Source organism: Euprymna scolopes, chromosome 45 (genome assembly GCF_053919585.1).
Source record: "Euprymna scolopes isolate OS-2025 chromosome 45, ASM5391958v1, whole genome shotgun sequence".
Taxonomy (NCBI): Eukaryota; Metazoa; Mollusca; class Cephalopoda; order Sepiida; family Sepiolidae; genus Euprymna; species Euprymna scolopes.
Genome location: NC_136526.1, coordinates 50795708 through 50867796, shown reverse-complemented (window position 1 = coordinate 50867796; position 72089 = coordinate 50795708). Strand labels below are relative to the sequence as shown.

The 72089-nt window shown below is 30.8% G+C and overlaps 1 long non-coding RNA gene across 1 annotated transcript; it reads left to right on the top strand.

Annotated features, from left to right (window-relative positions):
• Window positions 1-32538: 32538 nt before the first annotated feature.
• On the top strand, window positions 32539-43998 carry LOC145269602 (uncharacterized). Its single transcript, XR_013865128.1, has 4 exons — window positions 32539-32616; window positions 36620-37452; window positions 39806-39871; window positions 43667-43998. It is a non-coding gene; the product is annotated as an uncharacterized LOC145269602 (long non-coding RNA).
• The last annotated feature ends 28091 nt before the right edge of the window (window positions 43999-72089 follow it).

Sequence of the window (72089 nt, the reverse complement as noted above, 5' to 3'; positions counted from 1 at the left end):
GAAAAAGCTTCAACCAGAACTTGCTCTCATACTTAACAAAGTGTTTAACCATTGTCTTAAGGAAATTTGCTACCGCACATTCTGGAAATCCTCATTAGTATGTCCTGTATTTACAAATTCAGGTGAGCAATCATCTCCCTCAAAATACAGACTCCTGCACATCATAAGTACGTTGCTCAAATCTGTGTTTAAAAGAAAAGTAGTCCACCATTTCAGCAAAAAAAAAAAGATCTGCTTATAAATGTTAAAGGAAAGAAGCTTAGTCTTAGCAGCAATAAATGTTACCATCTATGTATGCCTCATTCAAATAGAGATTTAAAAAAATCGAACGTTTTTATAAGAATTTAATAAAAATTTGAAGGAAATTAAAATCATTTAATTTTAAGTTAAGAGTAAATAACTTCTAATCTAAAGATAAAACTAATAATAATCTGGTAATGGAATTTATTAGTTGGAAATTATACTTAGATTTTTATGTATTTCTGTAATTTATCAGAGAAGGAAGACGTGGATATTTAATAAGGATGAAAGTGCTGCAAATTACCTTAAAAAACTAGATTGAAATGAAGAAAATACAATAGGAGTTATTGCCCCTTTTTCAAACTGATATAATGGACTGATCCAACACCCCTCAAATGAATGGACTGTTACGTCTATGAAAAGACAAGCAAACTCTCCTCACGTGGGAGACAGAATTTAGTACTAAGCTGTCAATGGACGCTTAGAAATGTGTGTACCTTTTTACCTAAATAAACCCTTTCTGTACAACCCTAGTAATGACTTGTTATTCATATAATCTACGATATAACAACTGGCGACGAAGAATTCGAACGAAACTCACTAAAAAACAATAGTTATTGCCCCTTTTTCAAACATAGCGAATTTTTCCTAGTCATTATGAGGTTTTATGTTTAGGGTAACTTTTAATATCCAACTATTTTCATGCCAAGTAATTTGCAGGTTTTTAAACAAAATTAATGTGTATTACCCGACTTTGCTTTTTTTTCTCTCAAACAAAAAGTAAATTGTGATGAAGAATGAATAATAAAATAAAAATCAGGTTTACTAATGCATGTCAACAATTCTTTTTACTGTTAGAAAGGGAAATGTGCAACCAAGGAAAAATTTGTGAAAGTAAATCTTAAGGGAAAATTTGAGAGAATAAATGATATTTTTTTTATTTTTTAACTTCAAATTTGTGTTAAATTCTTGTAAAAACGTTCGATTTTATTTTTTTTTCATCTATATTGGAATGAGGCATAAATAGATGGTAACATTTATTTTTTTTATTTTTTTTACACGGTGGTCACCACTTATCAAGGCCCAGAAGCCACTCAGGGATAAGGGTTATTGCAAGTACAGTACGTTAGTGTGAAGATTTGATGAAGTGTTTACTTAAGGGGGCGGTTCATTAGGAATTTGTAAACGTTGGACTTGAGGACATCCAAGTTGTAGTCAGGTGGGAAGCAGGCAGATGGAACAGAGTTCCACAGGTGTGCAGTTCTTTGAAAGAAGCTTTGTTCATGGAATCCACGTTTTGATTTAGGCACAGATAAAGAGTGGGGAAAATTTTTCACAGTGGAATCAGCTAGACGGGTGTTTTTCATGAAAGATTGGCGAGGGGGGACCAGAGATTGGAGTTCAGACGAGCACCTGCCATGGAAATAACGATAAAACAAGGATAGGCTCGCAACGTCTCTTCTGTGGGAAAGAAGTTGCAGAGTAGAGAAAAGGGCATCCCCCACTAAGCCATGAAGTCTATTTTGTACTCTGTCAAAGCAGGATAGGCTGTTTTTAGCAGCTCCTGCCCAGATATGGCAGCAGTATTCCATCCTTGGACGTACTTGGCTTTTATATAGATAAATTATTGCTGCTAAGACTAAGCTTCTTTCCTTTAACATTTATAAGCAGATTTTCTTTTTGCTGAAATGGTGGACTACTTTTCTTTTAAACACAGATTTATTATTTTTTGTTAAAAATATATTAAAAACTTGTATAATTTTATTAATACATTTTTAACAATGAGAAATCATAAGGTTTCACGTCTTCTTATTGTGTCGAACCAAAATTATTTGATCTGTTTTACAGATTATCCTGGAAAATGATATATCTATTGGGCAAATTTTCCAACATAGCTCTGTGACCTTAAAAAAAAAGACTGCCAAATGTTCAAATAATTCCTTTTAAGAAATTTACATCATTTATTTCTTCTCTAATAAATTAGAAGAATACATAGAAATGTAATATAACCTCCATCTAGTACTTTCCTTTTTTGTTTTGGGCACATTCAGTAGTTTTATCTTCAATTTCGAAGTAATTTAAATTATTTGATATTTTAATTATTATTTTTACATTCAGATTTATAGTTACATTCTTGTAAAAAAGACTTGTGATTTAATTTTTTGAAGTTATAATATAAATTATAATTCAATGGATATATTTTTTACCATAGTTTCTCATACCTTATATTTAATTAAAATGATTTAATTTATTTTTATTACAAACTTACACTAGTAAATCTGAAATTTATATATATATATATATATATATATATATATATATATATATATATATATATATATATATATAGCGAAAATGCTCAAGCATATTTTTGTAACTTTAAAAAACAACCGACTGCTTAATATTCAATAGTTTTTGAATTATTGTTAATTATTTTTATTTGTAAAAATGTTCAGAACTCCATATTTTTAATGATTATTTTAATTGTGTGTTTATTTTACTTTTTGATTTTGTAGATTTTTGTGAGGTCAATTAATCTGAACACCAAAACCTTTATGAATTAAAGATTTATATTTTTTGTGTTAAAAATACAATAAATAATATAAATTTTCTGAATACATTTTTAACAATGAGAAATTAGAATGCCTCACGTCTTTTTATTGTATTAAACCAAAATTATTTTATTTATTATTTTTACAAACTTATTCAAAAATATCCGAACTGCCTATATCTATTGTCGAAATCCACAAGCATAGCTTTGTGACTATTAAGGAAAACATACTGCCTAAGCTTCAAATATTTTTAAGGTAATTATTTTTATTTGTTAACTTTATTTTTCATTATTACTTTATTGTGTAAATTTTATTTTTTTAATTTGTAGAGTTTTGCAAGGTCAATTAATTTTAACACCACAAACTTTATGAATATTCTGCTCGAAAATTAATACTGCCTGTAATGTAAAGATAAAAAAAAAATAATCTTAAATAAAACCTATTTCAACCTTCTTTAGGTGTATCTTGTTGAACTTAACAATCTTATTGTTGAATGCGGGAATCTGTACTGAATTTCAAATAAACCCATTACTTACTCTTTGGAGTAACATGCTCTAATTCTGTCAACAATGAGCAGGAATGTCTTAAGTAATTCGCAATTGTATTTGTATTGTCTACACTGAGACTTGAATCTTCAACCACCAAAACAGTGTCATTTTGCACTGAGTTTAACTTAGTACATTATCCGTTATGCCATGTGTCCTTTTAAATTGTGTGTTTATTTTAATTTTTTTGATTTGTTGATTTTTATAACGTCAATTATGTTGTAACCTCAATCAATTTGAACCACTATTTTATGAACGTTCTTATCAGTTGCAACATCACTAACATAAGATTTGTTTTAGTGTTAAAAATCTGATTAAAGAATTAAAATTTTCTGAATACATTTATAACAATGAGAAATGAGAATTCTTCACGTCTTGTGATTGTATAAATCAAAATTATTTATTTATTATTGTTGCAGACGCATTCCCAAAAATCTGAACTGCCTATATCTATTGTAGAAATCATCAAATATAGCTTTGTGACCTTTAAAGAAATTATACTGGTTGAAGTTAAAATATTGTTGAAATAACATGTAATTATTTCTATTTGTAGAAATGTTTAATTTTCATTAAGTCTTGTATGATTATTTAAATTTTGTGCATTTTATTTTTTTTTTGAATTGTAAATTTTCGTAAGGTCAATTAATTTGAACACCACAAACTTTATGAATGTTTGGCTCAGAAATTAATATTGTCCATAATATTTTTGAAAATTAAAAGATGGAAGCATGTAAGTTTTAATAAGATAAACATAAATAAGATAAAACATAAGATAAAATAAAAACATAGTACTATATTTCTACATTTATGAAATAGGGAATGATATTTTATACTGATACTTTATATATATATATATATGTATTTGAATTTTTAGAAATACTATTTTCATTTTGAGAAATTTCAAAGATGTTACCTTTAACCTTCTTTAGATGCATCTTGAACTTGAGAATCTTCCTTTTAAACTCTGAAATCGTTACTGAATTTTATTAAATATCCTTAGTTCATCCTATCGGAAAAAATCCAAGGAACCACAATTGTCAATAAGTGAGCTATTGAGATAGTTTAAGTTCTTAGTGCACTACAATGCTACATCGACAGACAATAAAATCTGCAGTGTTTGTTCATATTTTGGGATGCTTTATTTAAAAATAGAAAACCGTCTAATCTCAAAACATGAAGCAGCTAATTGAAAGCATAACATGTTCAGAAATATTGGTTTCATATGTGACTCATATATGTTGGAGACATATTAGGATGTTACATTATTGATTCAAAAAGAATACATATTGCTGAACATATAAGCTATGCCCATAATAGTCCTAATAATTTACAGAATCACGTTCACAGCTAATCACTAATCGCCATGTTAATCTAGGATATGATAGGTTCATAATGATATTTAACAGGCTCTTTACATTAGGTGGAGCAAAGGTCTATCAGCTGATATTTGATCAATATCAGCTGTCTTTGCTTTAATCAGTATCAAAATTTTATGCATCAACAAGAAGGATGTGCTCTTATTAATAATGCAGCTAACTTTTGCTTTGTACATATTCTCTTGCTCAATACAGCATAGGAGCACGAAAAATAAATGAATATATTAAAACTATCTTTCTTTGTGACATCAAGACCTGCTTAAACATGTGAATGTTTTTGTCATGCGGATCTTACATATTACATATGTCTCCAACACGTTTTTGGCAACATTCCTTAATTTACATTGTCCGATTCTACCTCTCTGAACTAACTAGTTGTATAGTTATTTCTTCTATAATGGGCAATTCCCCACATTCCTAGAATTGCATCTAAATAGCAATATGTATTCTTTTTGAACTTCTGATCACTAAGTTCGATTCTAGCATTCTTCTTTAATAAATATTATTTTTGATCCTATTTAATTGTTTCTCTAATTACCTGGGCTCATGATTCTCTTCACCACCAGGATCCCCTTAATCAAATATCTTCCAAACAGGTCTTTCCCCACCATCACATGGTCCCTCACTGAGCCATTATCACAGACACCACGGCCAACACATGAACCACCACTATAACCTAGTTAGGTGATGAACAGTTCATCCTTGAGGAGATCCAAATGACGATGCTGAATGGAAAAGTCTCAACTGTCAAAAATACAAGCCTTAAGAGCTATTAAGAGCGGTTAGAAACATCACTCTCCAAAGACTTATTCCATTCAACACATCTCTCAGAGCTAAACCAGATACATATGCTTCAGAACAACATTCTGAAGAAAATATTCTCTCAATTCCAAAAGTAAGGGGAATCCAGAGCACCAAACAATACCACCTTGAAGCTGAAACTCCAAGAGCAACTAAATATTTGCAGAGAGGAATTCTCTCGGATCAAGCAATTTCTTGCCACCCCTACAGTGGAAGAGTAGCTGATGATCAGCCGATGATCATTATACTTTAAAGTGAGTCTGTAGATCTGCCCCTTTCTATACACAACAATATTCTCTTGCTTAATATGGCCTGGGAGCACTAAGAATAACGAAAGTGTTTCAGCATGTTATATTTAGCAAAGAAATATGGCTGCAAGTCTTCCCCTTTCCATTCCAGTAAATGTCACTTATGAATGTTGTAAATACAACTTTTGTTTTAAAGCAAAACTCCATTATTTTTCACTTTACTACCATGAACATATAGATTGATATTTGTCCGCATAACTAAACTATTGCATAAGTATTTAATTACAATTGTTTTTAGACAGGCAAAATATATATGTATAAAACATACAATAGCCATTATACAATTGTTCTGAATTGTTCTATTGGTTAAAAAATAATGGATCATTGCATGACTTAAAAATAAATAATGCTTCAAAACAATTGTAAACAACTATAATACTATTGTTCATGCTCTTTTTTTAAAATTTATTTGAAAAATAGTTCAATTCGTTCAAACACACAGAATCATCTTGTGATTGTGTCAACATCTTTTCTGAGGTCACCTCTGACTTCTAGATGTCACTCAAACTTTTCTAGTCGAATAATGCCTTTTATTATGTAAGAGATATTCTCAATTGTCAACTAGTCAGCTTTCATTTCCATACATCATTACATTACAAATGAAGGAAATTATATGATTAATTTGGCAATATTGTTTTCATCCAAATTTATAATCTGAACAAAGCTTATGTTTTGTCTGGGTTTCATTTTTAGAATAAAAAATAGCTTGATAAAAAATACATTATAATAGGTTTGTCTTTTACAATTTTTTATTTTTTTAACTAAAGTAATATTAAATGAAAATCAACTTGTCTGTGTATAGATAAAATAAATCTTCAATAATAAAAACACAAATATTATAACTTATGTTTATTTAATATTTTATTAAAGTATGCAAAAGCATTTCTCATCAAGAATGATGGTTTATAACAATTTTGACCTTCCATTTAATGCTAATTTTTATACAGCTAAAACTGTTACATAAATTTTAGACGGGTTCATTGTTTCTTTAAAAAACATGCATTTTGATTGAATTGAAAATCATTTTCAAAGAATAAAAAACTTATTTACTACATGCAAATGTATGAATCACCAAAAGATATTATGATTATATTTTTACTTTAATCAAAAATTAATTTGAGGACTTCTTAAAAGTGTCCATAATTATTAAATTGTGTCTTTCGCTCACAATGCAAATGTATATCTCAAATTTATCCATTTAAAAATGTAACCGTGTATACATCTAAACGTTTTCGTATTAAAAAAAAACATATGAAATTATAATATTTAGTGAAATTCGTCTTTATTTTATTTTGCAGAATACCCAGCAATCAATACATTGCAAATTGCACAAAGTTAAAATCTGGAAAACAAGAGAAATCCTTATCAACTATACGAGTGTTTATTTTATAAAGAAAACTCAGAATTTTATGAAAATATATTTAAAATCCTGACAACTGAGTATATATTTATTCTATTCTTAGGCTTATTAAATATGGTACAAATTAATTATTGCAAGTGCATATGACTAATGGATTCATTCTATAAATGCAGTGAATAGTAAAATAATAAAACTTATATGAGACTTTAATATTAAATTCCAAAAAATGGTGGATTTGTTAGAATTATCCATTAAAATACACAATTGTTTTTAATATATAACTGAATTGTAAGAATCTATTAACATTATGTTAATATGTAAGGTTTAGATATCATCATAATAAATGTATAAACATTCACTAGAGCTATCATATATGTTATATATTCATCAATAAATCAACATCAAATATTGATTTGATTTGGATTCTTTTGGTTTTATGGTGAGCTTGCACACAAAGAAGTACATATTTTGTGTGTGTGTATATATATATATATACATATAAAGCTAGCATTGAAAAACATTTAATTGAAATATAATTAAATATAAAAACATTTACTGAATCTATCACATATATTTAATATCCTCTATAGATTTGAAATCTAACATATTGTAAAATGTTTTCATGTTAATATATTTTATTAATACATAAAAAACATTTAACTGATAACTTTATGTATTTCTCTTACTCTTAGACTTAATAAATGGAACACTCGTTGGAGTAATTGTCTCAAATGCATACAACTAATGTAGTTTTGGGTGCACATGACTTATACACTGATAAGTCTTTTAATGAATGCAGTATTTCAATCTTCAAAATATTGAAAAGAACATACTGCTAATAGGGAAATCATATCAGAAACCCTCATTATGGACTGAAAAATTTTCAGTTTTATAGAATTATCAATTAACACAGAAAACTATATATATTCAACTGAAGATGTAGATATCTATATACATTGCGTTATTTAGCTATGACAAAAAAATAGTTGACGATCTAGTTAATTTTAAATCCATAAAACTTACACAGAAATGTTACATATTCAAAAACTAGAAAAAGTACATATAAATTAACTAATTCAACTAAACACTGCATGACAAAAAATAAATAGTTGACGATCTAGCAAATTTTAAATAAAAAAAAACTCAAACAAATGTTTCTTATTCATTTCGTATTTTCTAAAATAAAAAAGATAAAATAAATATAATTAATTTCAACTAAACATTGTAATATTTTTTCATTGAAAATGAACACTATACCACATACCAGGGAAAAAATTTATTCTTGTAAAGTATGTACTTCTCTTAGAAGTAAACAAAATTTAATCATTGCCAAACAGAATTGAAAAGTATAACTCATCTAATATAAAGTGGCAACTTTCTGTTGGGGGACATCTACACAGCGAGATATGATGGAGTATGTAAGGACCTCCACTGAAATATCTGTAAAAAATTAAACATCCAGTGTAGCAGCAAATCCTGAGAACATCAACCTGAAAGAACAGTTGGAAATGACTTGTATACCACACATTACGACCATGTAATCCTTACAGCCACCTACCTTGAAAATGCTGCTCTGAAACCTGATATATTTATATGGCATATGTCAGAAAGAGTGTGAACCTTGGTTGAAATGAATTTCCCTAATGATGGAGGCCTGCAGAGCTGAAATAGAGAAACAGACCAAATATCAAAGTCTCATGTATAATATGAAAATAAACTGGAATCTTAGGGAGATATCAATAATACCAGTTATTATAGATGCCACAGTGCTTATGAAGAAGAATCTACCTAAGATTCCTGGTGAATCAAGTGCAAGAGAGATCCAGACAATTGCTCTTAAGGGAACAGCGAGTATATTAAAAAGAGCTCTCAGTTGGTTTCAATAAAAAAGCAAGGCAATGTTTGGCTGCCCCATACCCAGCATTACCATCTTCAAAGAAAGAAAGAGAAAAACGATATGTTTGTGAAGTATGTGACACTTCTTTTACACAGAAGCAACACATGTTGCAACATATGCGAACACATACTGGAGAGAAACCATATTCCTGTGAAGTATGTGGCTCTTGTTTTGCAAGAAAACACAACCTGGTCATTCATATGCGAACACATACTGGAGAGAAACGATATTCTTGTGAAGTTTGTGGCTTTTCTTTTACACAGAAGCAACACATGTTGCAACATATGCAAACACACACTGGACAGAAACCATACTCATGTGAAGTATGTGGCTCTTCTTTTGTAAATAAAAATGATTTGCCTATTCATATGCGAACACATACTAAAGAGAAACCGTATTCATGTGAAGTTTGTGGCTCTACTCTTACAAGAAAACACAGCATGGTCATTCATATGCGAACACATACTGGAGAGAAACCATATTCTTGTGAAGTATGTGGCTCTTTTTTTACGCATAAACAGACTATGTCGCAACATATGCGAACACATACTGGAGAGAAACCATATTCTTGTGAAATATGTGGTTCTTCGTTTGCATATAAACAGAATATGTTGTTACATATTCAAACACATACTGGGGAGAAACCATATTCTTGTGAAGTATGTAGCTCTGCGTTTATAAGAAAAAAACGATTTGGCCATCCATATGCGAATACATACTGGAGAGAAGCCATATTCTTGTGAAGTATGTGGCTCTTCTTTTACAAGAAAACACAGCTTGGGCATTCATATGCGAACCCATACTGGAGAAAAACCACATTGTTGTGAAGTGTGTGGTTCTTCTTTTACACATAAACAGACTATGTTGCGACATCTGCGAACACATACTGGAGAAAAACCATATTCTTGTAAAGTATGTGGCACTTCTTTTAAACAGAAACAACATTTGATCAGTCATCTGCGAACACATACTGGAGAAGCAAGAAGTCATGGGAACATATACCCGAAAGAACAGTCGGAAACAAGTCATATACCATCCACTATGACTATGCAATCCCTACAGCCACGTACCTAGAAAACGGAGCTATAAAACCCGACATTGTAATATGGGACAAGAAGGAGAAGGAAGCAACCTTGGTGGAAGTTAGTGTCCTGAATGAGGCTGGGTTAAACAGAGCTGAGAGGGAAAAGATTACCAAATACCAGGGTCTTATGTATGACATGAAAAGAAACTGGAACCTTAAGAAGATCTCTATCATTCCAGTAATTATAGGAGCAACCGGACTTATGAAAAAGAATTTTACAAACTATCTTACAAATATACCAGGTAAACCAAGTGCAAAGGAGATTCAAACAATTGCACTTAAAGGGACGGTTAGAATCTTGAAAAGATCTCTCGGTTGGAGTGTCTAAAATAGCAGGTGTATGTTTGGCATCTGGTAGGATGCCCCATCCCTGGCTTAAACAAAATGATAAGAAAAATGAAAAAAGAGAAACACCACATGCTTGTGAAATATGTGGGCGTTCTTTTACAAAGAAAAAATATTTAGCCATTCATATGCGAACACATACCAGCTACCCCACAGCTTTTACGAGGAATGGTGCACCTTCTCCAAGTGATGTTACCTCAAGTAATAGCACGAAGCTGGATACTCCACCAGACTAGATAAATTCTTTTCCTGGAATCCAGTAAGACCACGAGACCAACATGAAAGATATACTACAACATATAAAAATGGTTAATTGGAGAGAGGAAAATTATGTTCTCAATTTCTTTACTAACTCAGTGCTTGAGAGATAAAGAACCTTAATAGAACATTCGAATATCTATGTATCTCATATAGAGTTCAAGTGTTAGACCCAGGTCGTGGGCCCCTTGATTTCTGAGAACTTCGACTAAAGTAAAATAAAACAAAAAAAAGCGAAATCATATTCTTGTGGAGTAGATTGCTCCTCAAAAAAGCCCGTTCCATAGTATTAAAACAGAAGAGGCCAACCATAAACGGGCAAAATACCTATCGACTGAACTATCCCAAGAATATGTTAAAGGAGATGGTTTTGTAAACTGGCTTAAAAGAGGACCCATCCATTACGACCAATAGAGGTTGACATTGGATGCACAAGACCAGGGTCTCATGACGAACGCCTTTAAAAAGATGAGTGAAGTAAGCAATAACAATAAATGCAGGTTCTGCAACACTGGCGTTAAGAATGTGGGCCCTCTGATCTCTAGTTTCAAAGTGTTACTTTAAGATGGTTATTATACAAATCGCCATATTGGAGCTTGCAAATACCTTCTATTGGAAGTTATGTAAGAAGCTAAATGCTGAATGTAGTAAGAAATATTGGGAACATATACCCAAGCGAACAGTTGTGAATAACACCTACATCGTTCACTATGACTACATAATTCCTACTGATACATAAACTTAGAAAACACAGTTTAGAAAACCAGATATACTGATTTGGGATAGAGCGAATAAAAAAGCGACTATAGATGTAAGTGTACCCAATGATAAAGTGCTTAACAGAGCTGAGAAGGAAAGAAAATATCAAGGGCTTATGTATGATATGAAACGAAATTGGAAACTTCTTTTGAATTTGTGTTTCTTTTACAAATGTAAAATATTTGGCCGTTTATATGCGAAAATACTGGAGAGAACAGAAGTGTAACTGAGGGGGAAGTTAATAAATTGTAAAGGACTTATGTATGACATAAAACGAAGTTGGAATCTAAAACAGGTTTCAATTATACCAATAAGCATAGGAGCAACTGGAATTTTGAAAGCTCGCTGAACCAATTGCACTGAAAGTTACTGTTAGAATGCTAAAAAAAAGATGGAGAAAAGTAAAAAGAACAGAGAATCCCTATTCTTGTGAAGTATGTGGCTCTTTTTTTACACAGACTATTTTCCAACATATGCGAACACATACTAGTGAGAATCCATATTCTGGTAAAGTATGTGGTTCTTTTACACATATACAATATCTGCTGCAATATATGCGAAAATATACTGCAAGGAAACTGTATTCTTGTAAAGTATGTTACTCCTCTTTGACACAGAAACAGCATATGTTGCAACATATGCGAACACAATGCGACACAATGAAGTATACAAATATCTCCACTGGACGATCTGCAATAAGTTAAATATCGAATGCAGCAAGAAGTCATGGGAACATATACCCGAAAGAAAAGTCGGAAACAAGTCATATACCATCCACTATGACTATGCAATCCCTACAGCCACGTACCTAGAAAACGGGGCTATAAAACCCGACATTGTAATATGGGACAAGAAGGAGAAGGAAGCAACCTTGGTGGAAGTTAGTGTCCCGAATGATGCTGGGTTAAACAGAGCTGAGAGGGAAAAGATAAGAAAAATGAAAAAATAGAGAGAAACCAGATATTGTGATTTGGGACAGAGCAAACAAAAAAGCGACCATAATAGAGGTCAGTGTACCCAATGATACAGGGCTTAACAGAGCTGAGAGGGAAAATATAACAAAGTATCAAGGACTTATGTATGATATGAAACGAAATTAGAAACTAAAAGAGGTTTCAATTATACCAATCATCATAGGAGCAACTGGGCTCATGAAAAAGAACGTTAAAAAGTACATAGACAGCATACCTGGTGAACCAAGTGCAAGTGAAATACAAACGATTGCACTGAAAGTGGCGGAAAGAATCCTGAAAAGATCCCTTGGTTGGCCTCACTAAAATAGGGGTAGATATTAGACATCTGCTTGGATATCTCACCCCTTAGAAGAAAAAGATGAAGAAAAATGAAAAAGAGAGAATGCAGCAGCAGGTGTTGGGCTGATAAAAAAGAACTTTAAAAAGTACATAGCAAATATACCTGCTTAATGAATGGCAAGTTAGATACAAATGATTACACTGAAAAGGACGGCTAGAATCCTAAAAAGATCTCTTGGTTGGACTCACTAAAATACGGGTAAATGTCAGACATCTGGTTTGATGTCCCACCCTCTAGAAGAAAAAAATGAAAAAAGAGAGAAAACATTCTTGTAAAATATGTTACTCTTCTTTCAAACATAAACAACATATGTTGAAACATTTAACAACACACACAGGAAACACCATATTTTTAAAAAAATATGTAACTCTTTTACAAGGAATAAAAACTTATGATACGACGCATATGAGTGGATACTAAAATCAAACTATATTTTTGTTAACTATCTTTGTCGTCTCTTATAAGAAATCCAATATTGTGCATGTAAATAATTAGTGTAAATAAAATTGTATTATTTTATCAAAATTTTCTCCTTTACAGACATGTATTGTGTGATTATTTTTATCAAATGAATCTGATATTTTGATGGTTCGTTTTATTTAATAAACGAATATGATTTCTAATACAAAATCGATTCGAAAATTATGTAATTGTAAACAGTTGGAACAATTTATTGGTGCATATGTTTAAACACATTTTGTAGAAATTAAAATAATACACAGCTGAATAACTTTTTGAATGAAATAAAAATATGTATATTTCTTGCAAAACATCTTTTGTTTTATAATAGAAAAATACTGTAATTTGAATATTTGATAACATTTATGGCTGATCTTTTGGACTTATCAGAAATCACTTTTTTATTTAATGCGAGGAAATTATGATTTTTTTAAATCGTGTTTCTTGTACTTTTGTACTTTAACATAAAAAGAAAATAATAGCATCTAAATTGCATAGAGAATTTGTTCAATTTTTCTGTATTTGAATATGAATTTGTCTTTTTGTGATGCTACCACAATTTGTGCAGTTTTTCTGTATTTGTATATGAATTTGTCTATTTTCTGTGAGATATATTGTTACTAAAATGAAACGATTTTTTTTGCAAAATTCATGATTTATAAAATATACTCTGAAAGTGGATTATTAGTTGGTAGAAAATATTTTCTAACACAAAACCAATTTGAAACAGTGTCATTAAAACGTTCTTTTTATAATAATTTGTATATTGGATCCTAATTTGTGTATGAAATATTGTATTTCATTAATTTTTACTAAGATTAGGTCAGTGATAATTAAAAACATTTTTCTGTTATAACAGATTTTGTAAAATTAACCTTCATTTAAAAAACACAGCATGTGTGATATTTTAACTTCATTTTTGTATTTTTTTTAATATAAAAAATAAATCTACGTTTTATGTCATGTCCTATTCAAAAATTATTTGACAATATAAAAACTGTAAAAAATATTTTGGATTTTCTATAAAAATTCTATTCCATATTTTTGTGTTATTCTCTCAAACAAAACTAAACTAAATTGTTTTAAGAAAAAAGTAATTACTTCCAGCTCAGTCGGTGATGGAGAAGTTAATGTTTTGGAGGAGGAAGTAATTTCTTTAGTGAAATGGTTTGTCAGAATTTGTTATTGTAAAAATAAAATTAAAAATAAATTGCAAGAGAAAATTATTTAAAAGAAAAACTGGAGTAGGAGGAGTAGAAAATGCAAGGAACAAAAGTCTAGGTGAGGCCCCGTGTTTTGACAATCTTCTGGGTTTGACCTTTACTCCTGATCTGAAATGGAACACGTACATTAAGTCTGTTGCCAAGGTCGCTGGAAAGATGGTGGGATCCTTCTACCGCTCCAGAAGATATCTCACTACTGATGCAATTCTCCATCTATATAAAAGCCAAGTACGTCCAAGGATGGAATACTGCTGCCATATCTGGGCAGGAGCTGCTAAAAACAGCCTATCCTGCCTCGACAGAGTACAAAATAGACTTCGTGGCTTAGTGGGGGATGCCCTTTTCTCTACCCTGCAACCTCTCTCCCACAGAAAGACGTTGCGTGCCTATCTTTGTTTTATCATTATTTCCATGGCAGGTGCTCGTCTGAACTCCAATTTCTGGTCCCCCCGCGCCAATCCTTCACGAAAAACACCCGTCTAGCTGATTCCACTGTGAAAACTTCCCCCCACTCTTTATCTGTGCCTAAATCAAAACGTGGATTCCATGAACAAAACTTCTTTCTTAGAACTGCATGCCTGTGGAACTCTGTTCCGTCTACCTGCTTCCCACCTGACTACAACTTGGATGTGTTCAAGTCCAATGTTAACAAATTCCTAATGAACCGCCCCCTTAAGTAAACACTTCATCAAATCTCCACACTAACGTACTGTACTTGCAATAACCCTTATTCCTGAGTGGCTTCCGGGCCTAGATAAGTGGTGACCACCGTGTAAAAAAAAACAAAAGTCATTTTTAAAACCAGGAAGATTGTTTTTTCGGTTTTTACTTATTATTGAACAGAATTGTATATAGACAAGTATAGACAGAATTGTATATAGACAAGTTAAGCACTTGCAGTTATAAACAATGTTTATGAAACTGAATAATCCTTTAAGAAAAACGTATTACACTGATTGTGAGATTGAGAAGGACAAGTGAGTAATAGATTTTTTAGAGGCTTAAGTGAAATGTCTTAGAATTGTTTATTAAATGAAATCTACATTATGGCGCTTATAAATTTTCTGGATTTGCTCTAACTTCCCAGAATGGAACGTACTGCTCATTGTTGTTGCTGGACTGAACTATGGAATTTAATGTTATATTGCATATTGCATAAACTATCTCGGAAGTACTGTATAATACGAATAAAGGCCAAGCCTAAAAATCTGGAGAAGTTTCTATACTGAATTTCTTCATGAAATAGAACAGCAACAAGGATGGCATAGCCGTTAACTCAGAACATATAAAAGCTTGCTATATGGTGAACCACTCCAAAAATTTCGTCGACCCATTCAACTTCAAATAACACACAGAACATTGAATGCCGGTGGAGAGACATCAAGGAGTGGGCTAATCGTTCTGGCATTAAAAGCAAGTACGTGACTAGATACTTATTTGTAAAGGACCATGGCAAGGATGGAATTATGCACGCGGCTTCCCCCCCCCCAACATCAACGTCAGCAAGTTGAGCCTTCACTCCCAAATATGAGGGAATCAACCGATGAAAATAATCAAACCAAGTGGATATTTAGCCATTGTTAAAACCATTCTCTCTTTTAATTCATGGTTAGCGATTGGGTTTAGGTTAACTCCTCCCATGTTAAATAGTAGTTGTTAATAATTATTCTATCGACCTCCATAAAACTTACAGAAAAACCGTAACTAAAATGCAGGAGTACCAAAAACCTTTCACAAAAGTACGTGCCCTCCGCCCCCACCAAATGTAAACACAGAAATTTTGTGAAATGTTAAACTCTTTCGACATTATTCCCTCAAAATTGCCATAGTGTGTTTTTTATGTTTTTCCCGCCACTAAAAAAACAAAAAAAAACATTGAAAATTTTATATTCTGCAAAAAAAACAGCATATTTCTTTCTAACATTGTCTCCAAGTTCTTTTCTTTTTCTTCTCTTTATCTAATTTTAAATTGCACGCCAAAGATTACTACGCTATGTGAGAAGGCAGTTTGGTATGCAAGTATGCGCGCACATGCACATTTAACAGATTTTTATGCTACAATCGTCTTGTGCATAGCGCAAACGAAGGCTTTTAAATGATGGAAAATAGTTTCAGGGTTAATACCACGCAAACGGTAATTTTGCGAAAGAAACCGTTATATTCTTTTAAAGCATACAAAATCTACCAAAAAATGTTTTCTATATGAACGTGAGATGGGGCTTAAGGTAAAATGTTACCGAAAGGACAGTGCATTTAGTGATGTTTTATATATTTAATGAAACATTTCCAGTTAGTATTTTGTTGTTGGATTCCCGGCAATCGATTTTTGTGTGGAGCGTGTGGTGTGCTTTGCATTTCAGATGGAGTGTCTTATATTCCAGGTTGTGTAGGATGCGTCCATGCGTTTATTGATTATACAATTCATGTATTTAGCAATGATACTTAAAAAAAAAAGGAAAAATGCAGTAATAATCATCTTCGTCACTTCCAGTGTGGTCCTTTATTTCCTGTTGTCTTCACTATTAATTCTCTTTCAGGTTTGGCGACGATTTCGAAACTTGCTATTGTTTCTGCTTTTTTTCTGTTCCTTTGATTTAGTCGGTCTAAAATACCTTACCAAATGGCTTTTGTTTTCACAAAACTCATCACTCTATGCTGGTATTGTTCAGAGTTGTGGCTGGTATCAAATTTCACACTTCGTGCTTCGATTTATGCTATGTATGTTTTCTGAATTCCGAATTGGTTCAGCTCATCTTTTTCGACGATAAAGGCTTCTAACTTCTAGCCTTTGCCCAGTACTCTGTATATGCTGTAGCATTTTTGTTTGCTTTGGAGCTCATTCCAGAAAGCCTCATATGGTTTAGCGAATATGATGAGCTCCATATTCCTCTCACTCAGCTCCTTATATGAAAGTCACATTTTTGTGCAAATAATCTGGCTTTCGTAATAACATTTTCTAAGGATTGATTCGGTTTCTTATGATCTTGCTTAAAGTGAAGACTGTGGATCCTAAACTTGACACAAAAAAGGGCTATATATATATATATATATATATATATATATATATATATATATATATATATATATATACTAGCAAAGATACCCGCGCATCGCACGGAACTTTTCTGAACACTTAGGTACGCGATTTGTGGGCACCTTTCCAGTAAGTGGATGTTGTAAGAGGGAAGTAAATTTCAACTCGATGCTTGAATCTTATCCAACACATTGAATACTGAAAACATACCACAATCAGATCATATCGGTTTTTCATCATATCCTTTTGTAGAACTTTTCATTGAAGAGCCTCGTGGTAAACTACATTTCTGCTTCTTTGATTTGGAGCCAGCTTCCTGTCCGGCTTATGCAGACGTAGAACATACCGTGACTGAAGCAGTCTGATGTCAGGTCTAACGCCAATGGTTTTAAACGTCTGACCGTGACTTTTATTTATGCTCATTGCAAAACACACCTTCACAGGAAACATTTCTAGATAGTACAATTACAACAACGCCCCAACATCCCCCCCGCCCCAATATAAAAAAAATGTTTGGGGGTGGGGTCAACGTGTGGGTGTTCATGTTAGGTTAAATTATCATAGAAAAGTGATCCCCCACTTTATTGAAACTAACATTTTTTCAAAAAGTCCCAGGGTCCAGGAGTTCATACCATGCAAACGGTAAATTTGCGACGGGTTTGATTATCAGATTTGGTGTCAGAAGAAAAAAATCGGTGTGTGTCAAAAAACGAAAATAAATGTCTTTTTTATCATAAAAAAATTATTTGTCCAATCATGAGAAAGTGAAAGGAGGCCTGGGGGCATTTTTTGGCTCGTTTGGCTCTTTTTGGTGTTTTTTAGTAAATGCACGGGCGGCCATCTTGCTTGCCAAACTGTAGTGATTACGTTGGATACTAAATGTCTTCAAATAATAATAACTGCTCGTTTGCGCAAGAAATAAAGGCAATATTCGTTCTCAGCGTCCCCCAAAACCTAGAAAAGTCGATAATTCAAAGGTGAATGCTGAGGGGTCGGTAAACTACAAAAAATACCGATTTATAGTAATAATTATACCATTGCGATGTATGTGATATCATATATGGTAAAAAAAATATATTTTATATTAAATCTATATAATTATAAAACTCAAATGACCTTGTAATGGGTATTGTAACCCAACATCCGGTTTACGACTTCCGGTTGCGTATGCGTACATAAACATAAACCCATAACAGCATAAACAAATAAACATAAATCGCTACTTTTGCAGAATGTGACCTGCGCACTAAAATATTAACACTATTATTTAGAAATTATTATTTAATATGGGAAGGGTGGGGATGTTTTGCAACTATTCTGTATTACAGCTATACTGTCACAATTTTCTTGCAAATAAATCAACTTTAACCCGTTGACAACATATTGTTTTACTGTGTACGTTTTCAGCATTCCAATTGGTTTTTTATTCGCGTTTAAATTACCCAAATAAAAAATTGTTAATACTTTCTGCATTTTTTTTTTACATCGTTCATTTTCGTATTACGTTTAAGTTATTTTAATGCAATTTTCTTACAAATAAATCTACATTAACCCATTGACAACCATAAGAGCATTTTACAACGTATTGTTGTACTGTGTACGTTTTCAGTGTCCCAATTGTTTTTTTCGCGTTTAAATTAGAAGATATACCAAAATTTGAATTTAACTTTAAGTATTATGCTATCTGTCCAGTGCACATTTACCTATAAGTATAGCAAACAAACCACTTATAGTTAAATGGCTGTAATTTTTTTATAAAAAATAAACAATTATAAACAGAGCGATGAATTATATTGGCGTAAAACTACTAAATACTGAAAAGAAAAAACGGATAACTCAACAATAATAAATAAAAAAAGGTTTGTACTCATGCAGAGAGTGATCCAGACATAACTCAGCGGTTTCTCCAGAACATGACGTCAACAACTGGAGTAAGCCAAGCGTCACCGATAAAATTAAGCCGTCTGATGAAACATAAAGCTGAACCAATGACAATGTAGCACGTTGGTTTTCAACGCGACGCGCATTTGCGCAAGTTGAAAATTCAAAGCCGCTGACGAGCATTTGGAAGAAGAAGAAAAAAAAATAAATTAGTAAAAAAAGCACACCATTTTGTACTTTAACGTCAGAAAAAAATATTAATTTTACAGCCGTAAGTGAGCAGCTGGAAACACCATCTGGAGTCCTCGAATTTTGTCAAGAAAAAAATTACTGGTATGGACGAAAACTTGTGCATCATGGTACCTTTTTTATTTTTTGCCAATCTAGGCTTATAATTGCCATTGTGGGCGTTTGAGCGAGCAACACAGAAAGACCTCCTGCGCAAATGCTAAATGCGATTTATGCACACACACCATTAATAAAACAACGGTCTGAGGAAACAACAATATCTGTTTTAATATGAAAAAAAAAAGAAAAATATCTATCCCACCCAGTTTTGTTTCAATTTTTCTAGTTTTCAGGTTTTTCCTTGAGAAAAAAATAATTTTAAAAAATAAATAAATAACACCCCAAAAAACAAAGATAATTGTTTTTCAATTTTTCTTGAAAAAAAAAAACTTAAAAAAAAAAAGTGTTTATTTGACTTACCTTTGAACCTTTTCTCGAACAAAAAATCGGTCAATGTCAAGTTTCTTTCCAACTCCTCTAGAAACATTTTTAAATGTTTTCGGTGGTGCTGAAAACGAATATCACATGTAAATTTGGGGCAGATAAGTAGTTTTCATGATATTAAGAAATATTTTCCAAAAAGTGGGGATCACTCTCCTATATAAATTTAACGTAAAATGAGCACCCACCTTCTGGCCACGTAGTAATTTCTTCATATCAAAACAAATTTAACTGATATTAGTTTTCAGCATCTCCGAAAACCGGCACTGTTTTTTGTTTTTTTTACTAAGATTCGTTCATTTTTTCATCTCATAATTTAGGACGCTAATTATGCTGTCTGTCAGTTTACAAAACATACTTTTTTTTTCATTATACAACTTGTATAGTTGTTAACAGGTGCTTCAGCAGTTAAGCAGTTCACAAAACTTCTATTTACATTAAGGGGCTGTGGAGCCCCCTAATGTAAACAGAATTTATGTGAAATATTAAACGATTCTGCTTTAATGGTTTGATGGTTAATGTCGGCACGTTAGTTACGGAAAAACGGTTAATTTAACTATAGAAGCACTTGTTAAAAACTATACAAGTTCTATAATTGAATACAACATAAAAAAAACCCGCTCATGTAAGCTTACTGACGGCATTATTAGTGATTACTTATAAAATAAATGAACGAATCTCTTAGTTTAAAAAAAAAAAAAAAACAACAACAACAGCGCCGGTTTTCGAAGGTGCTGAAAACGAAAATCACAGTTAAATTTGTTTTAAGATATGAAGAAATTATTAGGTGACCAGAAAGTGGGTGCTCATTTTACGTCAAATTAATATAAGACAGTGATCCTCCACTTTTTGAAAAAGTAATTTCTTCATATCATGCCCCAAATTTAAATGTGATATTCGTTTTTAGCACCACAGGAAAGACGTTGCGAGCCTTTGTTTTATCGTTACTTCCATGGCAGGTGCTCGTCTGAGCTCCAATCCCTAGTCTCCCCTTGCCGATCTTTCACGAAAAACACTCTTTATCTGTGCCAAAACCAAAACGTAGATTCCATGAACAAAGCTTCTTTCTTAGAAGTGCTCGCCTGTGGAGTTCTGTTCCGTCTACCTGTTTCCAACCTGACTACAACTTGGATGTCTTCAAGTCCAACATAAACAAATTCCTGATGAACTGCCCCCATAAGTAGACACTTTATCAAATCTCAACAATGATAGCTACTTTATTCAGGGAAATGACTCTCCAGTAATAAGGATATTTTGTCTCAGGGAAATATCTGATATACTTAACTATTTATTCTCAAAAGGATATGCCTCTTTTAACCATATAATAATCATGACCCTCTTCAGATGAGCTCACCAGAGCTATGTCGTTAGCATATTGCAATTCATGGATTGCTTCTTCTGTCACACGTGATCTGGCATGGAGGCGACGCAGGTTGAAGAGGTTGCCATTCAGCCGGTATGAGAGGCGGATCCCATCAGCAGGATGGATTTGCTGTTTGGCAACATTGGAAACCGCAGCAAGAAAAAGATTAAACAAGATGAGCGCAATGACGCATCCCTGCTTCACACCCGATTCTACCAGGAAGGGCTCAGATTTTAGTCCTGAACTGGAGACGCAAGCCATAGATCCATTATGGAAAGCCTTCAGGACACCCAGGAATATTGGTGGGCAGCCAAATTTGACGAGTACTTCCCAGAGCAAAGGACGGTTCACAGTGTCAAAGGCCTTGGCGAGATCTACAAAAACCATATATAGATTTTGGTGTTGCTCGACGCTTTTCTCCTGGAGCTGTCTTGCCACAAAGACCATGTCAATCGTGCTTCGCTCCTGTCTGAAGCCACACTGCGATTCAGATAAGACTTGATTGACAATGTGTTGGATGATACGAGACAGTAAAATTCTAGTGACAACTTTCCCTGAGGTTGACAGGAGGGAAATGCCTCGACTATTGCCACAAATATTTCTGTCACCTTTCTTTTTATATATGCTGATGATATCTGCATCCTTCCATTGTTGTGGGAAGCAGCCTGACTCCCAGACATCTTGGATGATGTTATGGAGACAAGTGGTAATGGCATCTCCGCCATGCTTAAGAAGCTCAGCTGGTATGCCATCAGGGCCAGTGGCTTTATTATTCTTGAGGTTGTTAACTACACGGCTCACTTCATGGATGTGTGTGTGTGAGTGTATGTATATACACAGGGTGTTATGAAGTGTCTAGTGTGGTTATTGGGCAATAGGTCGCATGCTCTGCATGCTCCTTAGTATAAGTTGCTTGCTTTGCTTGTGCTTTCTTGCTTTCAGTGCCACCGCTGGCTAGCCCTGTGCGAATAGGGAAGCCGAGTGCGTAAGTCTTCCCCTGCCAGTACACAGCCTCTCTAACACCAAGACCTCTGCTGTGCCTCCTCGTGGCCACACACGGTAACTGGTTGCCTCGCGGCTCCAGGCTGAACAGCAGGGGACCTCGGAGCAGCAGGGGGCCCCAGAGATGTGAGTCCATGGCCCACCGACGTGTGGACACGCCCTGGTCTCACATCGACCCCTGCCCCACAGCCCAGTGGGTTATCCTTAGTTGGCATTGGGCTAGGGGAGTAAACCCCAACGAGAAAATCTGTGTTGGGGTGACACATTAGGCAAAGTCTGACAAACTGGACTCTTGGCACACTCCTGCAGCAGCCTGTCAGTCCAGTCGTCATGGTCTCTACCTGCCACTGGAACTGCTGATGGTCTGCCAAGATAGTGGACTGCGGAGCGTGCACCCACTTTTCACTCAAATCATCACTGCACTAGTTTTGCTCATGCAGACTCTTTATTTTCCACACACTTTTTTTTTCTTTCTTTTCTTTTCTTTTATTCCACCTACAAATACAAGTCCTCCGGCGATGGGGTAGGAGTGGTGGGGGCAGGCAAGGTTGTTGCTGGCAGCCCTTAGCTCCAACCCTGCACGTGAGGCGGCCCCGGGGTGATGGTCGCTGGATGGCTGGGACTGGAACTGCAGCCTCCTTCGGCAGCTCCCAGGGTGACTGGGCGGCCCTTCTCAGGATCCACACCGCCCACCCTGAATTGGGAGGGGTCTAGAAAAGGTGACCCAAACAAGTGTCTGTTCCACTCTCCACGGACAGGTAGCCGAGCCTCGTCGTGGCAACCCATACCTCGGTCCTAATAATACTAAGAAGCTAATAATTGGCACTTGGAATGTGCATACTCTTCTCGACCTTGACAACAACTCAATACCTAAACGGAGAACAGCTCTAATTGCATATGAGTTAAAGAAGTACAACATCGACATCGCTGCTCTCAATGAAACCTGATTCTCAGATGAGGGCTCCCTCACCGAGTCAGGAGAGGGATACACCTTCTTCTGGAAGGGCCTAGATAGGGGTGCTCCTTGCATCCATGGAGTTGCCTTTGCCATCAAGACCAGGCTACTCAACAGCATTCCCCAGAGCCCAACACACACACACACACACACAAATAATTCCCCAAGATTTTTTTTTTTTACATATTCACCTCAAACAAGGCACATTGCCACTTTGGTGTAGGGGGCTACAATCAGGGACAACAACTACTGGGGTGCTGTGTAGGGATTTGGGCAGCAAGATGTCGGTTCACGTTATACTTGAACTTCTGCACATCAGTACAGTTGGGGAAGCAGAGACCTGGAATGGAATTCCAAAGTCTAGCGGTTCTGGGAAAGAAACTACTGGAGTAGAAAGATCTTTTACATTAGGGATCTCTACAGTGTGGCGGTGGGATTTAGCAGCCTGTCGGGTTTGTCGAGGGTGTTCACGTTGTGGGGCACAAGTGCTTGCAGTTCGTCAGAGCATTCACCATTAAAATACTTGTAGAACAGGCAGAGAGATGCAACATTTCGTCGATGGGACAGAGGCTGAAGCTTAGATGCCAGTTCAGGGCCTATCAGATTTGCGACTCTCTTTTGTACCCTTTCTAGGAGTGAGAGACTGGTAGCAGATGCACCAGCAGAAACATGACAGCAATACTCCATACATGAGCGAATGGTGGCCTTATAGAGGTACATGATACTTTCAGGTGTTAGTAGTTTTCTAGCACGATAGAGAGAGCCCACCTTCCTTGCAGTGGCCCTGGCATTGCCTTCAATGTAATTGTTCCAACTCATGTTTCCTGTGAACGTTAGGCCAAAGAGTTTGAAAGATGTACTCCCAGATAAAGAGTCGTTGGCCATTGCTATAGGTGGTAGAGAACATTTCTTGTAATTATTGAATGAAACTAGTTTAGTCTTGGCGGCATTGAACGTGACCATCCATTTTTGTCCCCACTCCACTACATTTGGAGGTCATCCTCTAGTGTTTTTGCCATTTCTTTAGATATGTGTTCATGTGTTTTCCTGTCGTGCCTGTTATAGAGGGTGGTGTCATCAGCATATATACCCATCTCAGAGGCAATTTCGTCGCAGAGGTCATTTATGAATATCAGGAACAATAGAGATCCAAGGATAGACCCTTGGGGCACTCCCGCATTTATATCATATTGTTTAGATGTACGACCGTCCAGGAAAACCTGGATTTTTCTGACTACATATCATGAAACATTATCTACTTGGGAAATTTACATTTAATTCATATGTTTTACTTGCCCAACATGTAAACATCTAAATATTTGTATATTTTTACAGCTAAATTTTTCAGTTTGTTTACACGTACTAGCCTTCAAAAAGCATAGCCTCATTTTTTCTGTATGGCTTACTTTTGTACTGTACTGTACGGATACAATAATATTAACATTATAAATTGAAATAAAAACAAAATAAACTTCAAATCCCGCCTTCTTTTATATTGTTTCTTTTTATTATTTTAAAGAAAAAGTAAACATAATAAAAGAATAATAATCTTTTATTATGATTAGATTATTTAAAATAAAAACCAATATAATTAAAAGAATAAGAACTTTTTTATTATTATTATATTATGTAAAATAAAAAAAATATAATTAAAAGAATAAGAATTTAATATTACATTATTATTATTATTATTATTATTATTATTATTGTTATTATATTATTTTAAATAAAAAATAAATATAATTAGAAGAATATGTTATTCTATTATTTTAAATAAAAATAAATATAATTAAAAGAATAAGAATTTTTTATTATTATATTATTTTAAATAAAAAATACATATAATTAAAAGAATAAGAATTTGTTTATTGTTATATTATTTTAAATAAAAAATACATATAATTAAAAGAATAAAAAAAAATTATTATTATATTATTTTAAATAAAAAATAAATATAATTAAACGAATACGAATTTTTATTATTATATTATTTTAAATAAAATAAATATAATTAAAAGAATAAGAATTTTTATTATTATATTATTTTTAATAAAAAATAAATATAATTAAAAGAATAAGAATTTTTTTATTATTATATTATTTTAAATAAAAAATAAATATAATTAAAAGAATAAGAATTTTTTTTATTATTATATTATTTTAAATAAAAAAATAAATATAATTAAAAGAATAAGAATTTTTTTATTATTATATTATTTTAAATAAAAAATAAATATAATTAAAAGAAAAATAATTTTTATTATTATATTATTTTAAATAAAAAATAAATATAATTAAAAGAATAAGAATTTTTTATTATTATATTATTTTAAATAAAAAATACATATAATTAAAAGAATAAGAATTTTTTTATTGTTATATTATTTTAAATAAAAAATACATATAATTAAAAGAATAAAAAAATTTTATTATTATATTATTTTAAATAAAAAATAAATATAATTAAACGAATACGAATTTTTATTATTATATTATTTTAAATAAAAAATAAATATAATTAAAAGAATAGGACCTTAGTATTATTATTATTATTATTATTATTATTATTATTATTATTATTATTATTATATTACTTTAAATAAAAAATAAATATAATTAAAAGAATAAGAATTTTTTATTATTATATTATTTTAAATAAAAAATAAATATAATTAAACGAATACGAATTTTTTATTATTATATTATATAAAATAAAAAATAAATATAATTAAAAGAATAAGAATTTTTTATTATTATATTATTTTAAATAAAAATAAACATAATTAAAAGAATAAGAATTTTTTATTATTATATTATATAAAATAAAAATGAATATAATTAAAAGAATAAGAATTTATTATTATCATATTATGTTAAATAAAAATAAATATAATTAAAAGAATAAAAAATTTTATTATATTATTTTAAATAAAAAATAAATATAATTAAAAGAATAGAATTTGTTATTATTATATTTTTTAAATAAAATAAATATAATAAAAAGAATAAGATTTGTTTTATTATTATATTATTTTAAATAAAAAAATAAATATAATTCAAACAATAAAAAATATATTATTATATTATTTTAAATAAAAAATAAATATAATGAAAAGAATAAAAATAATAATATTTAGAAATCACAGTTTATACATTTCTATGTTTGATGGTAAAATTTAAAAGGGATTTAAAAATAAAATTAGAATAAAAATACAACATTAGAACAAAATAATCCAGTGCAACGCTGGACTAGGTGTATCAGAATTTGGGGGTAATTTTTTTCACTCCTAACACGAAATTGTGAATAAAATATAAAAAAACTCGAAATTTCTCATTTAAAATGGGGTTGATTATTTTCTTTATGGAATATACTTCCAAAATAAACTATTAAAGTTGTTTAAAAAAGAAATATATTTTTTTTAAATAGTGTTTACAAAGTGCCTGCGTGTGTTCAGCAGCCATTTTTTTACGTAATGCAATCAATTGAATTTTACGAGTTAAATATTTTTCAATTTTTTAAATTTAAAAATCTATCAAAATTTTTTTATTGGTTCAATTTTTACGATATTTTCAGGGTCAATGTGAAATTTAATGCTTTTTCCAATAAACCAAATTTAATATTTTAGACAAAACGTTTTTTGTTAAATTCACCCACCACCCCATTTTGAAAGGTCTATTAAAATTTAAATAATTAATTTACGTACAAAAGATTTATACATCACAAATTGAAGATAAAAGATCAATAAATAAAATGTTCAAATGTAAAACAAAAAAGAAGTGCTTTTTGCAAAATTACCTGTAAAGTCCAAAATCGTAAATCCTTTTTTTTTTCTAAAACCACGTTTATTTTTATTTTAGTTTTTTTTTAGTGGAAGCTTATGTCCGATTATGTTTGTTTCATTATATGATACGGGATGAACCTTATTAAAAAAAAGACACCAGAAGACAAGATACATTAAAGCGTGATAAGCCATGGAGCAAGTCCATGTATTTATTTTTACTAACCACAAGGGACGCAACTCTTGTATTGTTTTATATTAAAGAGTTGACCGAAGAGGGACATAACTCATAATATGACAGCTTATTTTATGTTTAGAATTTTCCAGTCAGTATTGGACGCTGAGGACATTTTTTGTATTTCATGCAATTTTTTCTTTTTTAGATATTTAAAAAAAAAATCCCTCGATAAGTGATTCTGGACTAATCTGTTTTCCCGTCTCTTCATTCGTTAATTTCCAAAACAGAACATGTATGTTTCACGGGAATGTCCATTAGGGTCTGCCAAACGATTGTGAAAAATAAACCGCATGTTTCCGTGACGTCAGATGTGTGTTAACTATACTACTATGGAAAAGCAAAAGCGACTTAATGATTTTGTAAAACCTTTGTTTATTTTCTTCAAACTGCAATTAATAATTAATCTTTGTTATAATTTTGTTAGGTTTTAAGATTTACACAGTTTAACGATTAATAATATTATAAATATTTGTATATTAAATATGAAATACGGTTTTACTGAATGTTCATTTGGTTACCTAGAGGCTTCCATATTTTGTTCGGTAAAAAGAGACATAGAAAATATGAGGGGGGGGCTACAAAATGCATGATACTTGTGCAATAATATTTTCAAATTGGTTTTAATCTGGCGGTAAAATAGCTGACAAGAGTCATGTTTATATTAAAACTTAATTAAAAAATTTTTTAACACAATTAATAATCTATGTTGTAACGGAACATTTTGATATAATGACATTTTAATCGTTTTAATCTTTTAAAAATTAAGTAATTTTTAGGAAGTTTCTTTTTCTTGGCAATTCAACTGATTATAGTGTATATTAATTCGAAAAAACGCTATTTAAAAAAAAAATGATAATATTAAATTTATATCATTTTTTTAATTGCAACTTCAAGGTAAATTTTTGTCCAATATGTGTATTTAAATTTTTAAAAAAATGTTTTACTTTAATAATAAATAGAAATGTCGATAGATTTAAATATTTTTTTCAAATTTCGAAAAAATTAAATATGGGGAGGTGTGTCAGAAACTGACCTTACGAATGCGGGGAAAATATTGAGTAATTAGCCCCCCCCTGTCTTTCCAAGCTTATAACTACTCGAAAAATGTCATTCAAGCCCTAATTCTTTGTCAAAAAAAGGAAGCAAGGACCTAGGTTTTATTTAAAAATAAAGAAAAACCTGGTTTAAAAAAAAAAGGTTTTAAACTTCGGACTTTACAGGTAAATTTCTAAAAATCACTCTTTTTGTTGTTTTAAATTTGAATATATTACTTACTGATCTTTTATCTTCAATTTGTGATATATAAAACTTTGGTGAGTAAATTAATTATTTATTTTAATAGACATTTCAAAATGGAGGGGGGGCGTGAATTAAAAAAAAACGTTTGTCTAAAATATTATATTCGGTTTATTGGAAAAAGCATAAAATTTCACATTGATGCTGAAAATATCGTAAAAATTGAATAAATAGAAAAATTTTGATAGATTTTTAAAGTTTAAAAATTGAAAAATACTGAACTCGTAAAATTTAATTAATTTCATTACTGTTTTTTTTTAAATAAAATAATAATATTTCTATTGCTTTTTATACAACTTTAATGGTTTATTATATATCACAAATTGAAGATAAAAGATCAATAATATTTAATATTGAAGATAAAAGATCAATAATATTTAATATTATTTTAATTCTAAACATAAAGAAAATAAACAACCCACTTTTAAAAGAGAAATTACGAGTTTTTTTTTTAATGTTTTATTTGCAGTTTCCTGTTAGGGGTGTCAAAAATTCCCCAAAATTCTAATACACTTAGGGGGACACGCACAAAAAATATTTTCCGGAAACTACATTTTATATATAATTTCATTTTCGTCTCACAATTTCATTATTTTCGTAAGAATGAATTTTTTTTTTAATTATTACTAGTTTTTTTTGCCCTTCTTCTTTTAAATGGTACAAAAGTTATATTGATAATATTAATCTCTTCTCTATATAAATAAAATGAACTCATTTTTTCCCGTCTGATTTTGACATTAATAGGATTAAAAATCAAGATATTTCATGCAAACATAATATGCACAACCGGCAGAACAATATCTGAGGTGTGTTATAGGCTTATTATTTCTCAAATTCCTCGATAATCTTAGATTTCTATACTTTTTCTGCTGAGAAGTCACGGCCAAAATCGGTTAAGATCAATGGAAGTGGTGAAATATTTTCTCTCTAATAAATTCCTCCTCCCCCTGCCACCACTTAACACCGTTTGGGGATCGTTCACAAGGAACAGTTGAGAAGAGAACACCGGTTTGGCTTCGTAGTTCTTTCATATGAAGTTATTTAAAATCACTAAACTAAGCTGCAGTGCTCTGTGGCGTAGTCTGGACAATTCACATTATATTTTCACGTTAGCGCCGACCTACCGTAGTCGTTTTTTTTTTTTTGTTTTTTTTTTTCCTAAACAACTGGAATGGACTTTTCTTGGTGGCCGAACTGTTAACGTTGCACATGTTTTTTTTTTGTTGTTTTTTTTCACACTTTATTTTCCTACTTTTACTCATGACTCCGGGTTTGATCCTTCCTACTTACCTACCATAACATTTTTTTAAACTCCCACCCCTCGTCCCGGAAACAAACACTCGGGCAACGCCGGGTACCCCCGCTAGTTTATAATAAAGTTACATCGTTTTACCTATGGGAAGCTGTGGTGACTTTTGTTAGTGCCTACAAAACATAATTTAATTAGCCCCCAAACCGAGTGGTTCTGGCGTTCGCAAAACACAACAAACTAACATTTTGTAAAACCAAAATTTCAGGCAGTCGAAAGACTGAAAATGATGTCATGTATTTAAAAAGGAGGAAATTCCCCCCCAAGTCGTGCATCCGTACATTCCTTTTCTGAACGTTTGTATTAATTTCTGTATTTTTTAATTTAATTATTTTTCTTTGTTCCTGTTTTTAAATTAATTTTTTTTTAAATTATTGTTCAATATTATATAAAAAAAAGGTAAATATCCAGATACGCTACTACAAAACGCCGACCACTCTAATTTGTTTTTTTATAGGTAATTGAGGTCGCTGACAACGAATCTGATAGTCAAACTTGGGGCAAATTTACCGTTTGCATAGTATTAACCCCTGAACCCACGAACTACTGTCCACCATTTTGCAGCTTCCGTTTATGCTACGCGCATGCATGCACGCTGTAGCATAAACGACGGCTTCACCAAGCAAACTACGTTGGGGGTGAGGGGATTTTTTTTTTTCCAGGACATAGAATTTTCTAATTTTCAAAAATACATTATAGCACTTTTTGGGTGGAAAATTTAAAATTAGCTGAAAAAGAAATAAAACAAGAAAAGGAAAGCACTCCAAGTTGGAGTAGGAGGGGGGGTTAATTTATCTGTTTTTTTTTTGTTTTTTTTACCTGGAACATAGAATTTTCAAATTTTCAAAAAGTAACGCACCGACATACCAATTAGAACACCATTTAACATTTTTCGAAGATTTTACTGTGTACATTGGGGGCATGAGCGGGGGGGGGGGATGTGATGTTGGGGCGCGCGCGCCCCAACATCACATCCCCCCCCCCGCTCATGCCCCCAATGTACACAGTAAAATCTTCGAAAAATGTTAAATGGTGTTCTAATTGGTATGTCGGTGCGTTGAAAAATGTTTAACTAAACACATAAGTTCTATAATTGAATCCCCCTCCCGCAAAAAAGAATGAAAAACAAAGATGTTTGGTGCTTATGTTTTTGTAAACCACATTAAAAACTACGCGAGACAAAAAAAAAAAAAAAAAAAAAAAAGTCCAATTTGTTGTACTTTTCTTTAACTGTAAGTCATTAAAAAAATGTCAGTCCGTAAGTTTTTGGTACGCCATGTGAGAAGGCAGTTTGCTAGGTGAAGCAAGCCGTCGTTCATGCTGCAGCGCACGCGCGTAGCGTAAACGGAAGCTGCAAAATGGTGGAAAGTTATTCGTGGGTTCGGGGGTTAATACCATGCAAACAGTAAATTTGCCCCAAGTTTGACTATCAAATTCGTTGTCAGCGACCTCAATTACCTATAAAAAAGCAAATTAGAGTGGTCGGTGTTCTGTAGTAGCGTATCTGGATATTTACCAAAAAAAATATGTTACACCGAAAGTTTCACATTCTTGCGAACAAGGAAATTATTAAAATCTTGCTTATAAAAATTATGCGAACCCCGTAATTTAAAAAAAAAAAAAAAGTAGAAATATCTTTTTGCAATTATAATTTTTTTGTGTGTGTGTGTGAAAATATTAAATAAACAATGCTTAATTCAATGGTAATATCGGTAGTTCGAGAAATTCATTTTTCTTCGAGTTATATAAAATTCATTAATACGGACTTCAGGGGCTTTTTTTGTAATGTCCCTATAAAAATTATTTTATTTTATTTTTATTTTTACAAATTACGATTCTTTATTTTACATAAAAAAAGAAAAAATAAATTCTTGCGTTTTTTATTTCTACTGAAAACCATAACTTTAGTAAAGGTATTTTTGTTTAAACAAAATAATACATTTCCACGTTTAAATAAAAATAATTAGTTCATTAGTAACTATGACGTATCATGACGCTTTTAAGAAACAATGGTTGGTTCGAGTAAGTAAATCTGCCTGATGGTCAATAAATTGTTAAGAATAATGAATAAACTGTTAACAATAAAATCATATTTTTTATTCAACCCAATACGTAATTAAAAAAAAATGTAAACAAAATTTAAAATTACAATAATGTAAATAAATTATTTCAATTTTCTGCGAATTTGCTTTCCCGATTTTCTTCCGTGGACGAATCTTCCGGGTTATATTTTTTCACATTTAAACAATTAAGTAATTTCTTTTATTGTAAAAAAAAAAGTCATAATATTTTAACAATAAAGTCATAATTTTTAATTTAACACAATAGATAATAAGAAAAAATAAATAAAAACACAATTTGAAATCCCAAAAAGTAGAAATAATTATATCAATTTTCTGCGAACTTGCTCTTCCGGTCGCCATCTTAAAATGTTCACTTCCGCCCGTCAAACTTGTATCAGCTAATCTTATAATCGTTTCTTTCTTGAAAGCAGATTGCCAAACAAAAAGTAAGTATCACTTGAATTTAATTGCTTTTAAAGCTTATTTTTTATTACAATTGAATAGTGCGTCCAGACTATACGGGTCCCAGTGGCGTACCTATGTAAAATGGCGCCCATGGCAAAGTTTGAATGTGCGCCCCTTCTTAATAATTTATACCTTAGATATACCTAACTACTAAATTTAATTTTTGTCAAGCAATTTTGGCGCCCATGGCACGGGCCATGCCTGCCATACTCTAGATACGCCACTGACGGGTCCCCTTTGTTTTGATATAGAAAACAAAGATTGCATATGAATGAAAAATGATAATATAGGAATCTCTACAATCGGGTTATTTTTAAGGTTTCTTTGTGTGTGTGTGTGTGTGTGTGTGTGTGTGTGTGTGTGTGTGAATGTCTTAGAACTATTTTTGGTAAATATCCAGATATGCTATAACAGAACGCCGACCACTCTAATTTGTTTTTTATAGGTAATTGAGGTCGCTAACAACGAATCTGATAGTCAAACTTGGGGCAAATTTACCGTTTGCATAGTATTAACCCCTGAACCCAGGAACTACTTTCCACCATTTTGCAGTCGCCCCAACACCCCCCCCGCTTGCGCCCCCAATGTAAACAGTAAAATCTTCGAAAAATGTTAAATGGTGTTCTAATTGGTAAATGTCGGTGCGTTACTGATGGAAAAATGGTTAACTAAACTGCAGAAGCACCTATTAAGCCACATAAGTTCTATAATTGAATCCTCCTCCCGCAAAAAAAAAAAAGAACGAAAAACATAAAAATGTTTGGTGCTTATGTTTTTGTAAACCACATTAAAAACTATGTGAGACAAAAAAAAAAAAAAGAAAAAAAAGTCCCCCAATTTGTTGTACTTTTCTTTAATTGTAAGTCATTAAAAAATGTCAGTCCGTAATTTTTGGATTGATACGCCATGTGAGAAGGCAATTTGCTAGGTGAAGAAAGCCGTCGTTTATGCTGCAGCGCACGCGTAGCATAAACGGAAGCTGCACAATGGTGGAAAGTAGTTCGTGGGTTCAGAGGTTAATACCATGCAAATGGTAAATTTTACCCAAGTTTAATAGATTCGTTGTCAGCGACCTTAATTACCTATTAAAAACAAATTAGAGTGGTCGGTGTTTTGTTGTAGCGTATCTGGATATTTACCCTATTTTTATATATGAATATGAATAATAGTCGCACGCACGTTGTTTAGGTTATCTTTAACAACACACCAAAAAAATGTAGACAGTCTGAATCTGATTCAGTTAAAATAACTCTTTAAACTGCGCTATTATAGACATTACAAAAAGATACTTAACGTTTCAGTAAATGTTATGGGAAATATAAACGTTTATAGGAAATATTAATTTTTTTAATTAAAATGTTGTGGAAAAGTAGGTCGAGAATACTGAGTCCGAACCTCCCCCAAAAAATAAACAATAGAGACGCAGGCGCATGAGTGAGTAGATTAGCAACTCTTAGGAAGTCAAAGAGCGAACAGAAATTTGAAAGAATGCCACTGTTACTATGTTCTTTTTATTTTAAATTTATTCTACTGCCAAATGTATGGCTACTCCTATAGGTGTGTCAGAATTTGGGGGGAATTTTTGACACCCCTAACAAAAAAATTGTGAATAAAATATTTTTAAAAAACTCGTAATTTTTCTTTTTAAAGTGGGTTGTTTATTTTCTTTATGGAATATACTTCCAAAATAAACTATTAAAGTCATTTAAAAAATAATAGAAATATTATTTTTTTATTTAAAAAAAACAAACAGTGTTTACAAAGTACCTGTGCACCTGCATACAGCCATTTTGTTTATGTAATTAAATCAATTGAATTTTACGAGTTAATTTTTTTTCACTTCACAAATCTATCCAAATTTTTCTATTGCTTCAATTTTTACGATATTTTCAGGCTCAATGTGAAATTTTATGCTCTTTCCAATAAACCGAATATAATATTCTAGACGAGGGTTTTTTTTTTAATTCACCCCCCCCCATTTTGAAATGTCTATTGAAGTGAAAATAATTAATTTTCTCACCCCAAATTTATATGTCACAAATTGAAGATAAAAGAGCAATAAAGAAAAACAGCTAATTTAAAACAAAAAATGCAGTTATTTGCAAATTTACCTGTAAAGTCCAAAGTTTAAAATCTTTTTTTTTTTTAAACATGTTGATTTTTTTTAATGAAACCTTATAATCTTCTTATATTGCACAAAAAATCTCGTGTTATTACGAAAATTATTTCTATTTCATTCAATTTTTTTTTTATTTTTTTAGATATTAAAAAAAAATTCACTCCATAAAGTGGAAATTAATTATATTAAATCAAAAACTCAGGTATTTCTTTTAGAAAAGAAAAAAAATTCTTTGACTGGTATTTTTTTTTTAAAGGCAAAAACTTATAAGTAAAATGTTACTAGCTTTCAGCTATGGAGGCCCACATTTTTCACGTGCAAAGCTAGACTGCTAATGCAAATGTGTAGTTTTTACATCCTTCTGTTCATCCGTAGTTCAAAACAAAATGAATCACAAGTTCGGCGTTTAGCTAATCATTGACAGATGCTTACGTAATGGCAGGATTTTCAAATAGTTGTTTAAAAAAATTCTTTTATTTAAAAAATACATGCAATTTAAAATATAAATATGGATAAATTCTTAACAATGAAGAATGGAACTACCCATTTAATAGTATTTTTTCTAGGTAAGTGACTCTGGCATTTATATATGCATATATTTATCGAAGCAAGTCAAATTACGTTGATTTTCTTTAAATCTTTTTTACCTGTGAAAGAATTAATTAACATCACAGCAATATCATTACAAACTTTGCCCTTTTCTCTACTCTGCAACCTCTCTCCCACAGAAGAGATGTTGCGAGCCTATCCTTGTTTTATCGTTATTTCCATGGCAGGTGCTCGTCTGAACTCCAATCTCTGGTCCCCCCTCGCCAATCTTTCACGAAAAACACCCGTCTAGCTGAATCTACTGTGAAAAATTTCCCCCCTCTATAGCTGTGCCTAAATCAAAACGCGGATTCCATGAACAAAGCTTCTTTCTTAGAACTGCACGCCTGTGGAACTCTGTTCCGTCTGCCTGCTTCCCACCAAACTACAACAGATGTCTTCAAGTCCAATGTTAACAAATTCCTAATGAACCGCCCCCTTAAGTAAACACTTCATCAAATCTCCACACTAACGTAATGTATTTGCAATAACCTTATCCCTGAGTGGCTTCCGGGCCTTGATAAGTGGTGATCACTGTGTAAAAAAAAAAAACTGAGGTGAATGTTTGCAGCATTTGACAAACTGTTTTATCCTACAAGTCGCATGTTATTAGTCATAACAATCCGTGGCTGAGAAGCTTTCTTTTCATTGTGAAAGAAAAAGAAGCTTAGTCTTAGCAGCAATAAATGTTACCCTATGTTTATGCCCCATTTCTCTTAAAGGCTGAAAGTAAGTTTCAAAGTTATTGTACATTATCGTGCATATGTGTGAATGCGTGTTCCTCACATGTCTATAAAAATGTATAATGTAATCAGCTAGTGTATTCATCATGCACGCAATTTTATGAGTTTTTATGATAATCCTGAATAATAAAAGTCTAAGAGTCAGACTCTGAGGCACACCTGCATTTATATCATGTTGTTTAGATGTACAACTTATGAAGACAACCTGGATCTTTTTGTCTTGTCTAAGAAAAATCTGGATAGATTAAGTGTTCGTCGAGTAATACCATACTATTATATTTACATAAGAAAACCTTCATACCTGACTCTAAAAGGCTTTGGATATATCAAGGGATAACACACTAGATTCCCTTGCCTTATCCCTGCACGGTAGATGCACTTAGAGGTGACTATTTAAATATTTGCAGTAGAACAAGTTTGCCTACATCTATAGTGTTTGTCAAAAAGAAGTTCAGCATTTATTAAAATCTGTTAACCTGTTCTTTTTAATGCACTTTATTCATTTACTTAAAAACTATTGTCTCTATTTTTCAGACTTGGTTCCTCCAATGTTGGATCTACCTCTCTCATCTGACCAATGCTATACATTCGTCATTGAATGCATATGATATCCCAACCTTTGCTTATGTTTAATAATAAAACATCTGCTTCCACTATAAGTCCATATTCTACAGCCTCTTTTATTTGTTCAAACATATCCTTTGCAGATCACAAAAAAGATATCGTCACATTCAGTGTTGCATGGCTGCAATTACTTTCATTTCTTTAACCAGAAATTAAGTCCAGAACTCATCAAAATCCAGCCAAATTTTTCTTCTGAATAAAAGTCGCAATAACACTGATCAGGCTAATAATAATAGCAGTAAATAATTGTTAAAACAGCTGGTCTTTTAAACTCATTTATTCACCTTGACATTCTTCAACTTAATCAAATGGACATATAGAATCATTAACTTCTCGTAGCAAAATGTAGTAGGCAAAAAATCAGGAATGAAGAAAGGAAATAGTCAGTTTCACCCTGCACCGCCCACCTCTAGAAGATAGGGATTTCTTGGCTGTAATAACCGTAGAGAAAGAAGAAGAAAGAGACAAGAGAAAAAAGGCAGAAGAAAACTCGCTTCTTTCAGATATACAGTTCGTTATAAAGAACAACCCCATCGCCAGAACCACCTACACAAATCTGCAGGACACTGCCTGACTGCTTTCCAGCATCCTGCCTTTATAGCGGCCGGGAATTATATATTTGCATAATCGCGTGAGAACAGACGTGATTCTGCGAGAATTGCATGGGGTCAATCCCAATAAAAACCTATGGACGCCATCTTGGAACTCTCTTCCACTCAGCCCACAACACAGGCATATCCAAGGTAAGCTCTTTATTTCCACTCATTTTGGTTATTCCTAATTCTGCTACACTTCTGAATGTTCTTTGCTTGTCTGTTACTCATACAATTATGACCTGAACTCTAACATTAGTGTAAATAACAAAGTTTTTCCTATGGAACATTGCAAATGTGTTCCCAAGTGGATAATGAAAAACATGTCAGTTCTTCTTAAGACCCAGTTTTCCACCATAAAAAATGTTATTGAGATCAATTTTATCTCTCATGTCGATTTATGCTAAATGCAATTTGTCACCAGTAAATCACTATCTTGCAAATGGATTCAAGGAAAAGATAAACAATATCTCGGCATTTACAAAACCTGCTATTTCACTCCCATACTTTTTAATGCTTTGGAGACTTCACCCACACAATTAATTAAAAGCATTTTTCTTGTGCACTGAAACCTACCAGAGTCTGATATACATTTTTTTAAATTTGAATCCTGTCGCCATTTGTTATATCCTTATTTTGAATAAGAATAAAGCAATACACACGGGATTATGGGTGAAAGACAAAGGGGTTTAGTTACAAGGGAATACATGTGACATACGTGTTACTCAACATCATTTCTTATTCTCTTCCTGTCTTTTTTCTTCTGTGTCAGTCACGTGAGAGGGTCAATATATCTATAATTCATTTCATCTATGAATGGATGTTAGGTTAATCTATTACATCATAAAGATAGGTATAAAAACATTAGTTATAAGCAAATATATGTATTAAACAACATCCTTTTTTTTTACTTTTCTTTTCTTTCATTGTGTTTTGAAGTCTGTGATAAAGGAAGTGACGATATTGATGGAAGTGCCGCAGCTAATGAGTCTCAGATGCATGTGTTAGCAATTTTGTTTAGCAAATCATCAAACGTCAAATATAAACATGTTAACATGTTCTTTTTATTGATAACTTATTCTTCTGCCAAGTACATTCTTGCTGTCAATAAGTATTATTTGTTTATGTAAACCTGTTTCTCCCATTGTTATTTTATTCTCCTGCTCATCACACGGCTACTCCTAAGGATTATTCATTTTCTTGAAAACCACTGTTACTGCTTCTCTTCATTTTACATTAAAACGTTTATTAGTTGACTCCCAGTTTTATCAGAGTCGTAAACACAAAATATTTTGCAAGACCTTCAAGGATTAATTATCACAACTCTTCAGTTTGTTGTAAATTTCTTTTATTCTAACAATCGAAAGGCTTGTCGACATGTATTAGCAAACCTGATTTTTATTTTACTATTGATAATAAAACACAGTTTAATTTTTCTTTGCATTTAGGAAAAAACAAAAATCATATGAAAATAGTGAAATAATGTTTTTTTTTCTATCCTTTTCAGTTACTTAATTTCGTTTTAAACCTAGTGCAAATTACTTTACGGGGAAATAACTTTTAGATTTTAAAAGATGAATTCAGGTTTTATTAAAAGATAATCTAAACAGAAGCCTCATAATGATAACTAGAAAGAATAGCTTAGCTTCAATGGGACAGGAACTCATCTTTTTTCATTTTAAATCTAAATTTTGTATAATTTGAAGTATTTTTTCTTTATCAACTTGTTTTTCTCATATAAATCACAACAATTCCTAAAAATATGTAAGAATAATTTCCATCTAATACATTCCATGTTTATTTGTTGTTTTGAAGACATTCAGTAGTTTTATCTTCAATTTAAAAGAAGGAATTACATCTTAACTTTAAATTATTTGATTTTTAATTATATTATTTTTCCTTCAGATCTCTATGAAAATTCTTATAAAGATTTAATTTTTGCTGTTAAAAATATATTAAAAAAAATAAAAATTTTATGAATATATTTTGAACTTTTCTCTACCCTGCAACCTTTCTCCCACAGAAGAGACGTTGCGAGCCTGTCCTTGTTTTATCGTTATTTCCATGGTAGATGCTCGTATGAACTCCAATCTCTGGTCCCCCCTCGCCAATCTTTCACGAAAAACATCCGTCTAGCTGAATCCACTGTGAAAAATTTCCCCCACTCTATATCTGTGCCTAAATCAAAATGCGGATTCCATGAACAAAGCTTCTTTCTTGGAGCTGCACGCCTGTGGAACTCTGTTCCGTCTGCCTGCTTCCCTCTGGACTACAACTTGGATGTCTTCAAGTCCAATGTTAACAAATTCCTAATTAACCGCCCCCTTAAGTAAACACTTCAGCAAATCTCCTCACTAACGTAATGTACTTGCAATAACCCTTATCCCTGAGTGGCTTCCGGACCTTGATAAGTGGTGATCACTGTGTAAAAAAAAAAAAAACAATGAGAAATCCAGTCTTTATCTTATAAAACCTAAATTATTTTATTTTTTTATTTTTACAGACTTATTCCAGAAAATTTTACATCCCTTGTCCAAATCCTTCGTGACTTTTATTCTTTGAGCAACTGGTAATTATATAAAATATTTAATGTTCATTATTTTTAATGATTATTTTAATTGTGCGTTTATTTCATCTTATGAAATTTATATTGTTATAAAGTCAATTTATTTGAACACTAATACATTTATGTACATTCTGCTCAGAAATGAATGCTATCTGTAATATTTTTGAAAATGAAGGGATGAAACCATGATAAAGTAAAAATAATCTATAATGTCTTAATAAAAAAGTGGATGACAACATGCTTATGGATTTTTTATACATTCAGTTTTATTTAATAACTAGCAGGGCTACCCGGCGTTGCTCGGGACCGTATAAACAATTAAAAAACAAAAACAGATATTAAACATATGTTTTATTCTTAGGGGAGAGGAATCTTTCATCTCAAGTTTTAGCGTTACAAACAAACATTTGTCTTTTATATATATAGATAATGACAGGTTTTTTGGGGGGCCCCCCTCGAAGATAACTGATCAGTTGACCAACTTCTAGTGGTCCGTTTGACGTGAAATTTCGATATTTGTCATCCGGGTGATGGGGCTTTTATATGATACCAAATTTGTCAAGTTTGGTTCCATCTTTCAAAAGTTTTAGCGTTACAAACAAACATACATACATACACACAGACGTTTGGCTTTTATATATATAGATGAATTCGCTTTAAAATGATATTAGTACTACAGATAGCATTATGTTTCTAAATTTTTTAGATGGTTATTGATAATTTATAGTATTTGTATTATTAGGATTACTGTTCTCATTTTTAGATGGTTATTGATAATTTACAGTATTTGTATTATTAGGATTACTGTTCTCATTTTAAGTGTTACTTTTTAGATGGTTATTGATAATTTATAGTATTTGTATTATTAGGATTACTGTTCTCATTTTAAGTGTTACTTTTTAGATGGTTATTGATAATTTATAGTATTTGTATTATTAGGATTACTGTTCTCATTTTTAGATGGTTATTGATAATTTATAGTATTTGTATTATTAGGATTACTGTTCTCATTTTAAGTGTCATTTTTTAGATGGTTATTGATAATTTATAGTATTTGTATTATTAGGATTACTGTTCTCATTTTAAGTGTTATTTTTTAGATGGTTATTGATAATTTATAGTATTTGTATTATTAGGATTACTGTTCTCATTTTAAGTGTTATTTTTTAGATGGTTATTGATAATTTATAGTATTTGTATTATTAGGATTACTGTTCTCATTTTAAGTGTTATTTTTTAGATGGTTATTGATAATTTATAGTATTTGTATTATTAGGATTACTGTTCTCATTTTAAGTGTTATTTTTTAGATGGTTATTGATAATTTATAGTATTTGTATTATTAGGATTACTGTTCTCATTTTAAGTGTTATTTTTTAGATGGTTATTGATAATTTATAGTATTTGTATTATTAGGATTACTGTTCTCATTTTAAGTGTTATTTTTTAGATGGTTATTGATAATTTATAGTATTTGTATTATTAGGATTACTGTTCTCATTTTAAGTGTTATTTTTTAGATGGTTATTGATAATTTATAGTATTTGTATTATTAGGATTACTGTTCTCATTTTAAGTGTTATTTTTTAGATGGTTATTGATAATTTATAGTATTTGTATTATTAGGATTACTGTTCTCATTTTAAGTGTTATTTTTTAGATGGTTATTGATAATTTATAGTATTTGTATTATTAGGATTACTGTTCTCATTTTAAGTGTTAGTTTTACAACGTTTGGAAGATCTTATCTACATCTTTTTTCAGTTGTATCTTGTTAAACTTGGGAATTTTCTTGTGGAACTCGGAAATCTGTACTAAATTTCAAATAAGATCCTGTATTTAACCCATGGGATAGCATGCTTTCTATTTCTGTTAGAAATTCACAATTATATTCTTAGTATTGTCTATGCTTGAGCCTTCAACCAGCAAAAATGTGTCACTTTTGACTGAATTTTGCTAAGTATATTATCCGGTTTGCGAAGAGTCCTATTTGTAAAATGTTTAATGTTCATTATTTTTAATGATTATTTTAATTGTGAGTTTATTTCATTTTTGGAATTGTAAATTATCGCAAAGTCAGTTGATTTGAACATTATGAGATGAATGTTCTGCTCAGAAATGAATACTATCTGTAATATTTTTGAAAATGAAAGGAGGAAACCCTTAAAGTTTTAATAAGATAAATTAAAAAATAATCTGAAATATCTTCGAGATAAAGATTTACAAAAAATGGGAATATTAGAAGTGTATGAGAGCATGCTTATAAATTTTTTATGCATTTATTTTTATTTAATAATGCATTCACTTATAATTATATTAACATTATGAATTATTTTTAGACTACAAGTAGCGTTATGTATATGTCCATTATAAAAAAAAATAATAATAAATCACCAGTTTCGGAAATTATGAAAACTTATTTTTATGTCACTCAATTTATGCTTACAGCATTGAAACTTTTTAATCAGTTACTAAATAATATAATCAGCAGGAAAATAAATGACAATCATTAAATCTGATTATTTCTTCAAAAGAAAATTCATTTTCATAAGAAATTAAATTTTCTCAACTAAAATACAATATAAAAATAAATAATAATAAACCTTATAAACTTTTATATATAACAAAACCTTATTTCAATAAATAAAGTAAAAAATACAAACATATCTTTTTAATATTTCATTAAATAACACGAATATTTTTATTATAAATGATGGTGCATTAATACTTTCTTTCAATCTTTTTAAATGCCGTTTTTGATTTACAATACAAACATATCTTTTTAATATTTCATTAAATTGTTATTTAATGAAATATTAAAAAGATATGTTTGTATTTTTTCTTTATTTATTGAAATAAGGTTTTGTTATATATGAAAGTTTATACAGGTTTATTATTATTTATTTTTATATTTTTATTATAAATGATGGTGCATTTATAAAAATACTTTCTTTCAATCTTTTTAAATGCCGTTTTTGATTTTAGCTTGCAGATACTAAGCAACATCTTAAATATTTTCATTTTTAAAAGAGATTTAAAAAATAATTTCTTTCATTTGTAATTTTTGTGATTACTTCAGTTTTCATGTAGTCAGCGTTTCCAAAGCCTATCTCTAATTTATCCATTTAAAAAATAATTTCTTACTTTTTCTCATTTTCATGGTTAGATATTTTCATTTACTTATGACAATATGTTTTATATATTTAACCATGCCCTTAATTAATTTTCGTTCTTTTGTCATTTTCATGGTTAGATATTTTTATTTACTTATGACAATATGTTTTATACTTACATATTTAACCATCCCCTTAATTAATTTCTTTCTTTTGTCATTTTCATAGTTAGATATTTTTATTTACCAATGACAATTTTGATGTTTTTAATGTCTTTTAATTACTTATATGTTTTTTACCATCCACTAAATGGGTTTTTGTGCATTAAGAATGTTTCTCTTCTGACTGCACACTTTTAGATTTTTTTATTTATGGTTTATGGCATTTCATTACATTTGTTGGTAATTTTGATGCTTTTAATATATTCTATTTACTAAGAATCCTTAAACATTTGAACAAAAAATTGCACATTTATTACATACTGCATTATCAAAACGGAATTATCAAAATTGTTTTATAAAAATCATAATGTATTGATGATTCTCAAAAAACTATTTGAAAGAATTTCTTTTCTAATTTTATTTTAGTCAACATTGCAGAAATATATACAGTATATACAACTATCTTTTTTCCTTGTATAAAATTAAATTATTTAATGAAATTTATCTTTTTTTTAATTTTGCAGAATATCCAGCAGTCAGTACAATGCAAATTGCACAAAGTTAAAAGTCGGAAAACAATAAATCAAATCCTCTTGAAATGTACAAGTATTTTTTTAATCAAATCAAATTGTATAAAAATATACTGAAAAAATTCTGACAACTATGTACGTATTTCATCTATTCTCAGGAAAAATAAACAGGACTCTAGTTGGAATAATTCTCGCAAATGCATATGTTTATTAACACTTTAATAAATCCAATACTGAAAACTTATATGAGACCTTAATTATGGTCGATTTTGTAAAATTATAAATTAAAATAAACAGATGATATAAATTCGACAAACATGATAAAAGTATAAATTATGACTCGATGAAATGGTGTATAAAAGTTCACATCAGAAAGCCTTAAACAGTAAATGTAAATGTTTCTTATTCAATCTGCATATTCCCCAAAAAAAGAACAATAACGAAAACATAGAGACACAAATTGTATAAAACACATGAATATTTCAACTTTAAAAATGAACTTTAAAACAGATACAAAAAACGAAGCAGATTCTAGTCTAGTGTATGACTCGTCATTTACAAGTAAACAATCTATATTGCAACATATGCGCACAGATACTGGAGAGAAACAATATTCTTGTGAAGTATGTGGCTCTTATTTTACAAGGAAACAACATATGTTGCGACATACACGAATACATACTGGAGAGAAACCATATTCTTGTGAATCATGTGGATCTTCTTTTGCAAGGAGGACTGATATGGTACGACATATGCGAACACATACTGGAGAGAAACCATACTTTTGTGAAGTATGTGGCTCTTCCTTTACAAGTAAACAATCTATGTTGCAACATATACGAACTCATACTGGAGAGAAACCATATTCTTGTGAAGTATGTGGCTCTTATTTTACAAGTAAAAAATATTTGATTAGTCATATACAAACACATACTCAAGAGAAACCATATTCTTGTGAAATATGTGGCTCTTCATTTACAAGTAAACAAAATTTAGTCATTCATATGCGCACACATACTGGAGAGAAACCATATTCTTGTGAATTATGTAGCATGTCTTTTATAAGTAAAAAAAATTTAGTTAGTCATATGCGAACCCATACTGGAGGGAAAACATATGCCTGTGAAGTGTGTGGCTCTTCTTTAGCAAGTAAACAAAATTTAGTCATTCATATGCGAACACATACTGGAGAGAAACCCTACTCTTGTGAAGTATGTGGCTCTTCTTTTACACACAAACAGTATATGTTCGTCCATATGCGAACGCATACTGGAGAGAAACCATATTCTTGTGAAGTTTGTGGTTCTTTATTTACACAGAAACACCATATGTTGCAACATATCCGAATGCATACTGGAGATAAACCGTATTTTTGTGAATTATGTAACTCTTCTTTTACAAGGAAACAAAATATGTTGGAGCACATGGCTACACATAGTGGAGAGAAACCATATTCTTGCCAAGAATGTAGCTCTTCTTTTGCAAGCAAATCAAATATGTTGCGACATATGCGAACACACACTGGAAAGATGCCTTGAATGCCTACTAGAGAGAACTTGAATGCCAACCAGGAGAGAACTTGAATGACTACTAGATACTATCCCCGAGTGTCTTAGGTCTCTCTGTACACGGGTTAATCTTGCATGAGGATACTTTGTCCATAGAAAACCCTGACCAAATATTCAAAATCACATAGTATTCGCAGCCCGAATAAGATCTCATCACTACGGCTACCCCACAGCTTTTCCAAGGAATGGTGCACATTCTCCAAGTGATGTTACCTCAAGTAATAGCGCGAAGCTGGATATTCCACCAGACTTGTTAAATTATTGTCCTGGAATCCAGTAAGGCCAAGAGATCAAAATGAAAGATATAATACAACATATGTAAAATTATGTTCTCAACTTCTTTACTAACTCTGAATTTGAAAGATAAAGAACTTAAATGGAACATGCGTATATCTATGTATCTCATATAGAGTTCAAGTGTTAGCCCATCTACATCGAGGGGACACAAGAGCTTGCAGTTCGTCAGAGCATTCAGCGTTAAAGTACTTGTAAAAAAGGCAGATGGGATGCAACATTTCGTCGATGGGACAGGGGTTGAAGTTTAGATGACAGTTCAGGACCTATCAAATTGGCGACTCTATATGAACCTTGTTTAGGAGAGAGAAACTAGTGGTAGATGCACTAGCCCAAATATGACAACAATACACCATACATGGGCGAGTGGTGGCCTTATAGAGGTATAGGATACTTTCGGGCGTTAGTATCTTTCTAGCATGGTAGAGAGAACCTACCTTCTTCGCAGCGGTCCTGGCGATACTATCGATGTAATTGTTCCAACTCATGTTTCCTGAGAGCGTTAGGCTGAGGAGTTTAAACATATCTTTATAGTATGAAAATACATTTAACTTACGCTGAGCTTATTAGTTTTTAAATAAACCATGACACACACACGTACGTTAACGATACTGATAAATTATTAAGTATTTCACATCCATTTTTACATTACAATTTTAAGACCAGATTTTCTATTTCTGAGAACTTCGACTGAAGTAAAATAAAACAAAAAAGAAAGAAACTGATATCAAATTCCTGTGTATGACATGATTAGAAACTGAATGCTTAGCAAAATCATGAAATGAGGACAAGGAAGATTGGTTCGATTATTATATCAGCTAATGGCCTCATAAAAAAGAATTACAATACCCACCAGTCAAATATACCTGGTGAACCAAGTGCAAGTGAGATTCAAACAATTGCACTTAATTGGGTGGTCTGAACTTCAAAAAAAATCTCACAGTATATATAATACATCGGGTGAATTCTTTGAATGCTCTATCAATTGCTTGAACAAATTGATAAGTTAATTTAAAAAAGAGAAAAACAATATTCTTGTTAATTATGGGGGTCATTCAATAAATATATATGTATATGGTAAAAACACTTCTGCTTTTTTGTTGTCTTAGCAATATGACATCTGTGCATAAACTTCACTAAGTGTAAAAATGCCAGTCGCTCACAACACTTATTTTTTTGGTCACTTTCAAACTTCGTCTCCCTGTTAAGTATTTTCATGGGACCAAACAGTTGAAAGTCTGAAGGGGCAAGGTCTGGGCTGTAATAGGAGTTAAAGAGCAGTTTGGACTGCTGTGTGAGGCTTTGTGTTGTCATGATGACTTCTGATTAATGATCATTGGGTTTGTTTTTCATGTCTTTCTTGGCCTGTGTGAGCAGTTCACAATAGTGGCAGTTGCTCACAATGCTTCATTTCAAAAGGAATGAAATTCTGACTAGACTTTACATATTTAAAAAGAAATCGTGAATGTAAACTTTCCCCCCCGAACCATTGTGATTTGAACTTTTTTACAAGGTGTTTCTTTCCATGGACTGCAGTTTCAACTTATGCTCATATTGCCAAACTCGTGTCTAGTCACATGTTACCATCATCTCAGAAACTCGTTCCTATCCTCTTTACACCAGAAGAGGCACTGCTTGGACGACTCGACCCTGCTCCGTTTGTGATCTACAGTAAGCATATTTGTCATCCATAGGCAGCTGAGCTTCGAGTAGCCAAGGTCGTCATGGACAACATTGTGTGCTGTCTCAACAGATTAACCTCCAAATCCTTCTATGGTCATCCACTGTTCTGTCAGAATGAATGAGTTTATTGACTGATGTGATCACCTCAGGAGCCCTCACTCTGTAAGCTTTGCTAGTCCGTTTTTATGATTGTTAAAACAATTTAACTCTCTTGTATACATTTTTAGGCTGGAACTTGTTGCACAATATGAAATTGACATTCTTCTTTGAATTTCAACTGGTTTTCACCATTTAACAATTATAAACTTGAAAGTTTAGTGCTTTTCAGTCTGGATCATGCTTAATCACCCGTCTTTGTTAATCACCACTACTTAAATTTTTCTTGAATTTGCAAAGAAGTTTAATTCATGCTGGTCAGTCGTGGAGCATACTTTTTTGTTAATCGATAAAACTCCCCAAAAAAGAAGTAAAACAAAAAAAATTAAGTAAGCTTACAGCTGTATTAGACATCCTTATACTAAAAGTTCATTTCATTATTGAATGACCCTTGTATGTGTTTTTTTAAAGAAAGAACTTATGTAACGACATATGTGACCACATATTCAAAAGAAATATTTTTGCTAAGCATCTATGTTGTCTTATATTATTGTCCAATATATTGCATGCAAACTTTTATTGTAAACCTAATATTCTACAAAATCTTAACTTTTACACATTTGAAGTCATAGAGAACTTTTAAAGCCTACTTGAGAAAACTTGACAGAATTATATTAGTAATCATCATGAAATTTTATATATTGCAGCGAACTTCTCTGTTTTTGTAGAGCTTATAATTTTTACACAGATACATTATTTTGAAGCACATTCGAAGACATGCTGCATATAAACTACCATTCCAGTGAATAATTTGGTTCTTTGTGTCAAATAAATCCAACCTGCTGATGCTAAAAGAAACCACACACTATTTAATCATTTTGTTAATTTACAATGTAGCAACACATAGTTTGCAGTGTGTGCCTGTCTTATGCAATGCAAATATACAAAGTTTATCATTCTTGTGAACTTAAATATGTGGAACTGCTTTTTCAAAAAGATCCAATATGTCACAAATATGAGAATAGAGAAAAATTCTACTAAATATAGTTACTCATTTATGCAGAAGTTCAAAATGTTGTCATTCATATGAAAGGGTACAGTGTTGATACAAAAATTGAAGTATGTTTCGCTTATAAAAACAAAACTCATGCTAGAAAAACAACATATTATTAACATGTATGTGGCTTATCTCGTGCAGAAAGTCAATTGCTTCTAGAAATGAGGACTAAAATTAAAACCAATTCCATTAATTATGACAAATAGCTTAATACTGTATCGTGAATATTGTATAGAAGGGTACGTTTAAATCGAACCTATTTTCGAATGAAATATATGGATAGTTTTCATGGGAACAATTTATTGCTGCATATGTCCTAATACATGTATTGTCGCATATGTCCTAATACCTGTATTGCCGCATATGTCCAAATACATGTATTGCTGAATATGTCCAAATACATTTATTGCTGAATATGTCCAAATACATTTATTGCTGAATATGTTGAAATATGTGTATTGTGGCATATGTTCACATACATTTATTGTTGCATATGTTAAAATACATGTATTGCCGCCTATATTAAAATACATTCATTGCTGAATATGTTCAAATATATTTATTGCTGCATATGTTCAAATACATTTATTGCTGCATATGTTCAAATATGTTTATTGCTGCATATGTTCTAATATATTTATTGCTGCATGTGTTCAAATATGTTTATTGCTGCATATGTTCAAATACATTTATTGCTTCATATGTTCAAATATATTTTTTGCTGCATATGTTCTAATATATTTATTGCTGCATATGTTCAAATATATTTATTGCTGCATATGTTCAAAAAAATTTATTGCTGCATATGTTCTAATATATTTATTGCTGCATATGTTCAAATACATTTATTGCTGCATATTTTCAAATACATTTATTGCTGCATATGTTCAAATACATTTATTGCTGCATATGTTCAAATATATTTATTGCTGCATATGTTCTAATATATTTGTTGCTGCATATGTTCAAATACATTTATTGCTGCATATGTTCAAATATATTGCTGCATATGTTCTAATATATTTATTGCTGCATATGTTCATATACATTTATTGCTGCATATGTTCAAATATATTTATTGCTGCATATGTTCTAATATATTTATTGCTGCATATGTTCAAATACATTTATTGCTGCATATGTTCAAATACATTTATTGCTGCATATGTTCAAATATATTTATTGCTGCATATTTTCAAATATATTTACTGCTGCATATTTTCAAATACATTTATTGCTGCATATGTCCAAATACATTTATTGCTGCATATGTTCTAATATATTTATTGCTGCATATATTCAAATATATTTATTGCTGCATATGTACAAATATATTTATTGCTGCATATGTTCAAATACATTTATTGCTGCATATGTTCAAATACATTTATTGCTGCATATGTTCAAATATATTTATTGCTGCATATGTTCAAATACATTTATTGCTGCATATGTTCTAATATATTTATTGCTGCATCTGTTCAAATACATTTATTGCTGCATATGTTCAAATATATTTTTTGCTACATATGTTATAATATATTTATTGCTGCATATGTTCAAATACATTTATTGCTGCATATGTTCAAATACATTTATTGCTGCATATGTTCAAATACATTTATTGCTGCATATGTTCAAATATATTTATTGCTGCATATGTTCAAATAAATTTATTGCTGCATATGTTCAAATACATTTATTGCTGCATATGTTCAAATACATTTATTGCTGCATATGTTCAAATACATTTATTGCTGCATATGTTCTAATATATTTATTGCGGCATATGTTCAAATATATTTATTGCTGCATATGTTCTAATATATTTATTGCTGCATATGTTCAAATACATTTATTGCTGCATATGTTCAAATACATTTATTGCAGCCTATGTTAAAATATATTTATTGCTGCATATTTTCAAATACATTTATTGCTGCATATGTTCAAATACATTTATTGCTGCAGATGTCCAAATATATTTATTGCTGCATATGTTCTAATATATTTATTGCTGCATATGTGCAAATACATTTATTGCTGCATATTTTCAAATTCATTTATTGCTGCATATTCTCAAATGCATTTATTGCTGCATATGTTCAAATATATTTATTGCTGCATATGTTGAAATACATTTATTGCTGCATATGTTCAAATACATTTATTGCGGCATATTCTCAAATATATTTATTGCTGAATATGTTCAAATACATTTATTGCTGCATATGTTCAAATATGTTTATTGCTACATATGTTCAAATACATTTATTGCTTCATATTTTCAAATATGTTTATTGCTGCATATGTCCAAATACATTTATTGCTGCATATGTTCAAATATATTTATTGCTGCATATGTTCAAATACATTTATTGCTGCATATGTTCAAATATATTTATTGCTGCATATGTTCTAATATATTTATTGCTGCATATGTTCAAATATATTTATTGCTGCATATTTTCAACTATATTTATTGCTGCATATGTTCAAATTAATTTATTGCTGCATATGTTCAAATACATTTATTGCTGCATATTCTCAAATATATTTATTGCTGCATATTTTCAAATACATTTATTGCTGCATATGTTCAAATACATTTATTGCTAGATATGTTCAAATACATTTTTTGCTACATATATTCAAATATGTTATTGCTTCATATGTCAAAATTCCTTTATTGCTGCATAGTTTCAAATAAATGTATTGCTGCATATGTTCAAATATATTTATTGCTGCATATTTTCAAATACATTTATTGCTGCATATTTTCAAATACATTTATTGCTGCATATGTTCAAATACGTTTATTGCTTTATATATTCAAATATATTTATTGCTGCATATGTCAAAATACATTTATTGCTGCATATGTTCAAATACATTTATTGCTGCATATTTTAAAATATGTTTATTGCGTCATATATTCGAATATATTTATTGCTTCATATGTTCAAATACATTTATTGTTGCATATGTTCAAATACATTTATTGTCGCATATGTTCAAATACATTTATTTCTGCATATGTTCAAATACATTTATTGCTGCATATGTTTAAATATATTTATTGCTGCCTATGTTCAAATATGTTTATTGCTGCATATGTTCAAATATGTTTATTGCTGCATATGTTCAAATATGTTTATTGCTGCATATGTTCAAATACATTTATTGCTTCATATTTTCAAATACATTTATTGCTGAATATGTCCAAATACATTTATTGCTGCATATGTTAAAATATATTTATTGCTGCATATGTTCAAATATATTTATTACTTCATATGTTCAAATATGTTTCTTGCTGCATATGTTCAAATATATTTATTGCTTCATATGTTCAAATATATTTATTGCTGCATATGTTCAAATATATTTATTGCTGCATATGTTCAAATACATTTATTGCTGCCTATGTCCAAATACATTTATTGCTGCATATGTTCTAATATATTTATTGCTGCATATATTCAAATACATTTATTGCTGCATATGTACAAATATATTTATTGCTGCATATGTTCAAATACATTTATTGCTGCATATGTTCAAATACATTTATTGCTGCATATGTTCAAATATATTTATTGCTGCATATTTTCAAATATATTTACTGCTGCATATTTTCAAATACATTTATTGCTGCATATGTTCAAATACATTTATTGCTGCATATGTTTAAATACATTTATTGCTGCATATGTTCTAATATATTTATTGCTGCATATGTTCAAATACATTTATTGCTGCATATGTACAAATATATTTATTGCTGCATATGTTCAAATACATTTATTGCTGCATATGTTCTAATATATTTATTGCTGCATCTGTTCAAATACATTTATTGCTGCATATGTTCAAATATATTTTTTGCTGCATATGTTCTAATATATTTATTGCTGCATATGTTCAAATACATTTATTGCTGCATATGTTCAAATACATTTATTGCTGCATATGTTCAAATACATTTATTGCTGCATATGTTCAAATATATTTATTGCTGCATATGTTCAAATAAATTTATTGCTGCATATGTTTAAATACATTTATTGCTGCATATGTTCAAATACATTTATTGCTGCATATGTTCAAATACATTTATTGCTGCATATGTTCTAATATATTTATTGCGGCATATGTTCAAATATATTTATTGCTGCATATGTTCTAATATATTTATTGCTGCATATGTTCAAATACATTTATTGCTGCATATGTTCAAATACATTTATTGCTGCATATGTTAAAATATATTTATTGCTGCATCTGTTCAAATACATTTATTGCTGCATATGTTCAAATATATTTTTTGCTACATATGTTATAATATATTTATTGCTGCATATGTTCAAATACATTTATTGCTGCATATGTTCAAATACATTTATTGCTGCATATGTTCAAATACATTTATTGCTGCATATGTTCAAATATATTTATTGCTGCATATGTTCAAATAAATTTATTGCTGCATATGTTCAAATACATTTATTGCTGCATATGTTCAAATACATTTATTGCTGCATATGTTCAAATACATTTATTGCTGCATATGTTCTAATATATTTATTGCGGCATATGTTCAAATATATTTATTGCTGCATATGTTCTAATATATTTATTGCTGCATATGTTCAAATACATTTATTGCTGCATATGTTCAAATACATTTATTGCAGCCTATGTTAAAATATATTTATTGCTGCATATTTTCAAATACATTTATTGCTGCATATGTTCAAATACATTTATTGCTGCAGATGTCCAAATATATTTATTGCTGCATATGTTCTAATATATTTATTGCTGCATATGTGCAAATACATTTATTGCTGCATATTTTCAAATTCATTTATTGCTGCATATTCTCAAATGCATTTATTGCTGCATATGTTCAAATATATTTATTGCTGCATATGTTGAAATACATTTATTGCTGCATATGTTCAAATACATTTATTGCGGCATATTCTCAAATATATTTATTGCTGAATATGTTCAAATACATTTATTGCTGCATATGTTCAAATATGTTTATTGCTACATATGTTCAAATACATTTATTGCTTCATATTTTCAAATATGTTTATTGCTGCATATGTCCAAATACATTTATTGCTGCATATGTTCAAATATATTTATTGCTGCATATGTTCAAATACATTTATTGCTGCATATGTTCAAATATATTTATTGCTGCATATGTTCTAATATATTTATTGCTGCATATGTTCAAATATATTTATTGCTGCATATTTTCAACTATATTTATTGCTGCATATGTTCAAATTAATTTATTGCTGCATATGTTCAAATACATTTATTGCTGCATATTCTCAAATATATTTATTGCTGCATATTTTCAAATACATTTATTGCTGCATATGTTCAAATACATTTATTGCTAGATATGTTCAAATACATTTTTTGCTACATATATTCAAATATGTTATTGCTTCATATGTCAAAATTCCTTTATTGCTGCATAGTTTCAAATAAATGTATTGCTGCATATGTTCAAATATATTTATTGCTGCATATTTTCAAATACATTTATTGCTGCATATTTTCAAATACATTTATTGCTGCATATGTTCAAATACGTTTATTGCTTTATATATTCAAATATATTTATTGCTGCATATGTCAAAATACATTTATTGCTGCATATGTTCAAATACATTTATTGCTGCATATTTTAAAATATGTTTATTGCGTCATATATTCGAATATATTTATTGCTTCATATGTTCAAATACATTTATTGTTGCATATGTTCAAATACATTTATTGTCGCATATGTTCAAATACATTTATTTCTGCATATGTTCAAATACATTTATTGCTGCATATGTTTAAATATATTTATTGCTGCCTATGTTCAAATATGTTTATTGCTGCATATGTTCAAATATGTTTATTGCTGCATATGTTCAAATATGTTTATTGCTGCATATGTTCAAATACATTTATTGCTTCATATTTTCAAATACATTTATTGCTGAATATGTCCAAATACATTTATTGCTGCATATGTTAAAATATATTTATTGCTGCATATGTTCAAATATATTTATTACTTCATATGTTCAAATATGTTTCTTGCTGCATATGTTCAAATATATTTATTGCTTCATATGTTCAAATATATTTATTGCTGCATATGTTCAAATATATTTATTGCTGCATATGTTCAAATACATTTATTGCTGCCTATGTCCAAATACATTTATTGCTGCATATGTTCTAATATATTTATTGCTGCATATATTCAAATACATTTATTGCTGCATATGTACAAATATATTTATTGCTGCATATGTTCAAATACATTTATTGCTGCATATGTTCAAATACATTTATTGCTGCATATGTTCAAATATATTTATTGCTGCATATTTTCAAATATATTTACTGCTGCATATTTTCAAATACATTTATTGCTGCATATGTTCAAATACATTTATTGCTGCATATGTTTAAATACATTTATTGCTGCATATGTTCTAATATATTTATTGCTGCATATGTTCAAATACATTTATTGCTGCATATGTACAAATATATTTATTGCTGCATATGTTCAAATACATTTATTGCTGCATATGTTCTAATATATTTATTGCTGCATCTGTTCAAATACATTTATTGCTGCATATGTTCAAATATATTTTTTGCTGCATATGTTCTAATATATTTATTGCTGCATATGTTCAAATACATTTATTGCTGCATATGTTCAAATACATTTATTGCTGCATATGTTCAAATACATTTATTGCTGCATATGTTCAAATATATTTATTGCTGCATATGTTCAAATAAATTTATTGCTGCATATGTTTAAATACATTTATTGCTGCATATGTTCAAATACATTTATTGCTGCATATGTTCAAATACATTTATTGCTGCATATGTTCTAATATATTTATTGCGGCATATGTTCAAATATATTTATTGCTGCATATGTTCTAATATATTTATTGCTGCATATGTTCAAATACATTTATTGCTGCATATGTTCAAATACATTTATTGCTGCATATGTTAAAATATATTTATTGCTGCATATTTTCAAATACATTTATTGCTGCATATGTTCAAATACATTTATTGCTTCATATGTCCAAATATATTTATTGCTGCATATGTTCTAATATATTTATTGCTGCATATGTTCAAATACATTTATTGCTGCATATTTTCAAATTCATTTATTGCTGCATATTCTCAAATACATTTATTGCTGCATATGTTCAAATATATTTATTGCTGCATATGTTGAAATTCATTTATTGCTGCATATGTTCAAATACATTTATTGCGGCATATTCTCAAATATATTTATTGCTGAATATGTTCAAATACATTTATTGCTGCATATGTTCAAATATGTTTATTGCTGCATATGTTCAAATACATTTATTGCTTCATATTTTCAAATATGTTTATTGCTGCATATGTCCAAATACATTTATTGCTGCATATGTTGAAATATATTTATTGCTGCATATGTTCAAATACATTTATTGCTGCATATGTTCTAATATATTTATTGCTGCATATGTTCAAATATATTTATTGCTGCATATTTTCAACTATATTTATTGCTGCATATGTTCAAATTCATTTATTGCTGCATATGTTCAAATACATTAATTGCTGCATATTCTCAAATATATTTATTGCTGCATATGTTCAAATACATTTATTGCTGCATATGTTCAAATACATTTATTGCTAGATATGTTAAAATACATTTTTTGCTACATATATTCAAATATGTTTATTGCTTCATATGTCAAAATTCCTTTATTGCTGCATAGTTTCAAATAAATGTATTGCTGCATATGTTCAAATATATTTATTGCTGCATATTTTCAAATACATTTATTGCTGCATATTTTCAAATACATTTATTGCTGCATATGTTCAAATACGTTTATTGCTTTATATATTCAAATATATTTATTGCTGCATATGTCAAAATACATTTATTGCTGCATATGTTCAAATACATTTATTGCTGCATATTTTAAAATATGTTTATTGCGTCATATATTCGAATATATTTATTGCTTCATATGTTCAAATACATTTATTGTTGCATATGTTCAAATACATTTATTGCTGCATAGTTCAAATACATTTATTCCTGCATATGTTTAAATACATTTATTGCTGCATACGTTCAAATATGTTTATTGCTGCATATGTTCAAATATATTTATTGCTGCATATGTTCAAATACATTTATTGTCGCATATGTTCAAATACATTTATTTCTGCATATGTTCAAATACATTTATTGCTGCATATGTTTAAATATATTTATTGCTGCCTATGTTCAAATATGTTTATTGCTGCATATGTTCAAATATGTTTATTGCTGCATATGTTCAAATATGTTTATTGCTGCATATGTTCAAATACATTTATTGCTTCATATTTTCAAATACATTTATTGCTGAATATGTCCAAATACATTTATTGCTGCATATGTTAAAATATATTTATTGCTGCATATGTTCAAATATATTTATTGCTTCATATGTTCAAATACATTTATTGTTGCATATGTTCAAATACATTTATTGCTGCATAGTTCAAATACATTTATTCCTGCATATGTTTAAATACATTTATTGCTGCATACGTTCAAATATGTTTATTGCTGCATATGTTCAAATATATTTATTGCTGCATATGTTCAAATACATTTATTGTCGCATATGTTCAAATACATTTATTTCTGCATATGTTCAAATACATTTATTGCTGCATATGTTTAAATATATTTATTGCTGCCTATGTTCAAATATGTTTATTGCTGCATATGTTCAAATATGTTTATTGCTGCATATGTTCAAATATGTTTATTGCTGCATATGTTCAAATACATTTATTGCTTCATATTTTCAAATACATTTATTGCTGAATATGTCCAAATACATTTATTGCTGCATATGTTCAAATATGTTTCTTGCTGCATATGTTCTAATATATTTATTGCTTCATATGTTCAAATATATTTATTGCTGCATATGTTCAAATATATTTATTGCTGCATATGTTCAAATACATTTATTGCGGCCTATGTTCAAATACATCTATTGCTGCATATGTTCTAATGTATTTATTGCTGCATATGTTCAAATACATTTATTGCTGCATATGTTCAAATATATTTATTGCTGTATATGGTCAAATACATTTATTGCTGCATATTCTCAAATATATTTATTGCTGCATATTTTAAAATACATTTATTGCTGCATATGTTCAAATGCATTTATTGCTGCATATGTTCAAATACATTTAATGCTTTATATATTCAAATATGTTTATTGCTGCATATGTCCAAATACATTTATTGCTGCATAGTTTCAAATAGATATATTGCTGCATATGTTCAAATACATTTAATGCTTTATATCTTCAAATATGTTTATTGCTTCATATGTCCAAATTCATTTATTGCTGCATAGTTTCAAATAAATTTATTGCTGCATATGTTCAAATATATTTATTGCTGCATATATTCAAATATATTTATTGCTGCGTATGTTCAAATATTTTTATTGCTTCATATGTCAAATACATTTATTGCTGCATATTTTCAAATACATTTATTGCTGCATATTTTCAAATACATTTATTGCTCCATATTTTCAAATACATTTATTGCTGCATATGTTAAAATACGTTTATTGCTTTATATATTTAAATATGTTTATTGCTGCATGTGCAAATACATTTATTGCTGCATATGTTCAAATAAATTTATTGCTGCATATGTTCAAATATATTTATTTCTGCATATTTTCAAATACAGTTATTGCTGCATTATTTCAAATATGTTTATTTCGTCATATGTTCGAATATATTTATTGCTTCATATGTTCAAATACATTTATTACTGCATATGTTAAAATACATTTATAGCTGCATATTTTCAAATATATTTATTGCTTTATATGTTCAAAAATATTTATTGCTTAATATGTTCAAATACATTTATTGCTGCATATGTTCAAATATATTTATTGCTTCATATGTTCAAATACATTTATTGCTGCATATATTAAAATATATTTATTGCTGCATATTTTCAAATATATTTATTGCTGCATATGTTGAAATACATTTATTGCTGCATATGTTGAAATACATTTATTGTTGCATATGTTCAAATATATCTATTGCTGCATATGTCCAAATACATTTTTTGCTGCATATGGTCAAATAAATTTATTGATGCACATGTTCAAATAAATATAATGCTTCATATGTTACAATAAATAAATATATTGCTGCATATGTTCAGATATATTTATTGCTTCATATGTTCCAATATATGTATTGTTGCATATGTTCAAATATATTTATTGCTGCGTATGTCCAAATACATGTGTTGCTGCATATGTCCAAATGCATTTATTGTTGCATATGTTCAAATACATTTATTACTGCATATGTTCAAATAAATTTATTGCTGCATATGTTTAAATACAATTATGTTTGCATATGTTCAAATACATTTATTGCTGCATATGTTTAAATACAATTATGTTTGCATATGTTCAAATACATGTATTGCTGCATATGTTCAAATACATTTATTGCTGCATATGTGCAAATATATTTATTGTTGCATATGTTCAAATATGTTTATTGTTGCATATGTTTAAATACATTTATTGCTGCATATGTTCAAATACATCTATTGCTGCATATGTTTAAATACATTTATTGCTGCATATGTAAAAATACATTTATTGCTGCATATGTTCAAACATGTGTATTGTTGCATATGTTCAAATACATTTATTGCTGCATATGTACAAACATGTGTATTGTTGCATATGTTCAAATACATTTATTGCTGCATACGTCAACATACATTTTTTTCTGCATATGTTCAAATACATTTATTGTTTCATATGTTTAAATACATTTATTGCTGCATATGTTCAAATACATTTATTACTGCATAGGTTCAAACATGTGTATTGTTGCATATGTTCAAATACATTTATTGCTGCATACGTCCACATACATTTTTTTCTGCATATTTTCAAATGCATTTATTGCTGCATATGTTCAAATACATTTATTGCTGCATTTGTTTAAATACATTTATTGCTGCATATGTTTAAATACATGTATTGTTGCATAAGTTCAAATACATTTATTGCTGCCTATGTTCAACTATGTGAATTGCTGCATATGGCCAAATACATTTATCTGTATATGTTCAAATATATTTTGATAAAAGACCCACCTTACAGATACGCCCAGTTATACATTTGATAATAGTAAATTTAAACAGAGAATAAGTTTTAAATGAAATGAAAATAGGGATAATTCTTTTGTTGTATAACTGATTAATATAGTCAATATCTTATAGAAATCGAGCCTAATTTTTTGGACAAATCAGACATCAATTTTCTTAATACAAAGAGAAGATATCTATTTAAATTACATTTCTTTGTTACATTTATGAGTTGGACACAAAAATAAAATATCTCCCAATATGTATAAAGGTTCTCTTTTTCATTCATTATTTGTATTGGAATTTCTATTCTTTTTCATTTATTTAGGAACTTATAAAAAATGAAGTTGACTCAGTACATTGATTATCGTTTAGAACCCAATTGATATTAAATGAAAAACACATTTTTGTTTTCTTTAAATGTCATGGGAAATAGTAGTTTTATGGACAATAATGTTTTCTAGCTTTAAATCGTGTTCAAATGCGTTCTCAAAACTACATCTGGTTTCTCATTGGTTAATGAAATATGGCTTCTCATTTGTTTCTTAACATTTTTTCATATTAACAGCTGTGAAATTAACTCTTCTTTAAAAAGCACATATGTTGTAACATGCTGATTTGTTTTTAGAGAGGTTTTGTTAAATATAGAAAATAATACCGCGTTTTTAACATGTTTTTTTATCAAGAATTGTTTGAATTATTTGAAATTAAAAACGAGAAAAATCAGTTTAACATTTTACTTACCATGAGAAAAATCAAAGTATGTACGCAATTTTCTGAAAGCACCAATGTGAACTTCATTAACACAAAAAGAAAAAACGTATATAATTTTATTGGGTTCCACAACAGAAAACAAGAATTTTAATGAAATTTACTGTATTTATCAAATAATGATCACGAAATATTATGAACCCATTGTTTTTATTTGAATATTAGAGGAAATGTATTATTTTGTTTAAACTTGTTTTCCTAAAGGTATGTTCTGGAGTAGTAAAAAACTGAATGAATTTATTTTTGCTATTTTTATGAAAATAAAACATCGTAAATTGTAACATTAAAACGAAATTTAATTCTTTATGGACATTGAAAAAGAGTCCGTAAAGTCCGTATTAATAAATGACACATAACTCACAGAAAAATAAATGTCTTGAGCTATCGATATTATTGAATTAAGCATTATTTATTTAATATTTTTACACAAAAATTATATTGCAAAAAATATTTCTACTTTTTTAGATTACATGTTTTAGCATAATTTTTATATGTGATGTTCTAATATTTTTATATGTGATGTTCTAATATTTTTATATGTGATGTTTTAATATTTCCCCTGCTTGAATGAACATGAAACTTTCGGCGTGAAATAATTTTTAATTAATCTTTAAAAAAAATTGTTCAAATGCAAGAACCCTAGAAAATAATTAAATTAAAAAATGGTACAAATAATACAAACGTTCCCGATAGGAATGTACGGCTGGTAAAAAAAAGAAACCAGCACCCTGTACTTCTTTCTTACGACCTGACGTCATATTCAGACATTTTGTTTCTTTTACTTTCTTACATTTTAGGCTTCTGTAGAATCAACACTTAGACAATTTTTTGTTTGCTCTGATTGTGCAAAGCAAAAATCTCCTTTTGAGGAGTTAAGCTATTTATTTTACTTTTTTGTACAAAGTTTTTTTTTTATTTGAGTCAACATTTTAGGACTTTACTAAGTATCTTAAAAATAGACCCAGAAATCTAATAGTTGTTTTTCCAAGGATTTTTACAATGAATTTATTTAACTTAAAAATTTAGCTTAATTTGTCAACTTCCAAATGTCGCCATGTAAACATTTTTATTATAACCTTTTTTTCACGCGTACAAATATATTTTTTCATGGAAAAGCTAGTCATATACTAAAGACTCTCTTTTCTTTTCATGATTTCGTAGTTCGAATATTTGTTTCCATCGGCTGTAAATGGTAATTCGATACAAACTCTTCCGGTGACATGCGCTCAGGCTTCTCACAAATTGAGGCACATTTCGCATCCAGCGCCTTACCAATTAAAAATTATTAATAGTGCGTTCCCATCATCTTTAACAACTCCAGTAAAAGCTCTTACTACAGATTTTCAGTTAGGTGAAGAGCTTCTTACCATATCCTTTTTTTTTTTGCTGAACATTATTTCTAAACACATGTGAGCGGGATGTTACTCAGTGCTATGTTTCTCAGCCAATGACTTAGTTGAATGTGTTAAATATATGACGGTATTCTCTTGTCTCGCTGGTTATTGAGATATTTCTATGCCGACTACCATATACCAGATGCTTTAAACGGGTATGTTCAGACAAATTGCATGCTGGGCAGACAAATTGATAGCTGTAATTGAAGTATGTGATGGAAATTTCGACTGTGGATTAAAGCAAATACTGACACATTAAAATATTGATTCCCATAGATTACGCATGTAGCATGGACTATTCAGCAACTGGGCAAATCGATGGAACAAACTTATGTGTATTTACAAAAGAATCAGAAAAATGGCTTCGACTATGGCTCTTAATTGGTCATTGTCAACATCCGATGGCCGACTACGGTCATCATCTTCAAGAGATCTGTCGCCGCCATTGTGCTGTGCATTCAGTAATGGTTCCTGGACCAAACGCTTCGTTTATATTGCGAGCAATCAAAGCTTTTCAGGGTAGCTTAAATTGAAATAAGAAAATTGTGTGAACTTGTTTTACATCTTGTATTCAACGTTCTGAAAAGAAGACATAATTGTTTTAAAACAGAGCGAAAAATAATTTTGCTTCAAATTATCTATCAACTTATGCCATGTGTTTGGGAATCAAACAGAAAACCTTTGCTTACAATATCTACTGGTCAGCTCACAAGGTACCCTCTATTGTCTGTCCAAATTTCTCTTATTTAATACTGTACCTTGTTACAATGTAATTATCGTTTGGAATCAATTCCAATCATTGGATTTTTACATATTGGTGGCTTATTTATTCCTTCTACATTCTACTACCATGAGTAATTTTCAATTACAGTGGCTTCGTTGCTATTATGCTAATCTACATCTATTGGGAAATAAACCCTTTTTCAAAATTGATAAGCATAGCTGGCTCGTGACCCATAGAACTAATCTGAATTTTGAACAGCTATATTGAGTATCTATATAACATCAAAGCTATGTTGAGTATCTATATAACATCAAAGCCAGTAACCATTACCAGCACTTTCAAGAATCATAGTCTGAAGAAAACGGATTTTTTATGATAGCATTTTTCCACCGTGCTTTCTCGCTGAGTTCACTCGAAATGGAAAAATAAATCACCGATAAGAGTCTGCTGTATTTGTCAATCTTTATTCGTTGATTAAACAATGATCAAGATCTGAAAATAACAGAAACAGAAACTGTGATAAGTACACATGTGACTAATAAACAAATACGTATACATGTACCATCATTGCCTGATAATCCTATAACCGAAAAAATATATATTTAGGCGTACCACTCAAGAAAAGAATAATATAAATAACCACCTTTCTTTTTATTTAATTAGTATATAATGTGCAGCTTTCCAAAACCAATACATATCAATACCTCAGAAAAAATCATTTACAATTTTCAAATAGTTTTACATCTATTATTATTATTTTTATTAGGCATTTCAGTTCAAACCTGAAAAAATTACATGCAGAACAAATACAATTTAAACATATGTTATTCTTAATTTGTACAGATACAAAAAAAATAAATAAATGTTTGCATGATGAAACAGAAAGTATAGATTTATGCGTAAACTTTAAGTATTTACTTCAAAATTGCTCAATACGTAGGTAGAGCTGGTTAGTAAGTTATAAAATATATATGCCAATTAAGCTACACTGAATATTCCGTGTTTCATCCACTCTAGGACTCTTCAGGTTTAAGCGTAAGCCTGAATAGTCCTAGAGTGGATGAAACACGGAATATTCAGTATAGCTTAATTGCCATATATATTTTATAACTTATTATATATATATATATATATATATATATATATATATATATATATATATATATATATAGGTGTATAAAGTGTTCTCCTAATGAATGTGGGTACATATTAAATATGTTTGTATATAGGTATCACAGACATCCATATGACATGGTTTTATATGTGAGTTTCTGTATTGATGTGTGTATAACACTTACATCAGTGTTGATCAATTAACAAATACAGTTTATGAACGGGCATCTAACATTTACAATAGAAAGAGATAACAATTCCCGGAGGATTTACACTGGCCAATTGTAGAAACACACCTGCTTCGTCTTGGCTTTGTTTGACATTAAAGCTGCAAAGATTCATTCTAATAAATCAACAAATTATATTATCAAATTTTCATCAATATTTTTTATACGAATTTTTTACCAAGTATATTTTTAATGATCCATGAAACCTAGAATTACTGGAATTTATCTTGGTTTTTGTCAAAAATATAATAAATAAATAAATGTAAATGATTTCAATAAAGAAGTAGACTGCATATATTCTGTGATACATGAGATTTCCTTGAAAATAATACATTTTACACAATTCATTATTGTTTCTTTCCGATATGACTTGATGTTTGTCACAGTTGTACAGCTGTTCATGATAACATTTTTCTCTACGTTTTTTTCACATGTGAAGCAACAGGCTACCCAGCAATATTGTTTCCTTCCAATATGGGTTCATGTATGTCATACCACTTATGCCAAATTTTGAAGACAACCACAAATGTTTGCATACAATAAATTGGAGTTATTTAAAAATATTGGATTTCTATTTTTGTTTTAATTTTCTCATCACTTTGATTTTACTGGGCAGGGAGCATTCTACAATATTCAATAATAATGTGGTTTTAAACGTTGAAAATAATATGCAATTCTCTATCTATATAAGAGCCAGGTACGTCCAAGGATGGAATACTGTTGTCACATCTGGGCAGGAGCAGCTAGAAAGGACTTGTCCTGCCTTGATAGAGTTCAAAATAGACTTCGTAGCCTCGTAGGAGATGTCCTTTTCTCTTCCCTGCAACCTCTATCTCACAGAAGAGATGTTGCGAGTTTGTCTCTGATGTATCGTTATTTTCATGGAAAGTGTTAGACTGAGTTTCAGTCTATGGCTCCTCCCCTCGCCTAACTTTCACAAGAAACACTCGTCTAGCTGAAAACACTATCAATAATTCCCCTACTCTTTATCTGTGCCTAAACCTAAACGTAGATTCCATGAACAAAGCTTCTTTCTTAGAACTGCATGCCTGTGGAATTGTCTTCCGTTTTCCTGCTTTCCGGCTGACTACAATATGGTTGTGTTCAAGTCTAATGTAAATAAGTTCTTGATGAGCCGTTCTATATAAGTTATCAAATTTACCAAATTTTCATTACTAATGATTACGATATTGTCCAATTTCCACTGTAAACTCTTTAACCCTTATCCTTGAGTGGTCTCTTGGCATTGATAATATAGTAATGCCTGTGTAAAAAAAAATAGTGCACTTCAGTTTAGTATGTGTTACAACATAGTAAATCGTATAAATGATTTCACTAAAGAACCAGTCTCCTTTTATTCTCCATTATATCAGATTTCTTCGAAAATGATAAGCTACGTTTACAAAAACTATTGTCCTTCACTATCTTTGCTTTTCACAGTAGTTCTTCCATGGGAGATAACATTTTTTCTTTCAATCCTCAGACGTAAAGGCAGACTTTTCAGTAATAGTGTTTCCTTCCAATATGTCGTACCACTTATGTCAAATTTGTAAGACAACACATTTATGTGTTTTCATGCAATAAATTATATTTCTTTGGAAATATTGCATTTCTTATTCAAACAGTACATGATTTCTCTCTTCAGGTAGGTTAGTACCTTTTATTTTCTCGGTAAGAATGTCAGTGGATGTTTTGCTCCACTTTTCGAACTTCGAGTAGTGGTAGCAAAACAGTAGCACCTTCTTTTCTGCAACAGACCACGGCTGAGCTTTTAAGCCTCTTGTATTTTTCTTTCTTCTTGTTGCTGAATTTGATGTTTGGGGATCAGGACCTCTGTTATCAAGGCCTGATGGCTGACCCTGGTTATCCTCTGTCATGGTTGGAGAGCCACTTCCAGAGTTCGGAAGGTTTACACCATTGTTTGCATCTTCCCGCCTGGCGTATGAACGGGTTGAAGGGCCCTTTTTATCCTGGGTGCCGACCTGCCAGTATGTGTTTTTATTTTGTTTCATATATTGTTTTGATTTCCCCATTGTCCACGGCTTTTTATTTCTTATTCAAAGCTGCCCTTTATTGCTAAAGGGGGTGCCTCCGTCTGCAAACTGGGGGACGTGCTGGATGGCTTGAGGAGATAGCACACCATTTCTTTGAATATTTAGTCAGGGTTTACTTCCAATGAAGTGTCCTCATATCAGAATTTCTGACAAACCCCTGTACAGAGAGACCTTAGGTACTCGAGGATAGTGTCTAGTAGGCATTCAGCTTCTCTCTAGTATGTGTTCGCATATGTTTTAACATATCTTGTTTCCTAGTAAATGAAAAGCGGCATATTTCACAAGAATATGGTTTCTCTCTTTGTTTCATTTTTCTTATCATTTTATTTAAGCCAGGGATGGGGCATCCTACCAGATGCCAAACATACACCTGCTATTTTAGACCCTCCAACCGAGAGATCTTTTTAAGATTCTAACCGTCCCTTTAAGTGAAATTGTTTGAATCTCCTTTGCACTTGGTTTACCTGGTATATTTGTAAGATAGTTTGTAAAATTCTTTTTCATAAGTCCGGTTGCTCCTATAATTACTGGAAGGATAGAGATCTTAAGGTTCCAGTTTCTTTTCATGTCATACATAAGACCCTGGTATTTGGTAACCTTTTCCCTCTCAGCTCTGTTTAACCCAGCATCATTCGGAACACTAACTTCCACCAAGGTTGCTTCCTTCTCCTTCTTGTCCCATATTACAATGTCAGGTTTTATAGCTCCGTTTTCTAGGTACGTGGCTGTAGGGATTGCATAGTCATAGTGGATGGTATATGACTTGTTTCCGATTGTTCTTTCGGGTATATGTTCCCATGACTTCTTGCTGCATTCGATATTAAACTTATTGCAGATCGTCCAGTGGAGACATTTGCATACTTCATTGTGTCGCATTGTATAGTAGCCCTCCGCTAGCAGAACCTTACAGCTAGAAATCAGGTGGCTCACACTCTCTACTTCTGTGTGGCAGAACCTGCATTTGTTGTCTTTGCTGAAACCACTCATCTTTTTAAACGCATTGGTCATCAAGCCTTGATCTTGGGCAGCTATGATAAACTTCTCCTGGTCATAGTGGAGCGATCCATCCTTTAGCCAGCTTATAGACCCTTCCTTATCAATATAGTCTTGGTTATATTCGTCCAGAAAATACTTGGCCCGTTGTTAGTTGGCCCATTCTTCAACTTTCTTGTCATGGAAAGCTTTAGTGTATTTCTGACGAGTTTTTCTGGCTATTTCAGTCGCAGGTATCTTTTCTGTTTCTGTCTCACTTGTAAGACAGTCTTTCCCAAAATGTTTGGCCAGTTTTGTGATGGATGTTGTTCTACTAGCTATTGATTCCTGATGTTGGTGTACCATCTTGAGAGTTGGGTTTTTAGAGCTCATCAGATATTGTCTGGTGCTCACAATAGTTGCACGATGTTGATGGTCAATCTCCGAGAGCCCCATACCTCCTTTCCATCTGGGCAGATACATTCTAGACAGACACTGGTTTCTGTATATTACTTTACACATTGTCAGCATTTTACGTGTCTTAGTGTCTAGTCTATTTATGTCTTTTTGTGGTCAGTCGACAATACCAAAACTGTATGTTACCACTGGCAAGGCTAGTTGGTTAATGGCAGTTATTTTGTTTCTGCCTGTGAGTTCTCTTTTACATATCATCCTGACTCGGCGTATGTACTCACTTTCAATTTTGTTTCTCATCTTGGCATGCTGGATGGTATCATTCTCTTCTATGCCAAGGTATTTGTATCCTTCCTGCCCTTCTAGGTCCTTGATGGTGGTATATTCATCAAGCTGTATATTTTCAGTTTCGATCTTCTTCCTAGATTTGATGGAGCACTTGGCACATTTGTTCAGTCCAAATTTCATGCCAATATCTCTGGAGAAGTTATGTACGACTTGCAAGAGTTCATTTAAGTCGGCATCAGAACTGGCATACAGCTTGAGGTCATCCATGAAGAGCAGGTGGTTAATTCGTTTGTTTGGGTCTTGTCGGCGGTCCTGGCTTAGATTGTAAGCACATTTGTTTTTGTTTAAAAGTTTGCTTTACGGATCTATTGCCAAGCAGAAGAGTAAAGGGGATAAACTATCTCCTTGGAAGATTCCTCGCCTGATGTTTACGTCCGTGACCCTTATATTTCCTTTTGTGTGGCTTAATATCATGTTTTTTTGCCACATTTTCATTTGTGTAGCTATGGCCTGTTTGATTATCGGGTGTATCTTATATAGCTCTAGACAGCGTAGAAGCCACGTGTGTGGTACACTGTCATAAGCCTTCTGATAATCAATCCAAGCCATACTTAAATTTCGCTGTCTCTTCCTACAGTCTTCCAAGATAGTTTTATTTGTTAAGAGCTGGTCTTTGGTACCTAGACAGTCCCTCCTACAGCCTGCTTGTTCTTTTTCAAGATATGTGGCGCAGGAGAAGTGTTGGTATATACTGTTTCTCTTCAGTATGCGTTCGTACATGTTGTAACATATGATGTTTCTGTGTAAAAGAAGAGCCACATATTTCACAAGAGTATGGTTTATCTCTTTGTTTCATTTTTCTTATTATGTTTAAGCCAGGGATGGGGCATCCTACCAGATGCCAAACATACACCTGCTATTTTAGACACTCCAACCGAGAGATCTTTTTAAGTTTGCATCTGGTAGGATGCCCCATTCCTGGCTTAAACAAAATGATAAAAAAATGAAACAAAGAGATAAACCATACTCTTGTGAAATATGTGGCTCTTCTTTTACACAGAAACATCATATGTTACAACATGTAAGAACGCATACTGGAGAGAAACCATATTCTTGGTTGGTGTGGTTTTGGTTTTGCCTTAGTGTAAAAGAAGAGCCACATACTTCACAATAATATGTTTTCTTTTCAATAACAGATTCAGACGTTATTTTCTAAATGAAACGTTTAGATTTTTCATATTTTTAAAAATATTAGCCTCGTGTTTTTGTGCAAAAAACGAAATGAATTGTAAAACGTTCACAATTTTTTCAATTTTGGGAGAATTTATAATTTAGATCTTTTACGGTAGTAATGAGTTATATTTTTCTCACTTTTTAAAACACATTGTTTTTAAATCTTCTATATAACGTTATTAGGAAAACTGTGTGCCACTTTGTGTATGAGCTTATTGTTAGATATATGAACTTTACATCTATATAGATTCGGGAAAATAGAACATAGATTTCTTATTCAGTGATTTTTTATACATCTTATTTAAACGTATTTTTGCAACAGTATTTTAGCTTATAAGGCTAAGAGATGATGCAGTACATGTTTTCTTATATATTCTTTTCTTTGTATTCATTGTTTGATATTCTAAAACTTTAAAAAAGATAGTTTTTAAGAATAAATGCTTACTTTGTATGTGTATTTTGCAAAGAAAATTATTAATAAGATATTAAGAAAATGTAGATGAATTATGAATAATCTTTAGCATGGTTTGTAAAACAAAAAATAAAATGAACGTATAGAATTATATAAGTTCCCAAATTGATTATTGTTTAAATTCAACATATAATGAGGATATTTTTTGCAATAATTATCCAATAACTAAAGGGACAAATGCTTTTTTGCAACAAAAAGATTAAGGTGTTAGGAAACACGTACACAATATGTAGGACAATGTTTTTTTTAAATATATTTTTGTAAAATTCGATTTAATGAAAAGAGCAAATAGTATAGTTTCTGTCGTTTTCAGCTTCGCTAGGCAATTGGCGTTTTTCTTTGTATGAATCGCTGGAGATTCTGCAAGATAAATAAGAAAATATAACTCTTTTGCAAACAATTACTTTAAAATATAAATAAACGTTTTTCTGCAAAATAAATGATACACGTTTTTAAGATAATAAGCTAAAGTAAACATTTTAATTCTCATAGAATTTTATTAAGTTGTCAAATCCATTATTTATTGAATACAAAATATAAAAAAGATTTTTGTTGTACTTATCCATTTATGAAATGAATAAATTCTTTTTTTTTAATCACATTCATCCCTTACAAAGCATATCGCCAGTTGGATATAAGGGGCTATTATTTGGGGCCATGTCTAGGAAATATTGACAATATGTTTGTTTATGTTACATTTAAACTTCTGCATATCAGTACAGCCAGGGGAGCAGGAAGGGAATTCTAAAGCCTAGCTGTTCGAGGGAAGAAACTATTAGAATAAAAAAGCTTTATGGCATTTAGGGACAACAACAGTGAAGGGGTGAGATCTTATTGCTTAACAGGTTTGTCGGGGATATGTACATCGAGTGGGTACAAGTGAAACGAGTTCATCAGAACACATTCCATTAAAATATTTGTAAAACAGGCACAGTGATGCAATATTGATGCGAGGAGACAGGGGCTAGAGCTTAGTTGATAAAGTGGGACCGATTAGATTGACAACTCATTTTTGGACTTTATCTAAGAGGGAGAGACTAGTGGTAGATTCATCAGCCCAGATGTGGCAACAATGCTCCATGCATGGGAGAATGGTGGCCTTATAAAGGTACAGGGTATTCTCAGGCGCTAGCTCGATACAGGGAACCCACCTTCTTTGCAGCAGACTTTGCAATGTTCTCTATGTATTTGTTCTAGTTCATATTGCTCGCAAATGTTAGGCCAAGGAATTTAAAGGTAGAATTCTCAGGTAGGGTGCTATTTGTCATTGATATAGGGGGCTGGAGAGGCGTTAAAGAAGTGCAGCTAAGTTTTACTAAATAATGTTAAATAAAGAAATAAATTATGTCTAATTTGTCCTTTCATACATATTTGAATTTTGCCGCCATAGTTTTCTTGCGTTTTTTTTTTTATAGATAAACAAGTCTTATTCCTACCAGTGTCACATTTTTGGATAATTATTACTTTTTTTGGCAAAAGTTAAGTATATTTATTGCATTAATTCATTATCTTAAGAGTTTAACTTAATACTTAACTTGGAAATAATTCCAGAAAACTTATATTTTTCTTGCCAGAAAAATGTAAACACAATCTTTGTCATACTGAATTTTTATGCGAAATGTAGTTTTTTTCAGATTTGAGATAAAATTATTCCATGTATTTTTTATTTCACACACTTTTTTCTTGGAGAAAATAACTTTAAACTATAATTTTTCAAACACAAGAAAAAAAAGTAATCGAAAATTTAAAAAATGATTATGATTATCCGGCATTCAAAACTATGCCCCCTACCGAAACGAGCATTCAATTGCCCATACCTATTTAACCCCTAAAAAATGAAAATCCACTTAAACGGCCTTTATGAATAATATGAAAAGAAATTATCCCCCTCCCGCCACGAAAATTAAATTTGTTGTGTTATTTTATGTTTTAAATTTAACCCCCCCCCAACACTACTAAATTAAATCATTTCTCTTTGATAAAGGTGTTATAATAGGCACCGCCAAAAATGGCCGCAAAATCAAGTTGTTGTTGTTTTTTAAAACTAAATTACATTTATTAAAATCCATTATTTCTGAGTAACTTTTTTTTTTCCAGAAAGATAAAACCCTGAATTTTATCATATAGAAAACAGAATAATGTAAAACTTTTTCTACTATTTTTAATTAAATTTTAAATGTTAAATTTTCCCAAAAAGTTAACAATTGACATTTTTTGTCTTGCACAAAAAACGTACATAAATATTTAAAAAAAAAGGTTTTTGAAATAATTAATTTATTTATTTATTGTCTAACTAAGATTTAGGATGATTTTCTAAGAGAATATGCAAAAATATTATAATATAAGTACCTGAATTTCAAATAATTCCACTTATTCATATAGCTAACCAGATTTCGCGTCGATTTCGCGACTCTGTTTACGTTTGTGTCTGATAAGGAGAAAACTATGGAAGACCAAACAGGCCAAAAAAACTTATTTTTCAGTGACGAAAATTTCAATGTATTATTAAGCTGAGGCTGGCCAGTACCAGATGGGTGACCATTTGTATGAGTTTGGTTTTTAATGTGTATGTGTGTGGGGGCCAGCCTCCCCAAAATGGGGTGGGGGGCAATTTAAAGCAGAATAAAAAAAAATTATTTCAGCGCGTTTGGTCCACCGTAGTCGAAAGGCGGCAAACGTTTTCAAACGGGATCGAAAAAATGATGCTATTTTTAACACAAAGGGCACAATATTTATCGAATTTTTTTTTTGTATCGATTAT